Source organism: Pelophylax lessonae (genome assembly GCF_965119305.1).
Source record: "Pelophylax lessonae genome assembly, chromosome: 2".
Lineage (NCBI taxonomy): Eukaryota > Metazoa > Chordata > Amphibia > Anura > Ranidae > Pelophylax > Pelophylax lessonae.
This window is the reverse complement of record NC_138769.1, coordinates 479,188,374-479,260,462: the sequence shown is the minus strand read 5'-3', so window position 1 is coordinate 479,260,462 and position 72,089 is coordinate 479,188,374.

Here is a 72,089-nt window from a genome sequence, read left to right as displayed (position 1 = left end):
CTAAAAAATTAGCTCAGTTTTATTACTCTTCGGTAAGTTTCATTGAATACTTTGCTAATCCTGGTAAAAGCATTTTTTTGTGTTTAAAATACTGTTTCAATAAATTCTTCCATATCTAAAACTTCTATTCAGTGGCATCACTATGGGGGTGTGGGGGCTGTGAACTACACCCGGGTTACACCCCCCAGAGGGGTGAAACCATCCAGAGGACAGCGAGGGTCCTGAGTCCTGTAGGCAGGGCTTTTTGTAAGCTGGAACATGGCAGAACAGAGTTCTGCCACCTCTGGCGCTAGCTTTGTGTTTTTCCTCCTCCCGGTGCTGCTGTCACTTCTAATACAGAAGTCCAGAGTGACAGAGTAAGCAACTCTCTGGGCAGCATGGCTGCACTTAATCCTCCCAGCCCCCCACCCAGGTGTAACTGAGCTGCTGTGATGGGGGGGACCAATGACATTGTTGATGACGGGCATTCATCTAGTTGTGTTGCTGCTGGGTTGCTCGCTGAGATTGCTGGCAGTGGCCCACAGCATCTTGCCATCTTCCCCGCAGCCATCCAGATCCCAATTCCAGCAAGCAACACACCATTGTCAGCAGGTCAGTTCTTAATCAATCATCAATGCCAATCGCAGGGACAGATGCAATCCAGAGATCCCCACAGGCAGCTGGATCCAGTAACCGGAGCCCCAACCAGCTAACAAGCAGCAGTGAGGCATTCTCAGGAGCTCTCAGGAGCCTTCAGCCCTTCAGCCAGGAGCCCAGCAAAGTTGTAGCAGCACATGGACTCACCAGATAGGCCTCCACCCTCACTGGGACATGGAAGTTTCTGGGCCACAATCCAATGTCCAAAGTACAACTCCTGCCATAACAGATCACATTACCTCCTTCCCAATATCTGGGCAATGCATCTCTGTCACTGTACTAAAAGACATGCTCAATTCACTAAAAGCTTCCTTACAAGCAGACATAGTGTCTGGTATTACCAGTGTCAGGCTGATGTACAGGCCATGGGAGAAAGGATCAATCATATTGAAAACACTATGGAATACTCCATAGATGCACATAGCGACCACAAAGAAGATATTAGTTGGCTAAAAGATAAAAAAGTTGACCTGGAGGACAGATCTAGAAGAAACAACTTTAAGATCAGAGGAATCCCTGAGTCTGTATTAGGCCTACAGCTGGCACAATATGTCCACACCCTGTTTTCTTTCTTGATACCATCATTATCTAATCATGAACTTAGAGTAGACAGGGTACATAGAGTACCCAAACCCTCTTTTCTATCAGCCGAGGTACCAAGGTCCTGCTCAGAGTGCATTTTTAACATGTTAAAGAACAAATGCTAGTGGCATTCCACAAGGCAGATAGTGTCCCCAGCCAATACACTTCACTCCAACTGCTTCCTGACCTGTCAAGACATACGCTGCAATGCCGGCGCAATTTGCTAACTATACCTAACTATACCTAAGTATACCTAAGGCCCTGAGAAATCATCAAATTCCACATAAATGGAAACACCCAGCTACGCTAGCCATCACCTACAATGGCAGTACCGCTTATGCAACCACACTAGAAGAGGGGCTAGCTGCACCACTACTGCTCATCCTCAACCTTCAACGTTAGATACTGGATGGCATATAGGCTTTCATAAGCGCTCCCCAAATAAGACCACCAATGGAGGCATCTAACTCTACAGATGTCTCAATATACCTCATTATTTCCCTCGGACAAGGAATGCATTGATATTCCTCCTTATCCCCAACATTACCTTTCAGCAATCAAAATTGCTTATGGATCCTTATAGGACCCTTTTCTTAATGACTTGATTTTTGTTGTTCTTAGTTCAACTAATTTTGTTTATTCTTTGCAATCCTACACTCAGTTCATGCAATGCTGTTTGTACTCCCTTGCTTGTGATATCTACTGCCTATGCAAGCCTCATCAAGATCGACCACCTAGGATGGCAGAGCTTGAACATGTCTAAAGCCAATCGATCTCCTGTGAGTCAGCGAGTCACCACTGTAACTAATCCTCCACACATACCACCCAATCATACTCTGACATCAGTTCATGTCACTTAAGTGTCTCTCATTGAATGCTAGGAGATTGAACCACCCCTGCCAAGCGGTTCTCGCTCTGTAAAGAAGCTGGCAAATTTAATGTGGAACAGTTTTAAAGTCACCCTTGCCTTCCAACGCATATCTACTACTATAGACCCCAAAGGAAGGTACATCATCATCGCTTATGAAATCAATTATCAACCTTATACAGTAGTGACCCTGTATGCCCCGAACACTCATCAAGTTTGCTTCCTTCACAAGCTCTGTAAGCGCATATCCACCATCAAGTTTGATCACCTACTAATGTGTGGAGACTTTAATTTAACTATCAACCCTCATCTAGACTCCTTAGCCCCGGTCAAAAAATGATTCAACTCACTCCAAAGTCTGTTTCACATGAAAGAGGTTTTTGATGTATGGCGCTGTCAGCATGGCAATGAAAGAGACTACACTTTTTTTTCATTCAGATAACACCTATTCATGCATACACATGTTTATAGTGGACAAATGGTTGCTTCAAAATGTCTCTTCTACCTCGATCTGTGACATTACCTGGTCTGATCATGCTGCGATCCTAATGACTATTTACAAGCTGGATGTCCCCCCCTCTGTTCCCAACTGTAATGTTAAGATATTGCAGGACCCCCAAAGCTCCTAATTGATCTCTCAACATCTCTGTAATTTCTTTAATGAAAGCGAGACCTCAGTCCATTGCCCCTTTGTTCTATGGAACACCCACAAGGCCCATATTAGAGGCTTTCTTATTTAACAAGGGGCATGGGTAAAAAGGAATATATGTCCAAGCTTAATAATCGACTCTCAGACTTTCATGCATTAAAAACACAAAACAAAGCTAATCCCTCACCTGCCATCTTTAGCACACTTGCTTAGCTCAGGGAGGAGTTGGGAGAGACACAGCAGTGTGACATGCATCTTAGAAAGCTTCAGCTTCAATCTTACGCAAATGCCAATACAGCAGGGAAATACCTCGCCAATAGATTAAAACAAGCTAGTTCTAAGGCAAGGATCTAACATCAAGTCCTCCCCACTCTCAATCACAGAACGATGAACCCCCAGGACATCGCCATCCAATTTGCAGAATATTATCGTGCACTATATAACTTATACAATGATACCCAGACACCCCAACCTATGACTGAAGATATACAAAATTTCTTAAAACAGACACACCTTCCCTCACTCTCATCCCAGCACTCTAAATGTTCCATTCACACCCACAACAATATGGAAAGTCATCATGTCTCTTCCAAACGGGAAAACCCGAGGCCCAGACGACCTATCTAATGAATTCTTTTAAATCTTCCATAAAATTTCCTCACATGCAGAATATTTTTACCCAAGCCACTCTAACCTGCTCCTTCCCACCAGAGATGCTGAGAGCATATGTGGTCACTATCCCAAAACTTGATAAAGACCCCACCATTCCTGTCAATTTCACACCTATCTCGCTCCTAAATACTGTTGATAAAGTATACGCTAAACTTATAACTAAAGTAAAGAAGTGCAGGTGTATAAATATATTTTTTTGGCCTACATCCTAAACATGTGTACATATCTAGAGAGGAATCCTCCAAAAAAGGACTTTAGTGGCCAGTCTAATTAAATAATCGAATAGATAGTATACAACTACATATTTTATGAAACAAAGAATGTCTAAAAACATTTAGAAATTGTACATAGATACATGTATTGTGGCTAATGAAAAAAATCATTCAAAGCAAAGCTACCAACAATATTAACAACCCATGAAGTGACCTGTGAAAAGTTACTATGATGGTCATATAGGAACCATGCTAGTACAGTGAACCAGAAACTCTGACGCGTTTCAGGGGTGTATATTTGTGTAGCATTAAACAGATCCCTTATGTTGGAAGGAGTTTTATATATACAAAGCCACAAAAAGATGGAATAAACAAACAATGACAAACTTCAACTGGTCATAGAAGAACCAAGGTGTCTCAGGATGTTTGAACATTGAGTCATGTATTTACAGCAAATCCTGGCAGATGACAATGTAGGCAAAAGAGGAATGGACAGCCTGGAGGTGTACAGAGTCTGCTGGATGGATGTCAGATAGTAAGGTTGCATGTGAAAGGGCTGCTGAAAAATCACAGCTTGTCCGGTGCATACTATGAAACTATAACCTCTCTCTATTCCTCATGAGTGACTTATGGCAACCCTGGGACACTTCTACCCTCTCACCCCCCCCCCCCCATGCCTTTTTGGCATGGAGGCATCTACACAAACAAAAAACAACCTCAATCTCAACGATGGAGTATGAACTTCCATTACAAGTGTTAGAAGCAAGGATTCCCTTGTTAGACATTAAACCATTGAGAGTGTAAGGGCTGACCCTGGTTCAGGATTTCATACAAAACTAAGTGCCAAAGCCATTAGAGATGATTAAAGAATACAATCTACCTAGAGTAGTTCATTTCATGTGCTTACCAAATTCTCCACTTCCTACACAAGTTTCCCATTCCCAAGTTACACTTGCCAAAGTACGTACAACAGCTCTATTTCTCCCTCAAACCCAGATCCAAGGGCATAACCCTGTTCTACTACAACTTACAGGAGAAATTATACTTTAAAAAAACAAACTCACTCAAAAAATTAGAATCTGACTTAAACCTTTATACTATGCCAATGGCAATCCCCCTTCCGAGAAATCCAACAGGCATCCCATTGTACCATTCACTGGGAGATGATGTTTAAAATAACCAATAGATGTTATCTTACACCTTACAGGTTAGCCAAAATGTTCCCAAATAGCTCCTCCTCTGTTGGAGAGGTTGTGGACAGGTTGGCAGTCTACTCCATACTTTCTGGGACTGTCCCAGCCTGACAAGTTTCTGGAACTGAATTTTACAAATTCTCTCTTTTCTTACAGAAATTCTTAAGCCACCTTACCCAGGCCTAACTATCCTTCACATAGGTATTGACTCCTATCCTCATGCCTTTAGGCAGGTAATCTCTCATATACTCCTAGCAGCCCAGACACTCATTCTCATTAAATTGGAAATCACAAGATTCCATCAACACTTCAGATGTCCCAATCAGGGTCCAGCAAAATTATGTTTTTGAATGCCTGCTAGCCATTAACTCTTTTTCTTTAGCATCCTTTGAAAACAAATGTGCAATATGGTCGAAAAATCCTATTTCTAAGATTTAATGATAATCTTCCTTATCCATCGTGACTCTCTTTGTTACCTATCTACTGAAGTAATTGGTGTACCTTCATTGCATGTTGAATCTTGTTCTAAGTGTTCTTGTGTTTTACATGTTCTTTGTACAGTGACACACACGTTTGTATCACTTCCTTGTCATACCTTTCTTTGATACTGTACTGTATCTTCTGTTTCTTATATTTATAATCAATAAACATAGCCATAATATATTATAGTTTACTTATTATATAAAATAATTTAGTGAATCAGTCCCAAAGACAGGAGGCCTGGCACAGGGATTGATTAGTCACTGGAATTGATTAGACAGGCTGTAGGGCTCAAAAGTATGAATAAAATTAGCACATTGTGAACTGGAATAATGTGATAAATGTGTAGCTATAATTTTGTATATATATATTTTATTGTAATCAATTCCAGTAGCAGTGTCTAGGCCTGTCACTCAGCCCACTGGCATTGATTACAGAAAAATATTATATATAATTATTTATTGCTACACATTCATCACATTAATAAAGTGCACAGTGCAGATAATTTTTCATACTTTCCCTGGGACCGTCTCATAAGAGGATACTGTAGTATGAAAAACTGATCTGCACTGTAAACTTTAACTGCTTAATGGGCAGGAAACCTATTGTGGTGCCGTAAGCAGAACTCTTTCAATAAGGAATGAATAATTAAAATAACCCATACATTAGCTTTAAATATATAAAATTATGACACTACAAACTTGCATTGGTACAAACGGCCACGGCCTTTATTAAATATTTTTAAAATACCATGTGGGATTTAAACAAAGGTATAGCTTGGCCCTAAAGCCCAAATTAACCACCACTGAAATGTAAACAAATAATACATATATATACTGTAGGCTAGCCAAAAAGCACAGCCTATACCACAAAATAATATTAAACATCCCACACGCCAAGCCCATTAAGGGGATGGCACCACCACAAGGCCTAAGGCCAACTCAATGCAAGATTGTAGGCCTACATTAAAAATATCATTCGCCACATCTGAAAAATGAACCAAATCACTTCTATAAAAACCCCCTAATACCCCCTCCAGGTCAGAGTGTCTATAAGACAGTCCACCTACAGAGGGCATAAATTTAGCCACGGATCGATTTACACGTTTGCGATTTTTCTCCAAAAACAATTTACCCTCAGAGAACCAAAGCAAACGCGAAACCATCTCCGAAAACACTAACCTACAAGAAGGAAAAATAGAATTAAAATACACTAAATCAGACCTGACTTGCAAAATAATATCAATATTCTTGTGATTCCCTAAATCATTACCACCTGCATGTAGAATAATAATATCAGGAACGGGCCACTTCATGCAAAGAGCAGAAAACATAGAACGCATATCAGTCCATAGAAGACCACGAACACTACACCAATATATTTTCACTGATGTAGAAGGAAATCCTAGATTACTGCCATAAGTCCTTAAAGCAGCTCTTCTGTGGGCCCAAAAAATATAGGAATGCCCGATAATCCATACAATTTTAGCACTACCTGCAATTTCAAAATGAAAGGTTAGGTCTAACATAAGATCTGAAAGCATTTGATCTCCACCTGCCAATATTTTGAATAGAGCCACTGGAAAAACCTGCAACAGAAGCAGAAGTGGCAGCCCCAATTCTAAACGAATGAGACGTGATTGGCAAATGGTCCAAATGCAAGTGGGCCAAACATTTTTTAAGAATAGCACTAAATTGAAAGACAGTAACAGGAAGACCATTTTGGTGAATGAAAAATTGACCAAAAAACAGAGGCCTAACTTTCAAATACTGTTCCACCAGCAACACAACACAAATGGTAGTATCAACCTGTTTATTCAAGGAAATCAAAAAACCTTGTCCAGATTGGTCAGTTTTACATTGCCTCAAGCAAATCCTCAAGGACCCGTCAACCAAAGATACATCTTGAAACAGCAAACCATTACTTGCTGTAGAAGACGAAGCAAATAACTCGGATACTCTAAAGGCTCCAAAATAACAGACACAAAAAGCAGTCTGAAACAATAAAGATTCAAAACTTGAAAAACAAACTGAAGAGGTAGCACCACAAAGACTTTTTAAAATGGACAATGATATGGCAAACCTCTTATCAGAAACAACATGAGCCTTACGATAACCACGCAAAACAACTTTCACAGAAAAATAACTAGCACATGATGGATAACCACTCAAACGTGCAAAAAATGAAATGCCAGCCAAAGTTTTATTTACATAAGCAAAAGAAAAATTTTTACTACATAAGTCATTCAAAAACAACATAACAGACCCCTCATCCACAGGAAGTACAGCCCTCCCTCTCGATAACCAGAAAGAGGACCATAACCCCCACGAGGACAGATAAGACGACCAAGTAGAAGGAGCCAATGAATTCCGAATAGCCGATGCAACGTCAGTCAAACAAGGGTCCACAAGTGGCTGGGGCAAGACAGGCCAATTGGAGCAGCCTGGGGCGCCAACATCCGAAACCTGTGGAACTGCAGGCGGGATAAAGAATCAGCTATATCATTCGAAAAACCTGGGATATACTTTGCTTTTAACCAAACATTCAATCGAAGACACTGCAAAACTAAGAACCGTAATAGAGAAATGACAGGTAAGGAACGAGAGGACAAACAGTTGACAGCAAATACAACTCCTTGGTTGTCAGAATGTAAAATAATCCTCTTATTCCTAAATTGCTGTCCCCACAATTCCAATGCAACAAGCACAGGAAACAACTCCAAAAGCACTATACTAGAAGTCAAACCCCTACTAATCCAATCGATGCCAAAAAGCAGCAGACCAATTGCCATCCCAATAAGCCCCAAAACCGTGGGCGGCAGATGCATCTGTGAATAAATTAAGAGCAGAAGCAGAACAAAAATCATCCTGCCAAACTGAAGATCCATTAAAGTCATCCAAAAACCTTAACCACATCCGCAAATCCTCAGATATAGCAGAAGAAATTCTCACAAAATGAAAAGGGGATGAAAAAACAGAAATGGCTCTATACAAACGTTTACAAAAAACCCTGCCCATAGGCAGCACTCGACAGGCAAAATTTAAAAGTCCCAGAAGAGACTGAATAGTCCTCAACTGGACTTTTTTCCTACACAAAATGAATTGCAACAAAAATTTTATCTTTGAGATCTTGGCAGCTGGGAGGCGAAATTCCATCAATACAGTGTCTATTTCAATACCCAAAAATTCAAGCCTGGTGGTAGGGAATACAGTCTTCTCAGTAGCCAAGGGGATTCCAAACTCATAACAAATAATTTTGAATTCAGTAAAGATTCTCAGACAATCCAGAGAATCAGCACCCCCAATGAACAAGAAATCATCAAGGTAATGTAAAACATTACCTGAAGACGCCCTACTGGATACTACCCATTCAATAAAACAAGAAAAGAGCTCAAAATAAGAGCAGGACAGCGAACACCCCATAGGCAAACATTTGTCGTAGAAAAACTGATCACAAAAAAAAATTCCTAAGGAGTTGAACGCAGAAGGGTTTATAGGCAAGAGTCTAAACGCAGACTTCACATCAGACTTGGCTAACAAAGCAGAGGCCCCAACACCCCTAATCTTCTTCAATGCATCTTCAAATGTGGAATAGGATACAGAACAAAGAGAAGGGTCAATGTCATCATTAAGAGACAGCCCGTCAGGGTAGGACAAGTGATGGATAAGGCGAAACTCGCCGACCTCCTTCTTTGGGATAAGCCCCAATGGGGAAATGCGGAAATCTGGAAAAGGGGGAGAAGAAAAAGGGCCAGCCATCCTACCAGCATCAATTTCTTTAAAAAGTTTTTCACGAACCAACTCTGGGAATTCACGTACAGAAGGTAAATTTTCAACGACAAAACATCCAGAACCAGAATATGGGGGCAAATAAAAACCAAATCTAAAACCCTCATACAAAATCAAAGCTTTGTCACTGTCTGGGTACTCCATGAGCCAGGGAAGCATTTTTTCCCAGCTCACCGGAGTTGCCGCTCTTTTGAAAGAGCTGATCCTTAGCTGAAGGGACAGAAGGCGGATTATTCTTTTTAAAACAACGAGAAATAGGGTGATTATTTGCACAATGTGAAGACTCGTGTCTAAATCTGCAATTAGAACGGGAACACATGCCTTCATTAAAAGCAAAGCACACTCCCTTTCTTAATTGCCCAAAGTTGGAAGAAAGGGCAGATGATCTTGAAGGGGCAGATGATCTTTGTGGCAATAACAAATTAATCCACAACCCCACATCCTTTACTCCCCACTTTAAGGAATGATGAATAGAAAGCTTCTGTCTAAAAGATTCATCATAACTGTACCAACCAAATCCTTGAAAATGTTTGTAAGCCTCCAGGACAATGTCGAGATGTTGAAAAAGTCCTGAACATAATTCAGGACGCCTTTCACCTAAAACACTCGCAAAAATACAATAGCCCTGCAGCCAATTATTAAAAGACTTTGGAATATTCCTAAGTCTATCCTCAGACTGCTTCTCACCATCCTTACCTGCAGCTCTGTAATGAGGTAATAAAGTCAAAAGATCAACAAATTCCCCCCTCCAAATCCGTTCTTTAACAGAAGAAGGTAAATGAAATCCTAAAGGTGAAATTTTGCATGGTATACTCTCCTTCATGCAAACAGTAGGTACCAAAAGTGAAGAAACAGGAACAGAGGGGGTAGATACATCATGCAAAGCAGGGCGATCTGTAGGAAGCAACGCCTCAGACCAAACTTCGGTCAGAGGGTCCACAACAGATGGCCCCTGGACAGGCACATTAGAAACAATAACCTTGTCAACAGGCATAATAGAACTCACAGCAACAGGAGAAGACATTTGAGAACAAAAATCAGTCAACATAGCAAAGAAATTCTGAGCATATAAACTGACCTTCAGGTACTGCGTCATTAACGACCACAGTACCAGTAGAACACCCAGGCAGGATCCCTGAAGCAGAGCAGTCAGATGAGGAAACTGGAACGACAGGAACCGGGATGGTAGGCCGAGCCGCTGACACTTCCGGACCGACAACCTGGAAAGAAGGAGTGATATTAGCAAAGGGGGCCGGCTGTGAATTGGTACTACATGTACCTCGAACGGGCCTTCCCTTTTTTCCGGAATTCCTGCAGGAAGTGGCGACATCATCTCCAAAACGACCCGGTCGCTTCACCGAGCGGAGCGGGCGTCCATCTTGCCTCCTTGCGACCGTCGCCCGGAAATGACGATCCGGAACTGCGTCATCGGGGTCAAAGACCTGACGATCCGGAAATGCGTCACTGGGGTCACGGTCCCGACAGGCAGGAATTGCATCACCGGGGTCACGGCCAGCCATTCTGACTGGACGACCTCGGCCAACATGACCCGCGTCAGCAGGGAGCACCACAGACACAGGAGAAACGTCATCAGTAACAGCCGAAGAAGATCGGCAAGGCTCCACCGGCTCCGGGATCGAAGAAAAGGACAGGCAACGCCGCATCCATTCGACACCATCGGCTTCCCCGGCCCGGTTCAAGATCTGCTGGAGAAGGGATTCCATAGCAGGTCAGTAACAACTACAAAAAGTCCTGAAGCTATTGTCTGTTGCTCCCGCTGCTGAATGAATTTTAACCGTTAGATTTCCTCTTTATATAGGGGAGTCCAAACGGCTCAAGGTGAAAATTCTGTCACTTTTGGACCAACCAACAACAGGTAATAAAAAAGTAACCAGTAATATTACATTGTCATTGTCCAATCAATAATAGAGTTAAATGACCAATCATATATTCTGTCTTATCAACCAATAGACTGTCTTTAATAACATGTAATTAAATCTTTTTTTTTTTTTTTTTTTTTTTTTTTTTATACCAACTGTCATGCTACGTCCCCACAAATGAATGACAGGTACATTTTATGACCTGTCCTTCATCTTTTTTCCGGGAGGACGTCATATATGCGGTGTTATAGGGGAAGAGGTAACACCATGTTTTACTGCACCAGATGACATCAACTCTAGTGACGCCACTGCTTCTATCAATACTGTTGCTACAATGTTTTTCTGCATATCTATATATGCTTTTTTGTTTATCTTTCTGAATGATAATTAGTCTTAAATTACACAAAATTACATAAAAGATTTCAGGTATATGTTTAGTTTACTTAGTACAGAAGTATAGTATAGTACATACTACATATATCTGAAGATACCTTTTGTGGTACATGCTTTTCCTATTAGTACCATTTTTTTTAACTGTCTTTCTTCTTTGTGAGCAAGTTATCATCTTTGCATGAGCCTGATAGTTTAATAGGAAGCATTTCATACTTGAGTTATGCTGTCATCTCTGAAAATTCCATTTAGCTGCCTATCTTGCATATCACACATCTTTAAAAGACTCTTGTTACATTCCCTGACTAAACAAAACAACTTTATCATAGTTCCTGAGTAAAATGAACAGATAAGGCCTTCAGTATCAACACTAAAGCTTAAAAGTAAAATATGTCTGTGATATTTCTGCAATGACATGAAGGGGTCGATATTCTTAGTCTGGTATGCTTTTACCTACAAATGGCTATGGTATTTTTGAAATAAAATACTGTATCTTGATATTTTTGTGCTTAAAGTAACTTGAACCTCTTTTTATAAAAATTGTTGAATCTTTCTTCTTTTTTGGGGCACTCATAAACACTCACACACAGATTTTCCCAGTTATTAGAAAACTCGGTGCTAGTATAACATAGATTATTTTTATTCCTTTGGATAAAGAATGAAAACTAAATGATAATCATGTACAGTATGTGTCAGTTCTTCACATCGGGCCTAGTTGCTTGTGAGATAATAGCAAGCTCTACAGATTTATTGCTACCTTTTTTCCCAAGCACCACATCTGTCAATACTCATAACTATGTAGAATCACCCTTAGGCTCCATGCACCCTTGCAGTTTTTTCTTTCAATTGTTTTTTTTTAGGGATTAACAGTTGAGATAGTGCAAAAAGCACTGATGTCATTAAAATATTGACAACAGTAAAGTATTCATACAAGTTATATTTGAAATACAAAAAGACTTTTAGGACTTGGGACTTGGGACACAGTACTTGTCAACAAATAAGTGAGGTTTGTCATTGAATAAAAATCTAAGTAAGGTTTAACCTTCTATAGACAGAGAAATGCAAACAAAAGTATTTGAAGTAGAAGCCAAAACCAAAGAAACCTAATAAGTAAAGAAATAAATAAAAACAAAATTAAACAAAACCACCATCTTATTAGTTATAAGTAGGGTTGACTTTTGGGTATTCGGTACCCAGACCCGGACCCGAACCCGGACATTTCACTGTATGTTCGGGTACTGTCTGTTGTTGCGTAATGTTATTTTAATGTTTTGGTGCGGTTTTAATGGCGCGCTTTCAACAGGTGTAAGGCAGCCAATCAGCAAGCGTTTAACTAGTGTGCCCTAGAAGCCATCACAGCCATGTCTACTAATGGCATGGCTGTGATAGGCCAGTGCAGCATGTGATCCAGACTCTATATAAGCTGGAATCGCACAGCGCCGCGCGTCACTCTGCTATAACTATACTAGGGACAGGTTCCTGACTGCTGTTGCTGAGGGAGAGATAGGAGTTTACTGTAGGGCCAGGCTGGAGAGATTGCTTGTAGGGAAAGCCTAGATGGGAACAATCTGCTTTATTCAGACAGCGATCTACATTGATTGTATTGTGTGGAGGTGCAGTGAACGATCTTTATGCCCTGAGCTGAGCCAAGTCAGGAGGAGAAGGGAGAAACAAAAAAATGTTATCAGTCTGTTAGGCGTGCGGTGCTGCACATTCCATGCAACTTCAGTGCATATGTGTGTGCTTAATCTGCATTTAAAAAAGAAAAAACTTTTTTTCCTTCATATTTAACTTTAAAGACCGTAGGTCAGACAGACATTGCTTTTCTAACCTGCACTTCAAAAAGCACCAATGTGAGGGGAAAATAATTATTTTACAGTATTTAGGGTAAAGAAATAATTTTTCAGTTTTTCATTCATACATTACAGTGTGATACACCCATTGCATACTGTTGTATTGCGCCTTGCAATAAAAAAACTATTTAGGGGACAAAAGAGTTTATTGCTGCCCTGTCCGCATATGTTACAGTGAGATACACCCATTGCATACTGTTGTATTGCGCCGTGCAATCAAAAAAAACATTTAGGGGCAAAAAAAGTTGATTGCGGCCCTGTCTGCGTATGTTACAGTGAGATACACCCATTGCATACTGTTGAATTGTGCCTTGCAATAAAAAAAACTATTTAGGGGACAAAAGAGTTTATTGCTGCCCTGTCCACATATGTTACAGTGAGATACACCCATTGCATACTGTTGAATTGCGCCTTGCAATAAAAAAACTATTTAGGGGACAAAAGAGTTTATTGCTGCCCTGTCCACGTATGTTACAGTGAGATACACCCATTGTATACTGTTGAATTGCGCCTTGCAATAAAAAAAACAATTTAGGGGACAAAAAAAGTTTATTGCTGCCCTGTACGCATATGTTACAGTGAGATACACCCATTGCATACTGTTGTATTGCGCCTTGCAATTAAAAAAAAACATTTAGGGGCAAAAAAAGTTTATTGCGGTCCTGTCCGCGTATGTTACAGTGAGATACACCCATTGCATACTGTTGCATTGCGCCTTGCAATAAAAAAAACAATTTAGGGGACAAAAGAGTTTATTGCTGCCCTGTACGCATATGTTACAGTGAGATACACCCATTGCATACTGTTGAATTGTGCCTCGCAATAAAAGAAACTATTTAGGGGCAAAAAAAGTTGATTGCGGCCCTGTCTGCATATGTTACAGTGAGATACACCCATTGCATACTGTTGTATTGCGCCTTGCAATAAAATAAACTATTTAGGGGACAGAAAGATATTAAATTGCAGCTTAGTCTGTATCTGTACGTGTGAGATACACTTGTTGGATACTGTTGTTCTAGTCGGCTATTCAATAAACACCCATTTAGGGAAAAAATATTACATTGCGGCTTAGTCTGCATATTTTACTGTGAGATACACTCGTTGGATACTGTTGTTCTAGTCGGCTATTCAATAAACACCCATTTAGGGAAAAAATATTAAATTGCGGCCTAGTCTGTATCTGTACGTGTGAGATACACCCATTGTATACTGTTGTTCTAGTTCGCTATTCAATGAACACCCATTTAGGGAAAAAATATTACATTGCGGCTTAGTCTGCATATTTTACTGTGGGATACACTCGTTGGATACTGATCTTCTATTCCGCTATTCAATAAACACCCATTTAGGGGAAAAAGATTACATTGCGGCCTAGTCTGCATATGTTACAGCGCAACAAAGCACACAGGTCTCGCATGGAGGCCCAGCTACTGGTGGTGAAGTGGTGCTGTTCCGCAGAGCGACTCATGCGTGCGTGCTGCAGCTGAAACTCCACTATGGCCTGCTGCTGCTCGCACAGTCTGGCCAGCATGTGCAAGGTGGAGTTCCACCTTGTGGGCACGTCACATATGAGTCGGTGAGCGGGAAGGCCGACGTTACGCTGCAGCGCTGACAGGCGAGCAGCAGCAGGTTGAGAACGCCGAAAGTGCACACAGACGGCCTGCACTTTCTGCAGCAGCTCTGACATATCGGGGTAATTTCTAAGGAACCTCTGCACCACCAAATTCAGCACTTGCGCCAGGCAAGGGATGTGTGTCAAACTGGCTAGGCCCAGAGCTGCTACGAGATTTCGCCCATTATCGCACACCACCAGGCTGGGCTTGAGGCTCACTGGCAGCAACCACTCATCGGTCTGCTATTCAATGCCCCTCCACAACTCCTGCGCGGTGTGTGGTTTTCCCCCCCAAAACAGGCAAGTTTTAAAACTGCCTGCTGTCGTTTACCCCTGGCTGTGCTGAAGTTGGTGGTGAAGGTGTTACGCTGACCGGATGAAGAGGCCGTAGAGGATGAGGAAGCGGAGTAGGAGGAGTTAGGAACAGGAGGTAAACTGAAGCGCACTGCAATCCTCGGTGGTGGAAGGACATGCACCAAACTGCCATCCGCCTCAGGCCCAGCCGCCACTGCATTTACCCAGTGTGCTGTTAGGGAGATATAATGTCCCTGACCGTGCTTACTGGTCCACGTATCCATAGTTAGGTGGACCTTGCCACAGATGGCATTGCGCAGTGCACACCTGATTTTGTCACCCACTTGGTTGTGCAGGGAAGGGATGGCTTTCCTGGAAAAGTAGTGGCGGCTGGGCACGACGTACTGTGGGACAGCCCCCGCCATAAGGCTTTTAAAACTCTGCGTCTCCTCCAGCTGGAATGACAGCATTTCAAAGGCAGGGAAATTTTGAAATGCTGGAATTCAGGGCCAGGGATCGCGGGTGGGTAGGGGGGTACTTCCTCTTCCGCTCCAGTGCTTGGGAGATAGAAAGCTGAACGCTTCCATGGGACATTGTGGAGATGGTTGTTGGTGACCCAGGTGGTGGTGTTGCTGGTGGATCCTCTGTTTGCGGCGTGGCAGAGGTGGATGAAGAGGCCAAGACTGCAGCAGCAGAAGAGGAAGCAGGAGGAGCCAGAGACCTTTCTTGGTTTTTGAGGTGTCTACTCCACTGCAGCTCGTGCTTTGCACTTAGATGCCTGGTCATGCAGGTTGTGCTCAGGCTGAGAAGGTTTATGCCTCGCTTCAGGCTCTGATTGCACAGCGTGCAAACCACTCATGTCATGTCATCAGCACATTGTCTGAAGAACTGCCACGCTAGGGAACTCCTTTGAGCTGGCTTTGGTGTGCTAGTTCCCTTGCTGCGTTGGGCAGTAGCAGGCGTAGTGTCTAGGGCACGGCCGCTCCGCTTTTGCACCCTGCTCCCTCTTCTGCTGTGCTGGTGGCTCTGTGCGACCACCGCCTCTTCCTCCAAACTACTCAGGTCACCTGCATGACGTTCATTCGATGTGGGGTTGAGGACCTCATCGTCCTCTACATCGTCTTCCACACAGTCTTCACCCCTGCAACCCTTCTCGGTCTCCACAATTCGGAATTCCGCAGCAGTTGGCACCTGTGTTTCGCCATTATCTGAGACGTGCTGCGATGGTCCTCCCATGTACTAATTTTGAGACATAAGTGGTTGGGCATTAGTGCACTCAATCTCTTTCACTTCTGGGCAGGGCTAGGTGGATGGCCCTGGGAAATCATGCTAACAGAGTCATCAAAAAGAAGAAGAAACTGCTGCATGACTTAGGGCTCAGACTGCTTGGCTGATTTGCAAGGGGGTGAGGTGAAAGATTGATGGACATCAGCTGCAGGTGGCAACTCTGACCTTTCAGCAGAAGACTGGATGGGAGACAATGTGAAGGAACTGGAGGCACTGTCAGCAACCCAATCTACTATCGCCTGTACTTGTTCTGGCCTCAACATTTGTAGAGGCGCATTAGGCCCTGCCAAATACTGCTGTAAGGTTCTGTCGCCTACTCGCAGCTGAGAAAGGTGTTTCACTTGTGCGTGTAGCTGGCACAGATCGACCACGTCCTCTCCTTGCAACAGGAGCTCCACCAGCAGCACCACCACCCAGCACTAACATGGTGGAGCAGTATGTGTGCACACGCCTAGACATACTGAATGACGGGTCTGCCCCCTTCAACTTCTGGGTCTCCAAATTGGGCACATGGCCTGAGCTTGCCCTTTACGCCTTGGAGTTGCTGGCCTGCCCAGCAGCTAGTGTATTATCTGAACGTGAATTTAGCACGGCTGGGGGCGTTATCATAGACACAGAGGGAAGCCGCCTGTCCAGAGCCAATGTGGACAAGCTCACGTTCATTAAAATGAACCAGGCATGGATCCCACAGGACTTGTCCATACCTTGTGCAGAATAGACATGTATACCGGCCTTACCCAGCCATTGTATTTGATCTTTCGAACTCTTTTGGGGTATACCCTAATTTAAAAAGAAATAAAATTAAAAACAAAAACCAGTGTTGGCTACCTCATCCTCCTCCACCGCCGCTTCCACCTACACCGCCACCTCGACCTCCTACTCCATATGGGCCTCGTCCTCCTCCTCCACATCCGCCGCCGCTTCCACCTACACCACCATATCCTCCTCCACCTCAACCTCCTACTCCATATGGGCCTCGTCCTCCTCCTACATCATTCAAGATGATTATATTTTATTTTTCAGTTTTTTTATGTTCTTTTAAGTTATTTCCCTATCCACATTTGTAGGCAGAGCACTTGCCATGCTCTTAAGATGATTTTGATGCAATTTGCAGCCCTCTAGCCCTTTCCATGTTTGTATGTGTGGTAGTTTTGCATGTTGTTGCTTTTTTGTAGTACATTGCTTTAAATTTCTGAAAAAGCTTTTGATGGTCAGAATTTAAAAGCAGTCTTATTTGCATTTAAATAATGTGGATTGAACTAGGGGGGCAGGGTTAGACTTGTTTTGGGACTTAAGGGGTTTGAGTTTAGCTAATAGTGTAGATAGTGCATGCTCTCTCCGCTTTCTTTGCCGAGAAGTTGCTTGGATTAACAGGCACCTACAATATGCTTTATGAGCGCACCATAAGAAAAAGACGTTTTAGGTACATCATTACATTATAAAAAACACATTGATCTGGTAATGTAACTAGTCTCGGTGTGTATCAGTATTTTTGCATCATAGGTATGCTGGCACCACATTGTAGTGCTCCATGACACTCAGTGAGACCGGTGCATGGTCGGACCAAGTAATGGAATGGATTTTTACCGAGATGACATTATGCGGCAGTGTGGCAGGTCAGACACAAACAGATCTATTCAAGAATAGGACTTATGAGTTGCTGAATAATAAGTAAAATCCTTTTCTGTAGAGTTGGCACAGCGCCACATGTTGTACAAATCGCAAAAAATGCAGTAAGGGCTGTATTTTGTTTTGTGATGCAAGATGGGGAGGAGAGCAGTCCAAGTGTTTATTTACTACACAATTAAAGTCTCCACTGTACAATAGGAAGCCCTTTTTAAGCCTGTCCACCTTTTTCTTGAGAGAGCCTATAAAAGAACATTGGCCGGAGTTAGGGGCATATAGGTTGACAAGAGTATATGTAACGTTGTTTAGGTCACATATGAGTATGATATAGACTGTTTAAAAAAATTAAAGGAACACTTTGAAAACACATGAGATCTCAATGGGGAAAAATATCATGCTGAATATCTATACTGATATGGACTGGGTAATGTGTTGGGAATAGGTCTGACAATCGGTCAAAGGCTTTCATCCCCATACCCAATGGCAGTCAGGGTGCCATTGTCTTGCCTGTAGAATTCTGTGCATCCCTCAATGAAAATACATCCTCAGACCATTACTGACCAAACTGGTCATGCTGAACGATGTTACAGGCAGCATAACATTCTCCACGCATTCTCCAGACCCTTTCACGCCTGTCACATGTGCTCAGGGTGGATCTGCTCTCATCTGTGGAAAGCACAGGGTTAAAACAGTATAGGTAACATAAAAAAGGGAAGATGTAAACCGCAACATGTGAGACATTTTGCATAGGTGCAATAGGGGTACAGCTTCAATTAACCAGCATCCACTTCTGCAGGTGTTGAACAATTTAGACTCAGCCGGGTTGAAGGGTTAGAGAAGTTGCAGCTTAGGCTCAGGTTGCTTCAACCTGTCTCCACTCGGGGGAGACAGGACCTGGAGTTGGTTTATGCAATGTGGTTTCCCTATCTAGAGGTAGAAGGCCCCAATTCTTTGTCAGTTGCAGTCCCTCCTCAAGATATTTGTCAGGATCAGTTTCATTACGAGGGTCACCTACTGGTGGTACTATTGTTCCTGGAACTGAGGGGCACAGTTCCAGGGCCCACCAGCGGGTGTCTCCCAGCAGCTGGACTGTACTTTTAATTAAGCTGCACCTGAGGAGGACTGCTGAGGGAATATAAGCCCGCCCTTCATTGAGGCTCAGTGCTTCAGTATTTTCTCTGCTAGCCATGTCCCTGTCTGAGCCTGATCCTGATACCTGCATCCTAAAACCTGTATTCTGATCCTGAGTCCTGTTCCCTGTATCCTGCTTCTTGTACCTGGCTCCCTGCTTTCCTTGTCTCCTGTGCCTGTCCTGTCCTGCTATTGTTTGCTCCATCCTTTTGTATATAGTTTGTTAGGTTCTATTGGGGTTTTGTACTGTTATCATTTATATTTTGTTTACTTATTTATGGTCTACTGGTGTTGGTATTGGAGTGTGTCATTTTGCTTAATAAACTTATTTACACCTTTATCCGTCTGGGTCCTGATTCCTTGGTGCAGCCAACTGATCTGATCACCCTTGCTGGATGCCTGCATGTTGTATCCCTGACAGTATTTAACAGCGAAGGTACGGCTGTCCTTTGTCATGAGTAGCTTGGCTGGGAAACCCCAAGAATAGGATAGGTGGTTGTTGCGCAGTAGTTTGGTTAACGTTGCTTAATGCAGTTTTACATTGTTTCTACAGGACTTGTCTTCCAGGTCCGCCATCTTGCTCCTCAGGGAATCCAACTCATCCTCTTTTCCATTGTGAGCATCCACTAATTTACTGTGAACGGTTTCAAACTCAGCCATTTTGTGTTCCACATGGTTGACTATATCCCCCACCTCTGCTATGTCTGACTTCATCTGTGTGCTACAATCCATGAGGTCCCTGTGCATAGACCCACGCAGGGACACAAGCATTTCTTTAATTATGGTATCACTTAGGGACTGTCCGGTGGTAGGGAAGTCATGGATTTGCTCATAGAATTCTGTTGTACTGTCCTGCGACATGTCTCTCCCTTTCCTTTCACCTGCATATGTATGTGCAGTAGATCTTTTCTGAGGGCTATGCAGTGGAGTATTTCCTAAGGAGGAATGGTTGCTGCTACTAGGAGAGAGGGAATCAGACTTATTTCAGTTTTTTCCTCTTCATTTGCTGTTCATGGAGCCACGCTGGGTAGTGTTTATAGTGATCACTAGTACTCATACATGATAACACATCTTCTTTACATTTCCTTATCCACATGACAGAAATAAAAAGTCAACATAGTGCAAAACCACAAAAGATTTACTTAAAAAGCTTAAAAACAAAGGCCAATTACATGATACAGTTCTTCCAATTGCATTGAATTGAACAGTAAATATAGAGTAACATAGGAAGCAGTCTCTGGTCCTCAGAAGTTCAGAAGGTAAGCTGTGAATCATTTACATTTAGAATCCTTTTATTAATAGAAGTGTTATTTGTTTTTTGTTTTTTTAAAAATCAAAAAACAAACACACGTACTAACCTCTATGCTGCAGCATCAATGCGATGCTGTAACACTTTGCCTCTAAGCCCAATAACTGAGATATCACAAGCTGGTTGTTCAGTTCTTTGTCTGTTTAGAGTGGAGGGTGGGCACAGCTGGCTTCAGCTCTCAGCCTCATGCTGAGAGGTGGCATCAACTGTCAATCAGGCACAGGGTGAATCTTTCCAGAACCTGGAGAGGCTCTGTAATGTCACCTGATAGCGGGTTATAGTCAGCTGTCAGCCTACTCTGCTTTGGCCTTACCTCTTTTTTAAAGACTTTCTGTGACATTACACATAGCAGTACAGGAAAAGCATGGGGATGACCTATCTATTACTTATATTACAGACAAATTAAAGGAAATGCAGGCAGATATGGACTGGCAGTTTAGTAAAGCCGGCCATACATGGATTGAAATTCGAATGATTTAGTAGGAACCAGCCTAATGTCAGTCCTGGACCAGCTGGTTGTACACAAGTTGATCTTTTCATTGACTGTGCAACCAACCTGTTGGAAATTTTTCTCTCAATCAGAGCCGCTGTGTATTGACAGCAGTACTGATTAGTGCATTCTGATGGTGGGGTCCCCCCACTGTTAGATCACAATAGCTTAGCGGGAGGGATTCTGCCATCCACATCAAGTGTGTAAATGGGGGAACTTATTCACTTTATTTCATTCAACCCACTGGTTAAACCCGAAAAAAAAAAGGATTCATGTATGAACAGCTTAAGTTTGGCACTTGCTGGTGTCTTCTACTAATGGATTAGTAAAAGATCTTGCTAGCTATTCAACCTCACTTAGTTATGTCCTAAAAAAGGCCAACAACTGTCTTAAAGTAGAAGCTCAGCTTAAAACAAACTAACTCTAGATGTTGAATGATATAACAAAATAGATTGGGGGGGGGGCGTGGCCGGATGCCGAGCGAGCTGGACGTCTTGACAGTGAGCTCCATCTCGCCAGCTTTTTCATCCAGTGCAATCCACCGCTTGTTTCCCCTATACTGCATCCCAAACATCACAGGACACTCTCTGGGGCCCGCTGCACCGTTCGGGGAGGATAGTGGCTGTTTCTCGGGTGGCAATCCGAAGATCCGGATTCGGGGCCTACGCATACTCCGAAGCCGTGGCCTTTCCTAGCGGACGCCGTGGCCCCTTGGAACAGGCGTTCCAAGGACACTGACCACCTGCCTAGGCCCCTGCGACTGCCAGCCTCCTCTACGACCGTGGAATCCAGCTGAAAAGAGGTGCCTGAAATCGCGGCCTAGTCGCCCTGGAGGCCCCGGTCTCTCCTGCAGCGGTGTTCCGGACGCCACCTGGCTCAGGGTAAGCACCATACCACACAAGGTACTACCCTCTTGCCCTAGTAGCAGTATATGGACTTCCTGCTCTCTGCTCCCAATATTCCTATACATACTGCTTACTGTGGTGGCACACATTCAGCTGCACGTCCTGTACATTGCTACATTCTGCCTATCTGCAGCAGCAGGCTTCAACAAGCTGAGCATATAACATATTCCTGCCATTGATGTAACTTCATCCCACCACTTCAGTCCTGTTCTCACGCAGTAACGTGATCCGCAGCAGATCCAGATGATTGATGGTGGGGAGCATATCCTGGACATGGCGGAGTGAGGACATGTGCTGAGCAAGCTCAGGCCATCTCCCTTGTAATTACCTGCTTTAATACCGTTCCAGAGCAACAGGAATGAGCACCGGCCACCGGCGGAGGTCACGAGAGCCCTTATGTACTTCTCCACGCTCAGACATTCACTGTTTCTTCCCCGGGACCCGTTCGGCCTCAGCCTGCACTCAGACCTCCAGCCAGCATACTGTTCCTGCGGCTGTGGCCTCGATGTCGAGCGCACCATCCTCCCCTGCCGCTTCGGTTTGGTTGGAACCATGGACTCTCCAGGGTACCCCTCGTCTTGTTCTCTTATCACCCGCGCCTCTCCAGACACCTTTGGGAGCCGGGATGGAGACCGACCTTCGGGCTTTGATTCAAGCCTTGCCCACGAAACATGACATGGAGGCCATGGTGCTCCATGTGGAAGAGGCGCACAACAGAGACTTCCAGGCGGAATCCTCCCAGACCTCTCTCGGGCTACACTGCAGCGGAGGGCTCTGCTGCGCCCACTCCTGGGAAAAATCAGACAGGCGGGCTGCACGTATAGATGGGGGTTTCCTATCTCCCTGAACGTGCGCAAAGGTCCATCTTCGTTCACACTCCACCATCCCGATGACCTCCCGGCTCTCTTCGGATTCCTGGAAATTGCTCAGATCCCTTTCCCGAATTGGCTGCAACATCTACCGAGCCCACCTCGCAGATCGTCTGGCGCCACGAACACCGCGCAGTCGGCGCAAGCTGGATCCTGCTACTGCGCGAGAGGTGAGAGAAGACTGATCCTGCCATTATACAGCTTATTTGCCATCACCGTGATGCCTTGCCTAGTCCCCCCCCCTTTTTACTCCTAGCTTGCTCCACTACAGTTACCCGAGGGGAGCTGTCCCTGACTACCGGACCGCCTAGCCGTAGACTTCCCTGCTCCCGAGTCCCTGCCACCTCTGTGCTGCCCCTTTCTACACAACACAGTCTTGTACTCGCCCCTGGCCTCCTAGTTTTCCGGACTGGCCGGCGGCCTCAACCCAGCTGGGATGATGACGTTGGCAGATTGGGCCATACCCGGTCATATTGCTTTCTTCCCCCTGGGGAGTTATGAGAGGCTGGTTATACCTGGCTGCCCCGAGATCTGCCTTGACTCCTACACCCCTACCCTGGTGAGACCTGAAGAAGGTATCCTCCTCTGTGTACACTCAGGTTGAGGGATTTGTGTACTCTAGCAAAGGAGGCATGGTTCCGGTTTGACTACAGTACATTCTCTGGGGAAGTCTTGGGACCTTTGCTGCAGGATCCGAGTGGATCGGTAGGGGAGGGGGGGGTGGGGGCTGCGGGATGGGGGCCACTGTCCTCGTTTCAGTGAGGTCTGGAGTGCTGTTGTGCCTTACTAAAGTGACCACTCCCTGCCTCCTGTCGGGGTTCAGGGCCCCCTCGGGTTCAAGTTGTTTTTTGTACTGTGTGTCAAGCTGGTTCTAGTTCATTTTTTGTTGTTTTGTTTGGCATCTCTGTTGATGAGGAGTTGCCTCCGCAGTGTGGCCATCGGTTGATTTCCCCGCTGGTGCCCTGTGGACCGCCTCTGCTGTTAGATATACCCTGGCTCACGTTTATTACTTGCATAACGGTATTAATCTATCTAATGTGTTCATGTGAAGGGAGCTCTGGCCGCTAAGCCCAGCTCTTTTGTCGTATTTGGTTTTTCCCCCCACTTAGGCCTACACCCCAGAGGGTTCCCCCTCGTAGACGGGTGTCTTTTCTGTCTCTTGTTTTCCACTTATTATTCCCCTTGTTGTGTCATTTCTCCTCCCCCTCCCAACTTGACGGTAGCGCATTCCGCTCAGCAGTTTCTCACCCCCGGCCAACCGTTTTTCTCCAAATATTATTCGGTTTTCTTTGACCTCCACGATCTGCACGCGCCTCCAGGAAACCAATTACAAATTGATGACGCATTGGTATTACACTCCGGCTCGGTTAGCCGGCTTCTTTCCCGAGGCATCAGACAGATGCTGGCGTTACCTGGGAGACCGAGGTACCATGCTCCATATATTTTGGAGCTGTCCCCGGCTAAAGAGTTTCTGGTCTGATGTACGGAAAATATCCCAAAATGTGACTGATGTTGTCCTCCAGGACGACCCTTCCTGCTTCTTGCTGCACTGTATGACCATCCCCCCGCAACGCTATAGGAAATGGGTCCTGCGCCACCTACTCAACGCAGCTAAGGGGTAGGGGTGCATTGGCTTGTGTTGGAAATCCACGACCCCTCCTTCGATACCGCTTTGGCTGTCCAGAGTAAAACAAATTAATGACTTTGAGGACCTGGTGATGACCTTGCAGGGCAGGAGGGAACAATACTCGGTGACTTGGGGATGTTGGAATATGTTCATCCTTTCGGATGAAGGCAGGGCACTACAGGATGCCGCCTGAACCTTGAACACTGCGAACTCGGAAGACCGCACAGGATCCACCCGGAACCTCTCATGCTCCCCTCCCTTTTTTCTGTCCCTCTTACCCGCTTAACTGCTGTCTTACTTCCCACCACTTTACCCCCCCCCCCGTCCCCACCATTCCTTTCCAACCCCCCCCCCTATGTTCCCCCTCTCTCCCCTTCACATACATTATATAACTTCATTCTACCCATGTGTAACTTTTACCCATCATTTTGTTTTCCCGGAGAGAAAAGTTTTTTCTGTGTATTTACCTCAAGCACTGCATACTGAGGCATATATACCTTGATGCCCATCTTTATGTGGATGTTCTCACCCACAACTCTGTGCCTGTGTTGATGTGCATGGTGACCGCACTTTGTCGGTCTACACGCTTAAGTGATTAAGTAAGTCCTCCTTTTACTGTTTCTCCTTTTGAAATGCTGATCGTCTAAGTTCTTTTTTTGCTCGATAATGCTTTTCTCACTGACCTGCAGTCAGTTATGTTTCTGTCATACTGCACTTACTAATGTTCCCATATGTGACTCTTGTTTTTGTTGCTTTTGAATATTTCAATAAAGAATTTGAAAAAAAAAAAAAACAAAATAGATTGTTTTAAAATAATACTGTTATTAATTAAAAACAGTTAATGAAAAACAGTTATTTCTGATGAGAAACATGTATATTAACTTATTTTTCTTACAGTGGTGTACCTATTTGCCAACTATGGTACTTGGATTTACCATGATTGATAGGTTTGCCAGATTCTACTTCAGCTCTCATCCATTAGCTGTGCTTTTTGCCTGTTGAAAATCAGAATCTGTCATACTAATATAATATAATCAGCATGTTCTTCAATGATCGAAAGCACATACCATGAGAGCCCACTTAAAACCCTGAAAAATAAGTCAGAATGCATTTTATGTTGACATTGGCTATAATCTTTATTTCCCAGATATGCAGGTAAATGTGTGTGCTGTGTGATTAAATTGTCAGTTGTCCCCTTAATTACTGAAAATGTGCCTGGCTAATGTATCTTCATGATATCATACTTAGGGTTATTTCTAATGCGACCTTGTTGTACTTTTTTTTTTCATATAGTTTTACTCTGTAATTAGTCAACTAAACTAAAAATAAACTGTATAACCAGTGTAGTGAATAGAAGAAGCTAAAATACACTTTTTTTTTTCCATAATTGACACTGGTCATAAAAACAGATTTACCCATTCTGAAAAAAAATGTTTGAGGTACCAAAATTATATATGTTATTTCCTCTCAACATATTGGGATACAGAAACTATATAGTGATGCCAAAATATACATTTGAAGTATTTTTATTTATAGTGGTTTTGTATATATTTTCTTTATTTCTGATGCTTAGTACAACCAAAAGATGGATTATATTTAGTCAGCCAAATATGAAATACTGTAAATGATAATAAAATCAATGTGTAGCACATCAAAGCCTTCTTAAAACAGAAGACATTCACATATGATCTCATTCAATGGCTCCACCCACTGTCCTGCAATAGAGAAAAATCGTCTTATTTTTGGGATATGTGGGAATCATGCTGCTTTGGGGGATTTCAGAAGTGAGTTATGTGAAAACATTCTGTTCTAAGAAGTTTTGCTGCACTGTGTCTCTTTTCACCATAACCTGCATGCATATACTGTTTCTCTGGGTCCCAGGCCCCACTCCATAGAAGTCATGATTTCCATACTCTGCATTGTTGGATGGCCAAAAAAAACAAAACTGAAACATCTGCAGGTAGTAAGGAATTGTTTGTGTCAGTGATTTTGGCTTAGATTAAGCCTGAGTCAGAGATAGAGGGTAGTAAGCACCAGTCTATCTCAATCTTGTGGAATATCTTAAACATTGCATGTTGTTATTTGAATGGGTGGTGTTGAACACTCAAAGGAATAATTACCTCTCCTGTTTTTTCAGAGGAGGCTTGGGAAAACATGAAGTGACCCATGGGGGAGCTAGTTTCCCTGTCAGGGGTTTGCTGTACAATAGTTTACATTCATTAAGAAGTCGGTGCAATTCATGTTGAACAAGGATTATGGAAGTGAGAAGGATTTGCCATTCCTTGTGAAATACATTTTTCATGGGGTCTTTGGATCTAGAATAGCGACATTTTGACTTTGCTGGATTATCCATGGCAAAGGGTCTTCAAATTTGTGTTGGTTGTTAAAATATTGTTTAAAGATTTGCTTTCCATTGCTAAGGAGAGCTGAAGTTACAAGAATTTGGAAGGTGTGAAGATTATTCCACATTATAGTAAAGAGAACTGTTGTGGTGGGGGATATATGGACAAAATTCAGCATGAGTTTTGCATATGAACTGGTAAACTTTAAGAAAGGCTACCACTCAGCCCTAAATCTAACCTACAGTAAAAAAAAAAAATAACACATGCTATGGTTTATTATCATATATTCTCTGAGACAGTACTCACCATCACTGGGAGTGAAAGACAGATACTTAATGGTCACTGAGAAAATGGTTTGGCTAACTTTAAATGGGATAGTGATATTTATTAACAATATCTCTCAAGAAATATGAATATTTAATCCCACTTTAATCCCACTTTACACTGTGAGACCTATAGCCTGTCACCATAAAGGAGTGACTCCTAAATAATCAAAGCAATGATTAGATGTGTATTCCAAGCAAAAGATAAACAAAACCAGGCCCACATTCAACCTAGTGTGTTATAGTTTTTATTAAAGGAATATAAATTAATATGAAATGCACTCACAATAATAAAAAGTATAATACACTAGGTTGGATGTGCGCCTGGTTTTGTTTATCTTTTGCAGTGTTCTCTTCCGCCACCCAGTGGAGTTGACTGGAGCAGCAGCCACCTAGCTTTAATAGACTATGTTTTGGAAGGAAGACACACAAGCTACATTTGGACTGGTTTGATTAGCGCACGGATGGTGAATATCACCTTGTGTGTATATATGTGATGTGTATTCCATGTACTTCAATGTAGGAGATGGGCAGACTGTCACTGGCAGTCTTTTACTATTGTCTGTCTATTGAGGTGTCATACTACAAACAGGTTAATAAGTTTGAAGGTTTATAATCTGCCATTTTAAAATACTAATAATAATTGCTTGAAAATCTGTGTTCTTACACAATAAAATGCTATCCAAGTAGCTATTTATTTATATCAGAAAAACTACACATTGACTGAATGTCTGTAGACTATAAATGTCAATTAGAGATGGACAAATAATAGACAATGTGCTTCACCAGTGATTGAGGAAAGTGGAGCCTATTATGCAATGCTGGGAAAATCAAGTAATTAGGTAAAGAACCTAGCAGTTCTCCAGATGCAGACTGGAAATGGGCTCTTCCTATTGAGGAAGCCTTTATTTAATGAGAATGCAGATTTCCTCCACCATTGTGACTTCCAGTCAACCAATGAGATCCAGTGGGAATGTTGTTTTAACATTGCAGGGACATTATTAACATGTGGCCTTCTATATAGTATGTTATGCAATTCCTTATTATGGTAGTGGTGTCACAGAAAGATGTCTTGAAGGAGGTGCAGCCGCCACGTGCAGGAGATGATCACATAGAGATGCAGCTCTTCACCTCAGACACAGCTCACCAGAGCCCAGCAGTATAGGACTCATCAGAGCAGCAATTTCAGCACCCTCAATTTCACAAAACACCTACCAGCATGTCCCACAAGCAGAAAGAGAGGGGAGGCCAGGGAAGATGACAGACTTCTTCTCTCCCTGCTCCCTCATAGCAGTCAAGATGGTGGTGGCAGCGCACCAAGATCACCGCATGGTCGATGTTCAGGTGAAGAAGAGCAAAAGCAGCACTGCCAGAAAAGAGGCCCTCATCATTCTTATGCAGTGGGAGTGGCATCAACCTCATCCTCACAGCATTCCAGCCCAGTTAAATTAAAGTAGAAACTGCTCCACACACCAGCTTCTACCTCTGAGGTGAGTGAGCATAAATACTCCCTGGATGATTCGAGAGAGCTGCAGGACTCAATACTGGCAATCCCTACCAACAACCAACCGGACATAATACCAGAAGGTATGTTAGTGTTCCTAAGAAGCTCTATTCACTCAGATATATTGTCCTTGATGCAGCAGTTTAAAACAGAGATTCATGAAGTGGCAGATAGAGTGACTTACATTAAACACAAAATGGGGGAATTCACTGCCACTTTTAACAAAATGGTAGATACACATAATGAGAGAGATGAGGACATAACGTCAATCGAAAATGATTCGGCAGACCGAGAGGACCACTCTAAATGTAACAACGTGAAGATTAAATAGATCCCAGAGTCTGTGAAAGCCTAGGATTCACCCCTTTTTTATGGATAGTGTAGGACCCACTGATAATGGGGTACTTTGACGCAGTAGTGGGCTTGAGCACGATATGGCCATATGGTGGGACCAAACCCCCATTGTCTTCAGATTTGGTAGTTATTTCTTTTGCATTTGCGCGCTATTCTTTTTTAATATAAAGCCTATGACCTGCAGGCGTACTTCACAACTATTCTTAAGGAAGCCTTATCAGATGCATTTTTTGAAGAGCTCACTACAGACTGCCTAAGCCTAAACACCTGCCTGGTAATCTTCCCAGAGATAACATTTAAGGCTTGCAATATTTCCATATTTAAGAAAAAACATTTGAAATAACCAAAAATCCAGAGGCTATTCCAGAGTGTCTACAAGGACTTCATCTAGTTGCAGACTTTTCTGCCCAAACTTCACAGTGTAGGTACAATTTGGCTACCGTCACTAAGCCATTGCAAACCCATTGTATTCAATACTGCTGGAAATACCCTGCAGTGCTGCTCATCACTAGAGGAAAAGATGCATATCCTGTAAGTAAAGTTAATGTGGGCTTGTGGCTTTTAAGAGAATGGAAAATGTTGCCCCTGCTGAGTGCCATGATACACCACCCCTACTAGGAATTCTTGTAACCTGCAGAATATGGTCACTGATTGATGTCCTGAATAAGTGTTATGCAAGTTCACTATTTCAGCTCTGGTGAGCTTCAGAAGTGCATGTTGAGATTTTCTTTAGTCCTCAATACAATGGCAGTGCTAAACCTGCATAGATTCTCATGAGGGATTGCCAGTTTTTTATGTTATGCTCATTATTAATTTAGTAATTAAAAGGTAAATTTCTTTTTTGTTTTTTTTCTGTTACAAATTTTTACTTTGTCAAGATACAATCAAGCTTCAATCTGTTTATTCGCTGATACATTTCAGTCTGGTGCACTGCTCTGAGGGATCAGCCTCCTCTTCTCCACTCCAGATCATCCCTAGTATACTTCAGATAGTGTGCCTCCTTCAACAGGTAACTCAGTTTCACTACGTTCAAATATCCTACATTTTTGCTTCACTGTGAACTGACCCTGCTACATCGCCACAACAGCGTTCACTGTTTCTTCATTTAATTTCAAAGTTCTTAACAGCCAGCTAAGAGGCACATGGTATTGAAGGAAACACGTATCCTTAACTGTGATGTTTTTTTGTCTACAAGAGACCCATTTAATTGCTGAGAAAAATCAGAATTTTTCACATCCTCTGTTCCCACATATACACTTGGTCACCGGCTAAGAAAAGGGGGGTCTTGGTTGTAATCGAAAATTCAATGGGGGGTTTGATTTTGATTCAATTTGATTCAAATCAATAATTCCATCTATACATTGGTGAATGTCTATCTCCCTAATGAAGCCTCTTACTTTGCAGAAAAAGGTCTGGAAAAAAGCGCATTCACAACAAGGACATGTCTTTTTATGTGGTGACTTTTCGTCTCATAATTGGTCTTGCAGAGCCACTCTAGCCTCCTTCCTAGCTTCATCTGACTTATACAATGTCTGGCTATGCCAACATTTAATACAGGTTGATTACACCTTTTTTTCCTCATCTCTTTCTGACTTACTCCAGAATCTACTTGTTATGGTTGACAAATTCTTGTTACAAAGTGTGTGTAAGTCTGAAGTATATAGTATCACCTGGTTGGACCATGTGCCAGTGTCGATTTTAGTTGGAAGGGCCCGCACAGAAACCAGGGTCAACATATAGCACAATGATGTGTTTGCTATGTCCCAACCATATAATACAGTTTTGCTCTTTAAATCCATTTTTTTTTAAACCAATGGCCTTTCTGTTGTGGACCCTTTCACACTTTGGAACTTGCCTATCTTAGAGGAATTCTCCTTAACCACTTCTGGACTGGAAGGTTTTGCCCCCCTAATGACAAGGCCATTTTTTTGCGATTTGGCAGTACATTATTTTAACTGACAATTACGCGGTCGTGCGACGCTGTACCCTAAAAAAATGTATGTCCTTTTTTTCTCATATATAAAGCTTTCTTTTGGTGGTATTTGATGACCTGTGCAAATTTTTATTTCTTGCGCTATAAACAAAAAAAGATTGACAATTCTGAATTCTGTTATATGCTATATAACATTCACCACCCCCCCCCCCCCGAATCTTTTTAAAAAAATCTAATTTTTTCATCCTTTTAGGCCAATTTGTATTCTGCTACATATTTTTGGTAAATGAGATCACAATAAGCGGATTTTGATTGGTTTGCACAAAAGTTATTGCATCTACAAACTAGGGGTAAGGTTTGTGTTATTTTTGATTATTTATTACTAGTAATGGCAGCGAACTGCGATTTTTAGTGGGATTGCGACATTGCGGCGGACAGATTGGACCCCTAACTGACATTTTTGACACTTTTGGGGGGACCGGTGATGTTACTACAATAATCAGTGCTAAAAATATGCACTGCTACTGTAATAATGACACTGGCAGGGAAGGGGTTAACAAGGGGCGATAAAAGGGTTAAGTGTGAGTCTAGGGGAGTGTTTTCTATCTGTATGGGGAGGGACTTGTGGAATAAACACAGAAACCTGTGATCCTAAATAGGAGGATCACAGGCTCTGTGTGTTCATTCCAGTGAGAACAACAGTCGTTCTCTCCGTCGTTCTCTCTCCACGGGGATCGATCCCCTATGCCCAGCTCTATTTGCGGCCACCACCCCCTTGGATTGGCTTTCCCGCTCCCTAATGGAGGTGAAAGCACACCATCAGGAGCGCTCCTGTGAACTTCCATACAGGTACGGCGGTTCGAGCAGCCAAGCCAGCGAGCAGTTAAAATCGTTATATCAGCAAGTGGTTAAAATGGGTAGTGTTGCAAAAAGCATAAGGCACAAAAGCTGAATGACTTTAAACGATTGTTTTGAAATGTGAAAGCCAATTGTTACCTAAATGAGAATAAGTTTGGCAAATTATTAGCATGTCAGGTTAAAGATAACATTTTGAAATAAAAGATACCTTATTTACTGCATCCTAAAATGGCTTGTAAACTCTTCAACCCTCAGGAAATTTCTGATGCGTTTAGTACATATTATAGTACTCTCTATAATCTCTGAGAGGAAGTAACTGTTGTTCAGCTTACCCTTTATTATTTTGGATTTTCTTGACTCCATTTCTTTGCCCAAAATTCAAGCTAAAGGTTTATTGTTTCTTAAAAAAGAATAGCGCAACCATGCAAAAGAAATGACTATTAAATATGGAGACAATCCATAAATAAAAATGGGGATTTAGTCCCACCATATGACCATATCATGCTCAAGCCCACCACTGCGTCAAAGTACCCCATTATCAGTGGGTCCTACACTATCCATAAAAAAGGGGTGAATCCAGCCTCTCCAACCCTTGGAGACAACACTCTTTGCTGGGATGGATGTGCTAATGCACTACAAAGGACTCCTCCTATATCTACTTGATGGTGGACTCTGATAGAGTACAGGTGTGTGTGGGGGGATGCTCAACCTCAGAAGTCTGGTCAGACCGAATACATAATAAACAAGCAAAAAATTGGGGGAGCAAACCCTGAACATGTATATCTAAAGCCGGTGCAGCTATGGACCAAGCAACATGTATATTAAAAAAGAATAGCGCAACCATGCAAAAGAAATGACTATTAAATATGGAGACAATCCATAAATAAAAATGGGGATTTAGTCCCACCATATGACCATATCGTGCTCAAGCCCACCACTGCGTCAAAGTACCCCATTATCAGTGGGTCCTACACTATCCATAAAAAGGGGTCAATCCAGCCTCTCCAACCCTTGGAGACAACACTCCTTGCTGGGATGGATGTGCTAATGCACTACAAAGGACTCCTCCTATATCTACTTGATGGTTATTGTTTCTTAATTCACCATTTACTACCAAGGAAATTGTGAATGTCATCTGAGCCCTCCCTCAAAATAAATCTCCAGGCCTGGATGGCTTTTCGTCAGAATATTACAAACTTTTCACCATGGCTTTAGCTCATCATTTAGAAATGGCTACAATGCTGCTGTGTATGCCGCTTCTTTTCCATCTGTGATGTTGACTGCTACAATAATCATTTTGCCAAAACCAGGGAAAGAGCTGCTTTCAGCACAACATTTTCATCCCATGTCTCTGCTAAACTTAGATTTGAAAAGGTAAACAAAACTTCTAGGTAACAGACTATCTACATATCTTCCATCTCTGGTACACTGTGACCAGCTCAGTTTTGTGCCAGGACATCAAGCCACTGATGATACCATAAGGATCCTAAATCCTATTCACCATGTAGAGACAGTACAAAAGCCTTCTCTGTTTTTAACATTAGATGCAGAGAAGGCCTTTGATAGGATCCATTGATTATATTTATCCCAGGTACTTGGTCTGACAGGAAAGATACATGCAGCCATCTTTGCTTTATATACCACACCATCTGCCTTAGTATTTTCAGAGGGTCTATTTTCCAGGAACTATCCCATTACCAATGGGACGAGGTGGGGCTGCCCTCTTACCCCCCTCATTTTTGCCCTGTTGATGGAACCACTAGAAAAGAAAATCAGATCCCATCCCCAAATACATGGGATGGGAATGTCACACCATCTGGCTGTTTGCAGACGAGGTTGTTTTGACATATCATTTTATAAAATCCACAAAACCAAGTTAAGTATCTTGGGCATAAATATAGATTCCAATACATGATTTACCTTGAAATCTATGCTTCATTATCCATGGACAAAGGATTGTTTGCAATATTTGGGAATTATATTAAACCCCTTTTTCTAATTTATATAAAGGTAACTTTGAACCCCTTATTGTAACTGTGTATTAACCACTTTCCGACCGCTTAACGAGGATTTACTGCGGCAGTCTGCCGCTGCTGGGCAAAGCAACGTAGACCTACGTCGCTCGCCCACGAGCCTGTAGAGCTTCCGCCCCCACTTGCTCCCTGGGGACCTAGCGCGAGTGACCGGCGGCTCCGATGTCCGCCGGCCACTCGCGATCTTCCGCAGGAGAGGATGTAAACACAGCCGTCTGTCATTCTCCCTGTAATGACAGAGGCTATGCGATCCTGCTATGTAGGATCGTATGTCTCTGTGATTACTTCACTAGCCATGCCCCCTAACAGTTAGGATCACGCCCCCTAGGGACACACTTAAGCCCTTGATCACCAATAAAGTTAACCCCTTCGCTGCCAGTGTAATTATTACAGTAACAGTGCATATTTATAGCACTGATTACTGTAGTAATGTCACTGGTACCCCCAAAAGTGTCAAAAATGTCAGCCAGGGGTCCGATCTGTCCGCCACAATGTCGCAGTTCCGCAAAAAAAATCGCAGATCACCGCCATTACTAGTTTAAAAAAAAACTATAAAAATGACATAAATCTTCCCCGTAGTTAGTAAACGCAATAACTTTTGCGCAAACCAATCAAAATACGCTTATTGCAATTTTTTTTACCAAAAATATGTAGCAGAAAACAAATTGGCCTAAAAAGTTAAAAAATTATGATTTTTTAATTTTTTTTGAGAATTTCATAAAAAAAAATGTGAAAAATATTGTTATTTTTTTCAAAATTGTCGCTCTTTTTTTGTTTATAGCGCAAAAAATAAAAATCGCACAGGGAAAAAAGGACGTCAATTTTTTTTTGGGTACAGCGTCGCATGACTGCGCTTTTGTCAGTTAAAGTCACGCAGTGCCAAATCGCAAAATATGGCCTGGTCTTTGAGCAGCCAAATCCTCCGGGGCTAAAGTGGTTAAAGATGATGATATTACCAAAAATGTTTTACTATTTTAAAACTTTGCCCTATGCTATTCCTCCTGGATTTTTTCACAATTTGAAGCAAATCATTTTAATATTCATATGGTCTGATGGCAGAGCCAGATACTTGTATTCTACTTTAACGAAACACATGATAGGAAGGTTGGGCCTGCATGATTAAAGAGATTATTACATGGCTACTTTGTTAACTTTAGGTTCCCTAATTCGGAGTAGTGATGATCCGAACACCCCCAAGTTCGGTTCACACCAGAACATCTCAAACAGGGGAAATGTTCTAGCGAACATGCGAACTTCATTAAAGTCTATGGGATACGAACATGAAAAATCAAAAGTCCTAATTTTAAAGGCTTAAATGCAAGTTATTGGCCCAAAAAAGTGCCTTGGGGGACATGAATCAATGCAAAAAATTTTTTTAAGATGATCGTTTTTACAGGAGTAGTGATTTTAAGAATGCTTAAAGTGAAACAATAAAAATTAAAAATTCCTTTAAATATTGTGCCTCTGGGGGGAGCCCCCTTAATGTGCCTGTAAAATGACGCATTTGTGCCATGTATGTAGCCTTTTGCAGCAATACTGACATTTCTAAGGGAACAAATGTCATTTAAACTTGCTCGCGGCTGTAATGTATTGTTGGTTCCCGGGAATACAGATAAAAAAATGAAAAAAAAAAAATGGCCTGGGGTCCCCTCCAAAATCCATACCAGGCCCCTTGGGTCTGGTATGGATTTTAAGGGGAACCCCATGCCAAAATAAAAAAAAACGGTGTGGGGTTCCCCCTAAAATCCACACCAGACCCTTATCTGAGCACACAGCCTGGCTGGCCAGGATGAAGGTGGGGCGAGCGAGTGCCCCCCTCCTGAATTATACCAGGCCACATGCCCTCAATATGGTGGGGTGGGTGCTTTCGGAAGGGGGCTCCGCCCCCCACCCCAAAGCAACTTGTCCCCATGTTGATGGGACAGGGGTCTCTTCCCCACAATCCTGGGCTGTGGTTGTGGGGGTCTGCGGGGGGAGGCTTATCGGAATATGGAAGCCCCCTTTAACAAGGGGGCTCCCAGATCCCGGCCCCCTCCCTATGTCAATAGATATTGGGTAAAAATAAAAATAAAAAAACAGTGTCCCTCAATGATCCCGTTGCCGGCCCGCCCGAAAAAAAGAAAAAAGAGAGGCTCCTGCTTCTTCGGACTCTTCCTGCACTATGAGCTGTTTTGAGTTTGCCAGCTCTTTTATAGGGATCTGACGTCACAAGCTGCTCCACAGTGCACTGCTCAAGGGCATGTCATTTATTCACTGCACCTGATTAGTGCATTGTGGGGTGGCTCGTGACGTCAGATTCCCATAAAAGAGCTGTCAAACTCAAAACAGCTCATAGTGCGGGAAGCGTCCGGAGGAGCAGGAGCTTCTTTTTTTTTTCTATTTTTCGGGCGGTCAGGCGACTGATCATCAGGGGACACTATTTCCTTATTTTTATTTTTTAATAAAGGACTTTTCCAAAACTGGCTTTTGTCTTTATTTTTTTTGTACACTTTTTTCATGAATGGGTAGGGGTACGATGTACCCAATATCCATTCATATAGGGGGGCGGGATCTGGGGGCCTCCTTGTTAAAGGGGGCTTCCAGATTCCAATAAGCCTCCCCCCGCAATTTTTTTATTTTATGTCATATTTAGGTTTAAATATGGAGGACTTCCCACTGATCCTGGGACCCACAATTACACATATAATCTGTCGCTAGGCTATGGAAACTGGAAATTGCCTTTACCCCTCAGCTTGAGAGAAGTCTCATATCATCTAAATGAGATGTGGATATGAACAACTGCTGGCATACAGAGACGGGAACTCTAAATTTCATAATGTTGGGATCTTTGGAATGGTTTTAAAAAGGGCTGAGATGGAGTTCGCATTTTCCCTTAGAGCGGCTGTTTTATCTCTTCAAGCTATGGGTTGTAGCTGTACACATAACGGGTACCTTGTACACCATCTGGACCACATGTTAGTCTTATTCCTCACAGTGACAGTTACCATTAAAATGTTAATGCTTCTCCCACTGTTGTTAATTTATATAAGCTTTCTTGGGTGATTTTATCAGACTTATCCAATTGTCTAACTGATTTTGTTATACTTGACTCCCTTGGTACTATACTTACATTGTCAATGCTTGATTGTACCAAATCTTCTTTTAGATACAGCAATATTTTTGTATTGTATATTTTTCTAAAATCAATGAAGACTAATTTGAAAGAAAGATGTCTTGAAAGGTCTTAAAGCGGAGCTCCACCCATTTTTTGCGTTTATTAAAAGTCAGCAGCTACAAAAAGTGAATAAATACACATTCACCTGTCCCAAGGTCCAGCTGGAGCCTTGGTTCTCTCCCTCTTCTCTCTTTTCCCTGTGGCACTGACATCTTTAGTGTGGGCACCTGGCTGTGACAGCCTTTGGCTTCACAGCTGGGTGCGCACATGTGCGAGTCGTGCTGCACGTCCTCAGTCAACGAGCAATCTTCTGAAACCTGTGTTGTGTCCCAGAAGATTCCAGGGAGGGAGGGGGAGAGGAAAACTTCCCCTTGAGGCACCTAGGCAGCCTGAGCAGATGTGGGAATGGGTACCTGTCAAATCTAGGAACCCCCCCCCCCCCAAAAAAAAAATGACATGCCAAATGTGGCATGTCAGGGGGTCAGGAGGCCTTAAAGCAGAAGGTTTTGGGTGGAACTCTAATTTAAGATGTATTGCTTCCCCCTACTGTTTCCATCTTTTAAATAAGACCCGCAGTCTTGAAGCACATCTGTTCTCTCTGGCAAGTCAACTTCTTTACCTCAATGAAGGGTGGGTATTGTGTCAAGCAAAAGCACCAATTGGTTGCTCATGCAGAGGCAACCAGTAAGTGCCTCTTTCCCTCATACATCTGTACTGGGTTGCAGTGATAAGGTGTAAGTTTTAGAAAAGGCAAGTTGCTGCAGCAAACAGATAAGTATTTTAGGTCTCTTAAGCCTCGTACACACGCACCTATTGTTGGCCGATCGGTCGGCCGTCTTTTGTCCAGTGTTGTTGTGTTGGTTGAAATGTGCTCTAGACTGCACACGAATTTTGTCGGCCAACAACAACCAACTTCAGAAGTGATGTCATGTGCTGGTTAACTTTGTGTGTTTTTTCTTCTCTGAGCATGCCCAGTCTTGCTCATCTGATTTTTGTCTGCCGAAATCTGTACTGACTGACGAACAATCGGCCGTTCTGTTGAAGGCCAACAAACATTTTATAGCATGCAGACCAGATTTTGTTCGGCCGAAAAGTCGCAGTCGGTTGTCGGAAGCATCATACTAACAAGCCGACAATCGGCCGATCGGACGTTGGCCGAATATTCACGGTCAACAATCGGTGCGTGTGTACGAGGCTTTACTCTTGTAATGGTAGCAGCAAGAGAGAAACAGACCTCAAGGCATTTTTTCAGTTTTCATCTGCTTTAAAAATCTTGCAAAGTAAAAGTATAAATAATAGCACATAAATGTTTCACAGTGAATCAGAAAGAATGAACATAAACAAGAAGTTAAAATAAAAATATGTAAATGAAAAACCCATTGTGTAGAAGCTTCAGCAAAACTGCAATTTATTGTTGTGATCATTTGAAATTACAGTACACACAAAATATAGGAAGTGGTTGGTGAGAATTCTGGCTTTAAATCAAGTACAATTATTATTTAGGCTTATTGTTATTATGAGACTAGATGGGCAGAATTGTGCCAGGAAATTAAAAGGGCTTCATGACATCTTTATGAGGTGTTAAACATCTTTAGGGAGTGATTAAATATTATTGAACATTGCATTGCTTGTAAAATAATTTGGCTCTAAAGAGATTATGAGAAAAATCTGGAACAGAAAGGTTTGTTTGGGGATAAAGAACAATGTACATGGTATTTGCATGAAATGTTAAACACTGAACTAGGGATTTAATAAGTGTTCAGGACCATTCTAATCTATGTCTCAGTGGGAGTTCTTGGGTTATCATGTTTCATTCTCTCACACCTTAAATGTGTTATAATAGCTGGACCAGTTCCTGGAGCATGTGAATTCATTTAGTTATGCAGCATACAATGCACAGTAGGTAATGTGCGTAGGTAAAATTTGAATTTACCTATCAATTGACAAGCTGGCAATGTAAAACACGGCAAAAGGCTACCATTTAGGTATTAAAAAGTATAATCCATTAGAGATTAGTAAAGCTCCTTTTGCATTAGTTTAGGACTGCATAACATTTACCAAGATATTCGGATCTTGGATCAAGGTAAAAATTAAAATTTTTAAAGAATTTCAAATTTTCACCTGTCTTTAAATTGCTTTTTTTTTATAGCGTATCTGTAGTCACATGTTAAATTTTTGCATTGGATAGAGTAGGGAAGGTAAGGAACCCTACCTACATTTATTGACGTCTAGGACTCCATTAGAGAGATTTCACTTTACTCACTTGTGCCAGGGACAACCTTTCAACCAGATAGGAAGAAGAAAACTTTCCAAAAGCAACATAGACAGAGGAAACTCCACTTTTGTGGGAAAAAAAAATGTATTAGCAAATAAAAAAAAATAACATAGTGTTTAAGTTTGAAAACTCATATTGTAATTGAATGTTATTCAAAATTGTCTTTCTTTTTCAATTTGCAGCGCTGTAATTTTCTGTAAAATGCAATGCATTTATGCAATACAGAACACACCCTGAAAAAGGTAATTTCCTACTTGAGTGATTGGCTTACTGATTTTCCCAGAAGTCTGCACTAAGATTTTGAGCATTCCCTGCAACAAAAAATTCATTTTTGGTGAGATTCTCTAAAATAAAAATCATATCTAACGGGATGCAGACCTTGCCAATTTCCTCATTAGAGCCCTGTAGGTGCAGCAGCTGATTCATAATAATAATGCCAATCAGATCCAATAAGCACATGGACACAAACAGCTATTTCTTCAGAACAACAAAAGGTAGGAATCTGCTACAAAGTTTGTTAGAATCCTTGCAATGTGCATTGATCACCCAGAGGGGAATGCTTTTTTCTCAACAAAAGTTGAGTTACTCTTTAAGTAGGGGGATTCTTGAACAGTTGGAACAGTTTTTTTCATTAATGCCTTTTTCACTGTTGAAGATTTCCACTCATTTTCCACCTGCCAAAAGGTTGTCTCTGCAACAGAAGGTACAGGAAAATCTCTCTAACAGAGCCCCAGATAGCAGTAAGACCTGGCAAGGGTTCTAACATTTCCCCACTTTGTCCTTAACTAAAAAAAAAAAGAAAGCTTGGGCTATAGATGCACTTAAGCTGTTAAAAATATACTTTAGCTGTTACAAATGGTTCACCAATAAAAAAAAAAAAACATATATTAAGTTAATTAGTGACTTATTTGCCTGCCTCACATGACAGTCAAATTTTACATTTGAAACTGTTAAAGTGATACTAAAATCTCATTTTTTTTAGTTAATAATAACAAATATGTTATACTTACCTGTCCTGAATAATTGTTTTGCACAGAGCAGCCCAGATCCTCCTTTTTTCAGGTCCCTCTCCAGTGCTTCTGGCCCCTTCTTCCTGCTGAGTGCCCCCACAGCAAGCAGCTTGCTATGGGGGCACCCGAGCCAAGCCAAAGCCTCCTGGCTCCATTCAGACACGGAGCCATGCCCTTTTTCTTTCCTCATTGGCTGACTGACTTTGATTGACAGCAGCAGGAGCCATTGAGGAGGGGAGTCCAGGGCAGCTGAGACACTCCTACAACATGGCTGGATCTAGTTGGACCTCAAGTAAGTATTAGAGAGGCTGAGGGGGGGAGTATTAGGGGGCTGCTGCACACAGCTTTTTATCTTCATTCATAGATTGCATGAAGATAAAAAAAACCTTCTGACTTTATAATTACTTTACAATTTCATTTCTTTGATTAAAGTTAAGTAATATTTAAATTGGTCATACCTATATCATATATCACTTTCAATATCACATAGTTATGGGCTTTTGATGCTGCCTTTGTGGCTTTCTGAGCCGTTCTACATTGAAAAGAATGTGACAGACTGTTTTCTAAATTTAGTTCAGGTGTGGAGATGGTATCCACTAATCCTGTACACAGGTATAAACTCCTTGCATATGCTGATTGAATTCCTGTGATGTGTTCAATGCTAAGAACAGTGTCAATAAGCATTGACAACCTGCAACCTCCAGAAATATTTAAGGGGTCCATACACCACATCAATTTTCAAAAAAACATTCATACAAAAAATCTCTTCAGTTCTTTAAATAATAACTTGACAAATATTATTTGAAAGTACTTCAAATTTTTGTTAGCTTTTAGTATGAATAACATTTTTCCATGTGATCAGTGACTAAACAAAGCCTTCTATTGTGTGGTAGCATTCCTATTGTTCAAATGATTTGTGTAAATCAAGAAAATCAACCAAGTAACTGCAATAACTATTCAAATTTCAAAGACCCCACTTTGCAATCCGTTCATTTAGAAATCCTTTATTATTAAAGGAAAACTTTTGGTGAAGTTGTCCTTAATTATTTCTTCCAGTCAATCTTTTAATTCCTACATGTGTTCATATTTAAGCTGGTGCCATGACTGCTGCCCCAGGCTTCCTGTTTCAGGGTGTCGTTTCTCACTTTCACCATCCTACTGAGCCATTTTTACATTGAGAGGCTAAAGCTGAGTCTCCCTACACTGTGTGCATTAACAAAAACACACAGCCCAATAGCTTAGAATGCCCCCCCCCCCCAATTTCTGAAAACCAACAGACTAGGGGACAGCACTGAACTATTAACGTTTTCCTATGAAGACTGGAGGTTCAAAAAAGCAGCACTGACAGAGTAAAAGTCAGCAGTATTAAAAGTTACAAAGGGGGGGAGTGTGGGACTTTGAGTGAGGCACACGGTGGGACTTTACGTGCGTCTCCATCCCTATTCTATATGCAAAAAGAGGAGGGTTGGGACTTTGAGTGAAAGACATGACAAGGCTGACTGGGAAAAAATGCACATTTATTGGTACATACAGGTATACAAACATGATATATAAACAGTAAAATCATCTCAATGGTGGGAGAGCTGGTAAGTAGTTCCCAAATACATACAGTATACATAAAAATCAACAGGGCAAAATTCGAAGTGGTATTAGAGTAGTTGAGCATAGTAAAACATCAACAAACACAGGTAATAAGTAGTAGTAGAGTAGTAAAATGTATTATAGCATCACAGTCTGAACGCATTTCGTGGACCTGAATCGCCCCTTCATCAGGAGTGGATGTATAGTGAGAATCTATAAAAATATAGATAGGAAATTGGCACAATGAAGATGAATGCAAAAATGGAAATTGGGCAAAGGGAGAGAAAAAAGGGGGAAAGAAACCCCCAGAGAAATCTAAAAAACGTACTAAGCAGTAGGAATGATCGAACGGTTCGGGTCGACCATCGGTTCAACCCGAACATTGACTGTTCGAAATTCGGCTGAATTCCGAACTTTTTGCGAAAAAGTTCGGAATTCGGCAACCAGAACCGCCCAAAATGCAATGGGACAGGAGCTGGGCTTTAAAAGCCCGTGATTGGACCAGAAACATCAGTAAAAGCCAATTGAGGGGGCAGGAGGAGCCTAGGAATGTGATTGGAGTGACTAGGGGGTCCAGAGGCCAATCAGTAGTGAATACGCCCCCCAGTATATAACATAGCCCCGCCAAATCTCTAGCACTGTAATACAGGTGCTGTGGAAGAGAGTGGAAGCAATTCTGTTACTCCTGCTTCAAAAGTGTCATTTAGCAATTATTAGTGTGAGGAAAGGGATATCTAGTGTAGTTAGGGTACTATATACCACTATAGTTAGATTCAATAATCTAGTTTTTGTAGGGAAAGTGTTAAGTGTCAGGATGACCGTAGTGTAGTGTAGGGTGAACTGACTCTGACTGCTATGCCAGGGTGACCAAACTCTTCCATGTCAGAGTGACCGCCAGAGAAAAAAGATCATTTGTCTTAGAATTGCAGTAGAGCAGGGATGGGGCTCCGCTCCTGTCACACCTGGGCGTTTTTGTTTAAGGCGTTTATTGGGCTTTTTTGTGGACGTATTTGGAGGCAGGCATGACATCTGAACTTCTGTGTAGGGGTATATATACACACACACACATATATGTATATATACACATACACACATATAGGTGTAAAAGTAGCGGAACCCCATCCCTGCGCTAATGAAATTATTTGTGGCTTTGTGAAGCCATGTCCTGCCATAATCATATATATTTTTCAACTACATAGACAAAGTACATGGTACATTCAGGCAGTACCCTTTGCTTGCTATTTAACACTTAGTACATAATGCTCCTGTTGCTGCCACTACATCTGTTTTTTCATCTTCTTAGAAACATTGTCATAAACATGTTTTTCTGGTCTTATCTCTAGCTTTCATGTAGGTTCATCAACATATTAATTACTGTAGAGCCCTTTTTAGCTGATATGGGCTACTGTTTGACGACAGGTTGAAACAATAGCATGGAATTTTACCAGGGGGACTTCATCTTACCGTTCTCAGAGTATATGGAGGGAAAGTGGTATATTTGAAAGATGCCTGCTACAAAAGAAGGCCACGTGGATCTATATGGGAGGTAAAAATTATTCATCATTTTGTATGATTTATGTTTTATTCTGAAGTGTTTTCTGAAATAGCTCATACTAACTACATGTTAATGATATTCTATAATCATTGTGTCTTACAGAGTAGCAGATCGCACAAAGCATGTTAATAGCTAAAGGATGGTAAGCCAGTCAGCAAACATATTTTAAACTTGCCACAGATCCTCAAATGCAATCACTGTTTAGGAACAGGTCACATGTTTAGAAATTCCTTTATCTTTTGATGGTAAAAAATAAGTATAACCATCTGTACAAACAAATTAACCTCATACCTAGATCACAGATGGAGCCAAGAATGTATTTTTAAAGACTTACCAAGATCTACTAGCAGATACTCTGGAAATCTATCATTAATTGGACCTGTGGAAATAAATATCAAGAATAACAGTTTACAGTTAAATATGTTTTAAGAGTGGATGTCAATGGTATTCTTATAGCAATGTTAACACTTAACACTGGCTCTAATGCAAAAATTAGCACTTTAATTTTAATAACCTAATTTTATGGCTTTAGAGTTCTTCTTTTGCAGTGTATTGGTGGGTGAAACAGACCAATGACTTTTAAAGATAACTGGTTTACCTCTCCTGCACCGACCCTCACATTAATCCCTCTGCAGTAATCCCTCCACAGTAATCCTGTGCTTGGAGGATGTCCTTTGACTTTTGGGTTGAATAATGGACATTAGTGCCTTTCCCTGTGAGATTGAGAACCTTCCACAGGCAGAAGAGGATTTGAAGAGGACCTTGTGAGTTATGTAACTAGCCTGAAGGCTTCTGAAAAAGGAAAGTATAACAAAAAGCACAATAAGCATACTGGTGGCTTCCAGGGTTGTTGGGGTGGGGTGAGAGTGCTGAGGGAGCTAGAAAAATATAACTTGTAGTTGGGCTTTAAAAGTAAAAAAATTCAATAGCACATAACAAACTGATATTAGACTACAGAGAACAAAATGGGGGCCCTGAGAGGAGCTCACGACCCAAAGTTGGTTATGAATTGACAAATGAGACAGGTGTAGATATAAGATGTCTAATTTATTATGAAATTCAAGGTATGTATAAAAAGCCAAACATGGTTCCCGTGATGGCTAAGGTACAAGTCACAGTATGTGAAGAGGAAGAGGACCTCTGTCCAACACAAAACATGAATGTACTGACCAACATGTAAACAAACAAAGAACTGTGACACCAGTGGGTAGGACCAACAACCATAGAACATAAAGACAAAAAAATCACACAGTGTCCGGACACAGCTGGGAGCAAAAGCCAAACAACTTCCAAGGTAAGGAATGTCTATGTATGTGATAGAAATATCAGCAAGTGATAATTGCACTCTGCCCAGTACTGTCCAAAACGTAGCGCATGAAGTCCTAATTATGGCTAGATGCAAAAACCAGGAGAATGAGCATTTGTAACTATAATGGATAGTCAATCCCAAATTCAGAAGAAGTAAATGCAATAAAGTTCCATTGTAGTGATTTCAACAGAGGTTTCGGCAATTGAAAGTTGGGATGAAGGGGAAAATCAGAGCACATAGTTCAGCTGCCAGGGCAAGATAAGAACAGCATCATGTTGTTATACATGGCATGCAATGAAAGAAAGAGCATAAAAGTCTTACCACCCTGCAATACAGGAAGGATGTTATGCAAAAAGGAATCCTGTAGAGGTAACTTTGCTGTTCCGTCTGTGGTTCATATGCTTCCATGTCGATATTCCAAGGTTATATCAGCCATCCGTGAAAATAGAAGCAACATGTCCCGTGGAGTGAGTCTCTGGGGACATAAGACCATGACGGATTACCCTGTCCTGTTGTTTGCCTTCCGCTGCAGCCGTAACATTATGTTAATGTATATCAATATGAAGCTGCAAACAAAGGAGTCAAAATATGGGTGACCAAAAACAGGTCTCATAAAGTGGCTCACCCCGCGCACTAAAGAACACAGTAGATAACAACACGGAATTATGAAGACGTAAAGTCTCAAAGCAGCTACTATACAAAAAGAACTGTTAACAAAGGTGTTGTAGAGTATTTGATCAGAAAAAATAAACTATAACACTAGCAGCGCTAAGAAGAGGTCCATTGAATAAACCAGTGTCCTTAATGACTCATAAAAAATATGTAGTACAGTCCATGCAGTAAGCACAATTCACCAGGGTAGGGGAGTGAAGGGTCTTGACTGTTCCTCCAAAAATGACACCACACTCTAGTGCTCCCCCCCTTTAGATGAAACACTCACCAGAAACTGGTGAATATAGAGCCTTAAATCCACCAATCAGCGGGTGTGCTAATCACTGCTGGGCTGCTCCAAAATCCTCCTTCCTCCAGAGTTCCTCCGCTCAAAGTTCATGCAATTGAACAAAGTGGGGGCAACAATAGTGTAATTCTGCAAACTTTTATTAAAACTACACACAGTAAAACCCCTCTCCCCTCAAGATGTCTACTCACAGGAGGGTAATGGAGTGAAGGCATAAAGGATCAAAATATGCACACTGGATGACCGATTCGAAACTTTCCTGCAATCCCATAGGAATCACGAATGGTGTCCTGTGCGAAAATATTCTGCGAGCTGATGTGCGCGGTCTCCATGTTTAGAAAAGGAAGCAGAAATCTAGTGCTCTCCGTATAATATACTGTAATAGTTTTGGACAATGTGAGAAAGTGCGCTAATAAATATAAGGCAAGCTGCAACCAAAGATCCTAAATTCTGGAATGTGAATGTGAATGAAAAAAGTCTGATGCGCTAAAGGTGAATTACCATACAACAAAGTGATCATAAAAACATATACCTAATTGCATATCAATAATAAACATATAGACTGCAACTAAACGTGTATATCATAGTGAAAAATGATATATTATCACAATAAGAAGTGATACAATTAGTCCCAAAACATCCAACTCAAAGTCCAAATGTGAGTGATACAATTAATCCCAAAAAATTCAACTCATTATCCAATTGTGCTGGGTGTGATAAACGTGAAGAATGATTAAGTGAACTGGTGCTGAAAAAAAGCTAGAGATGATCCAACGTAGGGTGTGACAGTTTCCCACCACCTCACAGGTTTGCTTCTTACCAGCAAATGCAGTATAAAGGGCATGTAAAAAAGACAGAAATCAATCCAGGGAGAACCTCTTGTGACAGACCTATTGGGAGTGATAAGTTCCCACACCTTTATGCAAAGGGGCTTCTTACCAGATCCCAAATGTTTAAGGTTTTGAGGTAGATTCTTTCTGTCTCTCCTAAACCTTTAGGTTGTATGAAAAGAAGGTCTCCTGGCACATGGTGGGACTTCGTCAGCGGGGTTCCTAGTGGTTCCAGAGTAAGAAATCAATTGTGTTACATGGGATTGCTTGTCTTTCCATCAATACCCAGTCAGGCTTGAGACCCTGAGAGTAAACCACAGAAAACATGGCCAATTGTGCAGCCTGGTAGTACCACCATAAATTAGATAGCACTAGACCCCCACTTATCTTCAGTCTGTATAGCACGGTTTTGGAGCAGCGATGACCCCCATCCCCCCAAACAAAGCAAATGATTTTAGATTGAAAACTGTTTAACTGAGTTCTCTTTATCGGGATCGGTAGGGATCTGAAGAGATAAACAATCCGGGACAGGAGCATCATTTTGATGGAATTGATTCTGTCAAACCATGATTGTTCAGTTATTTTAGATCCTCTTCTAGTTTTTTGAACATAGGAGGATAATTGTTGAAGTACAGATAATCAACACTGTTAGAAAGGTTAATGCCTAGATAAGGGATGGATGTGTTGCTCCGAGAAAAGGGAAAGTGGGGTCGCAACCTGTCCACAAGATGGCCTGGGACCGAGATGTTTAATGCTGTGGATTTGGAAATATTGACCTGTAGGCCCGAAGCCAATCCGAAGTCTTTAAGTAATTTAAAGATATTGGACATGGAGATAAAAGGGGGGGTGACAAAGAGCAGGAGATTGTCAGCAAACAGTGCACACTTGTTTTCATGGGAACCGCATAGGACTACCTTAATTTCCCGGTGGTTCCTAATGGCTACAGCTAAAGTTGGAATTGCCATGTCAAAGATGAGTGGGGTTAAGGGACAAGCCTGCCTAGTTCCTTTTTCTATTGGAAACGAGTCTGAGTAGTGGCCCAGACATTTGATCTGAGCATAGGGTCTTGAATAGAGGGAGTGTAAAATTCCCCAAAATTTGGGGACAAAGCCCCATCTTTCTAGGGTCTCAAAAAGATACAGCCAGGAGACTGTGTCAAAAGCTTTTTGGAGGTCTATAGATAACAGGTAGCCTTCTTGTCGAGTGCCTTTATCCTATTGGAAATTAAGTAGAGAAATAATATTTATGGCCCTCCTAATTTGATCTGAACCTTGGCGACTCTATATAAAACCTACTTGATCTTTATGAATATACTGTGCGATAAAGGAGGATAGTCTATTCTCCAAGAATTTTGTTAGAATTTTTAAATCGTTGCTTATCAGGGAAATTGGACCATAGTCGCTAACATCACTTGAGTCCTTTCCTGGTTTGGGTATGACTTAAATAAATGCAGAGTTTTGGTTCCTGTCCAGACAGCGTTCATTGTGGAGCAAGTTAAAAAACCAGGCAAAATATGGGGCTAAATAATTGCCAAATTTTTTATAGTGGCAATTTGAAAAGCCATCTGGGCCTGGAGCTGAATGTATCTTGAGGGATTTAATAACTCCTAAAATCTCTGCTTCAGAGATCGGTTGTTCCATGGCCTTATTATGAGTTGAAGTTATTTGGAAAGATGGATACCTTTCAGAAAACAAACCAGGTTAGAATCCACTGGGGCGTTGTTCGCTGTATATAGTTTGAAGTAGTATTCTTGTAAAGTTTCCATTATTTTTTGGAGATGTTGTGTTAATGAACCCAATTTGGATCAAATTTTGGGAAAAGACATGGGACAGGGTTTAGGACAAAGTTTGTCTGCTAGTTTTGTACCTATCCTATCTTTTTGGGAGTAGAACTGTGACCCTGTCCATCTGTGATGTTTCTTTGCTGCTGTGGTAAGAGCTACAGTATCTCACAAGAGTGAGTACACCCCTCACATTTTTGTAAATATTTTATTATATGTTTTCATGTGACAACACTGGAGAACTTACACTTTGCTACAATGTAAAGTAGTGAGTGTACAGCTTGTATAACAGTGTAAATTTGCTGTCCCCTCAAAATAAAAAAAAACACACAGCCATTAATGTCTCAACCACTAGCAACAAAAGTGAGTACAACCCTAAGTGGAAATGTCCAAATTGGGTCCAAATTGTTAATATTTTGCGTGGCCACCATTATTTTCCAGCACTGCCTTAACCCTCTTGGGCATGGAGTTCACCAGAGCTTCACAGGTTACCACTGGAGTCCTCTTCCACTCCTCCATGATGACATCACAAAGCTGGTGGCGGTTAGAGACGTTGCGTTCCTCCACCTTCTGTTTGAGGATGCCTCGCAGATGCTCAATAGAGTTTAGGTCTAGAGACATGCTTAGCTAGTCCATCACCTTTACCCTCAGCTTCTTTAACAAGGCAGTGGCCGTCTTATAGGGGTGTTTGGGGTCGTTATTAGGTTGAAATACTGCCCTGTGGCTCAGTCTCTGAAGGGAGGGGATCATGCTCTGCCTCAGTATGTCACAGTACATGTTGGCATTCATGGTTCCCTCAATGAACTGTAGCTCCCCAGTGCCGGAAGCACTCATGCAGCCCCAGACCATGACACTCACACCACCATGCTTGACTGTAGGCAAGACACACTTGTCTTTGTACTCCTAAATCTGGTTGCCGCTACACACGCTTGACACCACCTAAACTAAATACAATTATTTTGGTCTCATCAGACCACAGGACATGGTTCCAGTAATCCATGTCCTTGGTCTGCTTGTCTTCTGCAAACTGTTTGTGGGCTTTCTTGTGCATCATCTTTAGAAGAAGCTTCCTTCTGAGACAACAATTCAGACCAATTTGATGCAGTGTGCGACATATAGTCTGAGCACTGACAGACTGGCCCCCCACCCCTTCAACCTCTGCAGCAATGCTGACAGCACTCATACGGCTATTTCCCAAAGACGACCTCTGGATATGACGCTAAGCATGTGCACTCAACTCCTTTGGTCAACCATGGCAAGGCCTGTTCTGAGTGGAACCTGTCCTGTTAAACCATTGTATGGTCTTGGTCACCATGCTGCATCTCAGTTTCAGGGTCTTGGCAATCTTCTTATAGCCTAGGCCATCTTTATGTAGAGCAACAATTCTTTTTTCAGATCCTCAGAGAGTTCTTTGCCATAAGGTGCCATGTTGAACCTCCAGTGACCAATAGGAGAGAGTGAGAGCAGTAACACCAAATTTAACACACCTGCTCCCCATTCACACCTGAAACCTTGTAACACTAATGAGTCACATGACACCAGGGAGGGAAAATGGATAATTGGGCCCAATATTGGACATTTTCACTTAGGGGTGTACTGACTTTTCTTGCCAGCGGTTTAGACATTAATGGCTGTGTGTTGAGTGATTTTAAAGGGGACAGCAAAGTTACACTGTTATACAAGCTGTACACTCACTATGTTACATTGTAGCAAAGTGTAATTTCTTTAGTGTTGTCACATGAGAAGATATGATAAAATATTTCCAAAAATGTGAGGGGTATACTCACTTTTTTGAGATACTGTAAGTTCCGTGCTAAACTTCTAATTGAATTAAAGCCATTTGCAGGGTTAGTCTTGTGACGTTTGCTCAGAGATTGAAAATCATTGGTCAGTTTGTTCATTTCCATTTTGCGTTCATGTTTCGCTTGGGAGGATACCTGGATAATTTTTCCCCTAATCACCGGTTTGTGAGTGGCCCATAGATTGTTGGCTGAAATATCGCTGTATCATTTAATTGGAAAAAAGCTTTGTCAACAATCGTGCATTGTACAGGGTCAACAAGCCTCATTGAGTCGCAGTCTAAACAGTTTTTCGGAGCCGAATGATTGATTAAGATATAGTATTACTAAAACTTGATCTGACAGTGCTGTGTCCCTAATTTTAGACTTATAGGCGAGGGGGATAGAAGAAGATTTATTAAATATATGGTCTATCCTTGCATGGGTCTGGTAAAGAGCAGAAAAGTGTGTATAATCCCTTGCATGTGGATTGAGCTCTCTCCAAATATCTGTTAATCCCATAGAATATAATGATTGTGCTATTTTGAGGCTTTGTCTGGGAGGACGTTCAAAACTGGAAATACCGGTCGATGATTTGTTGACGGTTGGGGTATTTGTTGTGTAGGAAGGATGGAGTATAGGATTTAAGAAAATGAGTCTCCTGTATAAGCGTTACATCTATTTTTTATAGCTGAAAATAAGCTATTTCTCTTAACCGGAGAGTTTAACCCCTGGACATTGTGAGAGGCTATACACAGATTTTTAGAATTACAATTTGCAGTAAACATGGATCAGAGAGGTAGCAACCGCACCAACAAAAAAGGACTTACCCCCAGGGTGAGGACCTAATATCCTGTTCCAACGATCATGCTTTCCAGAATACCTGATAATTGGAGATTTGTAAGCGTTCCAAGGGATTTTTAAAGAACATATGTATCCTATAGAAAAGAAAAATAATTAATAACAAAGACAAGAAAAAAAAAGAATAAGCACAAAGAATAACCACAAATAAAGGTGGAGGCTCCCTAACCATGTCGGGTCTGGGGAAATCATTCCTTTTGCCACACAGGGGGTCCAAGCAGTTGACCGCCTGTGAGGAGGACTTTGCCGCAAAGAGTGGAGAACATGTTCCAGTTCAAGGCAGAGTGAGGTGCATGACATCCACTCCAGCCTCCCCGCCGTTATAGGCTGGAAACTAGTTGTAGTATCAACTAGAGCCCAGTGTCACTGCAACTTTAGATGGCTCTCAGGCTTGAAAACAATTTGAATATAGGGTCATTACTACAATAAACAATTAACCTCTATCAATAGCAACTTAATAAAGGATTGTGTGACCATGAAAACCTGTGATCAGGTGGCATTAAGTATCCAGGGATTAAGGATCTATGACGAGGATTGTTCAAAATAATGTCCAACAATATCAGACTATATGTTAGGGGAGGGGAAAAGGGAAAAAAAAGTGGGAGGGAGGGGGTTGAAAGGGTTAATAGACTAGACATCAAAAGCCCCCGTATTTTAAAATGATAGCATCTGGATCTGTTCTCCAGATCATCGATTTTAGATATAGCAGAATCTAGTTGATCCTGGAGATCCTGTATGCGAGCTGTATTCTGATTGGTTCTAGCAATAGTTTGATTTGTTTTCTTCTCAATGGCTTCTATTCTGGCTTCCAGGTGTATGATGTCTTTGTGTATAGTAGATGTAATCTAAAAGCTGAGCCAGCTAAGCTCCTGGATAGCATTTTGGAAAAGGATGTCATCATAGAAGGAAAGTCGGTTGGAATGGGAGAGTATTCATGTACAGCTGCTCCAAATATGTCAGGACTTGCTAAAATGTCCCCCATAGTAGTAAGTAGGATCTCATCTGTGGTTCTCTCTATTAGGGATGTGGTGGAGGTTGGAGAGGGTAAAGGTAGATGTGGATTACTCACATTTGAGTTAGGGGGAATGTGAACCCACCATCTGTCTGGTCCTGGTCTGCAATAGAACTGTCTTCCTCTGCCTCAGAGCCTGCGCCATCTTGGGGATCTCCGGTGTCCGAGGTCCAGTATCCAAAATTTGGATAGATCGCTTCTGACTGTACCTCCGAACATCCGATTGCTCCTGTGCCCCACACGGAACTGTTGTCTATGAAATGGGGAGACACTGAGCACTTTTAAAGGACATGGCGGGGAGAGACAGGCTGAAGTGGTGCGGAGCTCCTGAATTAAACATCCATCCCGGAGCTCTCACGCATGCGCTCTTTTTACCTTTATCAATTTAAAGCAATTACAACATGTAATTGCCAACATGTTATTGCTGTTGATTGTTTTATAGTCTCTTCAACATTCCTATTTGACTGCTGACAAAGTGCAACGTATAACATAGGCTGCACTGATATCTTCCCCAAAAAAGGATGAATGGGTAGATAATTGGTTATTCTTTAACAACAGTCATAAGAGCAGCAGAATCTGCTGTGAAACCTACCAAAAAAGCAGAGTGTGTTGTGCTGTGATCTTTTCCTCCTTTGGTCCCACTTGCAGCGGGATTTTCCAAAAAACTGTGAAATCCCCAGTGTTTGATGGGTACCTCCAACCATTAAATTATTTTTACTGCACGCTTAAGAACTGGGAAAATAATTATCTATGGACATGCTGAAAATTGTGTTGCCAGGCAATTGCCTGGCAATTTCCACCACTTGAAATGGAACTGGGCTGCTTCAGGTCCAAAGGAATAGTTGTTACAGATTACCCTCCTTCAGTGATGCAGGATCTGTGCTTCTAATCTCTTCCAAATCCCCCTTCTAACAAACCAGATTCTTCTTTCTTTAGCTTTTGGAAACAGATGATGATGTAAATAACAAACTGCTCTGTACTGGGGTAACATTGTCCAGGCACTCATCTAATCTTCCTTAATCTTACTGGCATATACCACAAGCTATAGATGAATATGTAAACAGCGCTAAATCCTCTCACTTGGTGTCACTATGCACAAGTGTTGATTATATGTAACATCCAATAAGAAATCACATATCTATAAAATTTACCCCGGGTGGAAAACACACCCACTGCCTCATAGACTCCCTGGAGAAGATAAATATAACCTTTCCTTTCCCTTCTTATGCTACCCAGCAAGGCATAAGAAATCAACATATCAAAGGGCATAAACAAAATCCTTCCTCCAGTTCAGCCTTAGGACTGTAACAGGAGTCACGAAGGTACCTGAACCGCCAACAAAACTACTATACAGGCCAAAAAACTTTGACCTGGTAAGTACTTGTGCATGTGTGATGGAGACAGACATGGAGAAATTGATGGGCACCGAGTGGGACTCCCTAATGCAGGGGATTCAAAACAAATTTCAAGAGAAGGAACAAATGGATTCAGACGTACTAGCATTATTTTCAAACCTAAGGAAACACCTGGTAAGAAAATCCGCCCTATATTGGCACATCCAAAGTTTTAACAGATACATAAAAGAAAAAATAAACCCAGCTGGCCTCCGCATTCAAATATTTCCAACCATGGACCATATAACTGAGCAAATGAAAAAAGAATGGGAGAACACCCTAAATGAATGCTCTAAAAACCCCATGGTTCTACTCCAGGAAGAGTACCGGAGACAAATAAAAAACCTTGATGAGGAAATAAAATCAGTATATGAACTACTCACACCCCTCAAAGCTGCACCACTATATAGTGAGCAGGAAACAAAACTTAAGATACACCTAGAGGAATATGGAAAAGAAATATTGCAAAAAAAAGAAAGAAAATACTGGCGAGATAAAAACGCATTTACCCAAGGCAGAGCATACAGATGGTCAAACACATCAAGAGAAAATAAGAATAGAAGTAAACCAACAAAAAATCCCAACTATTCTACGGACTCATCATCCTACAACTCTGGGACTGATACCAACAGAGGCAGAGGTAGGAACCAAACAAAAAATTACCAACAAGATCCACAAAGGAACTATGATAGAAGAGAATGGGGAACACAAAACGAACTAGGGGAAACGGACCCCCAAGAACCAGAAATTATGGAAGTACCCACAACCAGTAGACCAACCAACTACAAGATCTTCACAAGATCTCAGAAAAACAGGGATGAATATCCAAAACAACCCCAAAAGGGGCCTTTTTTAGTGCGAGAAAAACCCAAAACCAAAACGAAACCACCGTTAACACAGGAACAACAGGAGCCGCAACTGGAAGAACCGAGGGACTAAATGTGATCAACCTCTCCTCCTATAATCTGACACCGGAACAGAAGGAGGTATTATCATTAGGATTGTCATTCTGCCCCAATAAAAGTATGGACACCTTTGAGGCCATAAAAGACATTAACTTGTTCGCACGGAATTTACTATTGAAATTGATGTATCAGAAGAAACCAGCAACCCAAGAACAACCCACACCATTGACAGCCACGGAATTCCGAGCCATCCGAGACTTAAACCTATTATTGGAAGAAGGAGGTCTGAGTGACTCAGAAGAAACTGATGAAGCCACGGATAGTGATGACGAAATAGAGGAAGCCACAACAACTGACACCTTCCGAAAAAAGTCACACAAATTTCCACCCCCAAGCACCAATCCCACCATTGCGCTGTTTGTCAGACAAATGTCGAAAGACGTTGAAAAAATACACAAAAACACCCGAACAGCCAACTTAAACCCAGCACAAAAGAGAGCATTGAAAGAACTCAAGGAGATTGAAAACATTACCATTAAACCCTCAGATAAGGGAGGAAACGTTGTCGTGATGGACAACGAACACTATAAATATATGTGCACCAAAATATTGGAAAATAAAAAATGCTACAAAGCTATCTCACTTCTCATCAAAGGGAATTACAATAAGGAATTCTACCAACTGGTAGACAACGCATACAATGACAAGGCTATATCCCAGCCCTTATGGGAATTCATCAGAATTAAACACCCGAGAACGCCGACCTTTTACTCACTGCCAAAAATCCACAAAAATCCAACAGATCCACCCGGTAGACCAATAATCTCTGGCAACGGTAATATAACGGAGAAGGCAAGCCAAGTCATAGACACCTACTTGAGACCACATGTGACTCAATTGGCATCACATACGAAGGATACAGTCCACCTGTTGCAGATCCTGGAAGGCATAACGGTACCAAAAGACGCCCTACTGGTCACTATAGATGTGGAGGCTCTATACAATAACATTCCCCACTCGCATGGCTTAAAAACTGTAGAAAAAACACTTAATCAACAGAGCAACCACGATAGGAAGTTTAACCATTTTATCCTCAATATGTTGGAATTTATATTGAACCACAATACATTCTCTTTCTGTGGAACATACTACCTTCAGGTATGCGGAGTTGCCATGGGCACCAGTTGTGCACCCGCTTATGCCAACATATATCTTGGTGACTGGGAAAATGAATTCCTGACAGAAGAAGAAAACTTAGAATATACAGAAAACATCCTCCTGTGGCAAAGATACCTGGATGACATCTTGGTAATCTGGAATGGATCCGAGGATCTTATCAAAAAATGCCTTGAGAAAATGAACAAAAACAATCATAATATGTTTTTCACCATGTCATACCACAAAACCAAAATTCCATTTTTAGATACATATATCTACAAGGACGACCAAGGAAACGTGATGTCAACACTCTACAGAAAGGAAACGGCAGGAAACACTATACTGCACGCTACCAGCTTCCACCCGGAACCACTTAAAAAATCAATACCATATAGTCAGTTCCTTAGACTAAAAAGGAACTGCACGAAAGAATCAGACTTCAAAAAAGAAGCATATGATCTAAACTTGAGACTACAGGAACGAGGGTATACCAAAACGTGCCTCAGAAAGGCCTTTAACAAAGTTAAACAAAAAAAAAAACAGGACATCCTTTTCAAAAATGACACCACTAAGGAAAAAACTCAACAACCAACAAGGCTGATTTTGCGGTTCTCTAATGAACACAAACAATTAAAAAAAATTCCTAATATTAAAGAACTAATAACAGAAAAACCACTTGTTACTTATAGAAAAACGACATCACTACAACAAACACTGGTCAACAGTGAGTTCAAACCCAAAAAAGATCCCTGCCAAGTCAAAGGCACGTTCCCATGCGGATCATGTGCACAGTGCTCAGTCATTAAAAAATCCACCCATAAGATACTGCCCAATGGAGACCAGTTCAACCCAAAACATTTTGCCAACTGCAAGACCAAAGGGGTGGTCTACCTGATGGAGTGCCAATGTGGAAGCTTCTACGTTGGAAAGATGCGACAAGAGTTTGGCCTAAGAGTTAACCAACATTTACAAAGTATGTCTATAAGCAACTTTTATCTACCACTGGGCCGACACGTGGCCAATTACCACAAAAACCGCATGCCAAAAGTCCAATTCTCCATATTGGACAGGATACATGTGCCCCCCAGAGGGGGGGATTGGAATAAAGTGCTACTCCAAATGGAGCTCCGCTGGATAAAGAAATTAAATGCAGCCCAACCACCGGGCTTAAATGAAAATGCTAGTTATCGCCCCTTTTTGGAGGGCTTTGTATCCGGAAAAACAGACTAAGAGACATTAACAAATACCCCAATATCAGATAATTGTCTCCCAAAAAAAAAAAAACCCTATATGGAGGACAAAAAAAAAAAAAAAAACCCCTCAGAAAACAAACACTCTTGGAATATTTAGTTTTCCATACAAACCCCTGCTGGGATCGAACACCCCCTGCCAAAATCAAGATCTTCATGTCTCACCCATACCACGCATGCACAGATCTGTATGAAATTGCTGCTAAATATAAATATAACAAAAAAATATATATAGTATGTTCTTATTATATATAACCCAATGACTTCTCCTTTGGACAAACAGCCCCAAACCGGCTCCCAAATGGAATGTTATTTAAAGATGAATTATCTAATCATCACTTGTATATATATCTTTTTGCCTGAAAGAATATTTAAAAGCCTGCTATTATCCCCAAATAATCCTCATCCGGCACAGGTAAACCCGGTGGTACAAACCGGGGAACAAGGAGTTAAGCAGACTTCCTTCCACCTTCTGCCAATGGGACCCACTATTGGGATCCCAGCTCCGCCCCCTGTGTCGGCGGCCGCTATCGAATATACCGCTAACGAAGACAGGATGCGCGCGCACCCGCGGCGCGTCATCCGGAAAGGATCCTCCGTTACATAAATCGCGCACCTACTGCGCATGCGCGAACGGTATAAAAAGGCCGGGAATCCAAACAGGGCGTCACTTCCCTCGAGCCGAGGGACGGTGAGGACGCTCGGACCACGCTACCAGGACCTCTTCCTTTTTCCCCAAAACCTATGGACCTTTAAAACTGTAAGTATACCACAATGCAAAAGATGCATTGATGGTATCTTCTTTCTTGGGATACACACTAAATAAGGCCTTTCCTGTCTACTACATTCAGGAATAGGAATAACCGGACCAGCACCCCCTAGTGGAGACCACTGGAACTGTGCACCACTACAGGACCAGCTGGAGTAATACTCCACCTAGCGGACAAAACTGGAAATTACATTAACCACATAACTATATGTTGCAAAGTAAGTGCAAAACATTATGGAATATAGAAAATTAAAATTGCTCTAAAAACTCCAAATAAAAAACTTCCCTCTATATACAGATTGACCAGATACGGGTTGAATTAATGTCTTCTTCTCCCAAACTGGACCAGAGAATATATGTATCCAGTAAGTATATAACAAATACAACTGGCACATGTACCAAAATACGGATGTATATCAATATCCTCGTTCCTTACTTTCTATTTTTCTCACCTTGCATATCCCAGTAGCGAGACCCAGTTGATTCTTATGAGGACCCGAGGACCATAAGCAGGCCCAGGCATATCACTTTTTAAGTATGTATCACATGACCATAGGCGAAACAAATGTTTCTGAATGGCCAAAAAATTAAATTAATAAATACCTCTACTACCATTTCATATATTCACAGAGATGGTTGACATTTTTCCTTGAAAAAGGCTCCCCCGCCGAAACGCGTAGGAATTTAAAAAAACTCTCTCATACCAAGATCCAACGCCAATCCGAGACGTTCGGACCTCAAGAGAGAGACTAATGTCACTTCACCACAATGTCACTTCTTTCATATTCCTCTTCACTTTCACCTATGGGTCTTTAACCCATACACCATATGTACCATATCGGCTGTAACTTGAAACGTATGATATTTACTTTATATCTTATTTTGGAATAAATATTATTTTACTTTATATCTAAGATACCTTTGTGTACTAGCCCTTCAAAAGTCCCACACACCTTGACTTGAGGCACCAAACCTCCTTTTTCAAAGATACAATAGGGATGACGGCTAAAACCGAACTAAAAAATTCTCAGGGAATCACATATCTATAAAATTTACCCCGGGTGGAAAACACACCCACTGCCTCATAGACTCCCTGGAGAAGATAAATATAACCTTTCCTTTCCCTTCTTATGCTGCCCAGCAAGGCATAAGAAATCAACATATCAAAGGGCATAAACAAAATCCTTCCTCCAGTTCAGCCTTAGGACTGTAACAGGAGTCACGAAGGTACCTGAACCGCCAACAAAACTACTATACAGGCCAAAAAACTTTGACCTGGTAAGTACTTGTGCATGTGTGATGGAGACAGACATGGAGAAATTGATGGGCACCGAGTGGGACTCCCTAATGCAGGGGATTCAAAACAAATTTCAAGAGAAGGAACAAATGGATTCAGACGTACTAGCATTATTTTCAAACCTAAGGAAACACCTGGTAAGAAAATCCGCCCTATATTGGCACATCCAAAGTTTTAACAGATACATAAAAGAAAAAATAAACCCAGCTGGCCTCCGCATTCAAATATTTCCAACCATGGACCATATAACTGAGCAAATGAAAAAAGAATGGGAGAACACCCTAAATGAATGCTCTAAAAACCTCATGGTTCTACTCCAGGAAGAGTACCGGAGACAAATAAAAAACCTTGATGAGGAAATAAAATCAGTATATGAACTACTCACACCCCTCAAAGCCGCACCACTATATAGTGAGCAGGAAACAAAACTTAAGATACACCTAGAGGAATATGGAAAAGAAATATTGCAAAAAAAAGAAAGAAAATACTGGCGAGATAAAAACGCATTTACCCAAGGCAGAGCATACAGATGGTCAAACACATCAAGAGCAAATAAGAATAGAAGTAAACCAACAAAAAATCCCAACTATTCTACGGACTCATCATCCTACAACTCTGGGACTGATACCAACAGAGGCAGAGGTAGGAACCAAACAAAAAATTACCAACAAGATCCACAAAGGAACTATGATAGAAGAGAATGGGGAACACAAAACGAACTAGGGGAAACGGACCCCCAAGAACCAGAAATTATGGAAGTACCCACAACCAGTTGACCAACCAACTACAAGATCTTCACAAGATCTCAGAAAAACAGGGATGAATATCCAAAACAACCCCAAAAGGGGCCTTTTTTAGTGCGAGAAAAACCCAAAACCAAAACGAAACCACCGTTAACACAGGAACAACAGGAGCCGCAACTGGAAGAACCGAGGGACTAAATGTGATCAACCTCTCTGTCACGGAACCATGAACCAGACGTACAACAACAGATAAGTGAAAATAAGACAGCTTTATTGAAAAACAAGCTATAAAGCAAAAGTCCAAACGGATGGCGAAACCGATGCAGAGTCTTTGCGAAGCCAGGGGTCAGGAACCAGCAGGGTAGTCAGACGAAGCCAGGATCAGGAACCAACAGGGTAGTCAGACGAAGCCAGGATCAGGAACCAACAGGGTAGTCAGACGAAGCCAGGAACAGGAACCAGAAGTAGCAGCAGTCTTAGTAGCATGTGAACACAGGAGGACCAAGCAGGGAACTGAAGCCACAGACCTCCTATATATATGAGCTAGGCATCCAGCTCCTCCCAGTGGGAAGGAGGAGCCGCAGGGTGGGAGGCTACAAGAAACCCAGAAACCAAGATGGCCGCCAGCACATGTCAAACGAAGGAGAACAGCAAGAAGGTGAGATCATGACAGTACCTCCCCCTCAAGGGCCCCTCCTCCGCGGAGTAAAGAACGGTTTCTGAGGGAAGCGTGCGTGGAAGGCTCGGAGCAAGGCAGGAGCATGGACATCTGCGGAGGGAACCCAGGAACGCTCCTCTGGACCATAACCACGCCAATGAACCAAAAACTGCACCCGACCGCGGACCAGGCGTGAGTCCAGGATATTGCACACCTCATACTCCTCACGATTGCCCACTCGGACCGGACGAGGCCGAGGAACCGAGGAAGTGAAACGATTACACACCAGAGGCTTCAACAGGGAGACATGAAACACGTTGGAGATCCGCATGCCAGGAGGAAGCGCAAGGGCATAGGCTACCGGGTTTACCCTGCGAAGCACTCGGAAGGGACCAACAAAGTGAGGCGCCAGCTTGGGAGTGGGCACTCGAAGGTTGAGGTTGCGGGTGGACAACCATACACGGTCTCCGGCCTGGTAGGAAGGAGCAGGTGCTCGTCTGCGATCAGCCTGGAGTCTCTGGCGCTGCGCAGAGACCTCAAGGGACTTCTGGATCTGTACCCAAGAAGCACGTAGGACGGAAAGGTGATCCTCCACAGCCGGAATATCCTGGGGAGAGAATACCTCCGGTAACACGGCAGGTTGGAACCCATAGTTGGCCATGAAGGGAGACGTCCCAGAGGAAGAGTTCACCGCCGTGTTCCTGGCAAACTCAGCCCAAGGCAGGAGGTCAACCCAATTGTCTTGGTGATCGGAGACATAGCAACGAAGGAATTGCTCCAAGGCCTGATTGGATCGTTCTGCGGCCCCATTGGACTGAGGGTGGTAGGCCGAGGAGAAGGAGAGATGAATCCCCAACTGGGAGCAAAAGGCGCGCCAGAACCTGGACACAAACTGACTCCCCCGATCCGACACAATCTCCTTGGGCAAACCGTGCAACCGGAAGACCTCCCTGGCAAAAATCGTGGCCAACTCCTGTGCAGAGGGTAACTTCTTGAGAGGAACACAGTGACACATTTTGGAAAACCGATCCACAATCATGAGAATGACCGTATGGCCTCGGGATGCAGGGAGGTCCACAATGAAATCCATCCCCAGGTGTGACCATGGGCGCTCCCCGGTGGCTAAGGGTTGCAGAAGGCCCAACGGAAGGTGCCGAGGGGACTTACTCTGGGCACAAACGGAGCATGCCGCTACATATGCGGCGATGTCGGAATGTAGGGAAGGCCACCAGAACAGACGTGAAACAGCCCAGGACAGCTGATTCTTTCCAGGATGCCCCGCGGTCTTGGAGTTATGGTAGGTTCGCAACAACCGAGTGCGCAACTCCTCAGGCACAAAACATCTGCCGTTGGGTCTCCCAGAGGGAGCACCAGATTGAGCCGCCAAAATCTGCTCACCCAGGGGAGAGGTCAGGCTGGTGCGAATGGCAGCCAGGATCTGATTCGGAGGTATGACCGAAGTCGGAATCGACTCCTCCCTGGACAGGTCGGAGTACTGCCGTGATAAGGCATCAGCCCTGATGTTCTTGGAACCGGGTAGGTAGGAGACCACGTAATTAAAACGTGACAAGAACAGAGCCCATCTGGCCTGACGTGGTGTCAATCTCTTGGCCTCAGAGAGGTAGGTCAGATTCTTGTGGTCCGTCAGGATGAGGACCGGAACCACCGAACCCTCGAGCAAGTGCCTCCATTCTTTAAGAGCCTGCACGATGGCCAATAACTCCCTGTCACCAATCTGGTAGTTGCACTCCGCGGAAGACAGTTTCCGGGAGTAAAACCCACAAGGAAGCAGAGGACCCTCTGGTGTTCTACGCTGAGACAGAAGGGCGCCTACTCCCGTCTCAGACGCGTCCACCTCGAGGACAAAGGGCAACCCAGGGTTGGGATGCGACAGAATCGGAGCCGACACAAAGGCGGACTTTAGAGCCTCAAAAGCTCGGATGGCCTCGGGCGGCCAGACCTGGGAATTACTGCCCTTCCTGGTCAGATCCGAGAGAGGCTTGGCTAGCATGGAAAAGTCCCTGATGAACTTCCGATAATAATTGGCGAAGCCCAAAAAGCGCTGCAGGGAGCGAAGACCACTGGGCTGGGGCCACTGTAAGACAGCCGAAACCTTCTCAGGATCCATGGAGAACCCCTCAGCGGAAATGATGTAACCTAAGAAGGTTACCTGGGATCGGTGAAATTCGCATTTCTCAAGCTTACCGAACAGCTTGTTCTCTCGTAACCGTTGCAACACTCGTTTGACATCCAGAATGTGGGTCTCCATGGACTCAGAATATACCAAGATGTCATCCAGGTAGACCACCACACACTGCTGCAACAGGTCACGGAAAACATCGTTGATGAATTCCTGAAAGACTGCGGGCGCATTGCACAGCCCAAAGGGCATAACCAAGGATTCATAATGACCGGTCCTGGTGTTAAACGCGGTCTTCCACTCATCGCCCGCCTTGATCCTTACGAGGTTATATGCCGCCCTCAGGTCGAGTTTGGTAAAGACCGTGGCCCCTTTAAGGCGATCGAACAGCTCGGAAATCAAGGGTATCGGGTAAGCGTTCTTGATCGTGATGCGATTGAGACCCCTGTAATCGATGCAAGGCCTCAACTCACCGCCCTTCTTTTTCACAAAGAAAAATCCAGCCCCTGCCGGGGACGAGGATTTGCGAATGTGTCCACGTGAAAGCGCCTCCCTCACGTACTCCTCCATGGCCTCATTCTCCGCTACCGACAGTGGATAGACTTTGCCACGAGGAGGAACGGCACCAGATTGTAACTCGATGGCACAATCGTATGGACGGTGCGGAGGTAGGGCAACCGCGCGCACCTTATCGAATACATCCCGGTACTCCTCGTATTCAGGGGGCAACAGAGAGTCCGAGGAAGTACACAGCAACTTGACAGGCCCATGGATGCAACTAGTCCCACACTGCGGTGACCACGAGAGGATCTCGGCCGATCTCCAATCGAAAATCGGATTATGCTTCTGGAGCCAGGGGTACCCCAAGACCACCGAGTAGTGTGGAGACGAAATAACCTGGAAGCAGACCGACTCTCTGTGGACGGCACCAATGGCTAACCCCACTGGAAGGGTCTCATGAGTCACGTGTGGCGGCAGAAGGGGTCTGCCGTCTATCGCCTCAAGAGCCAGAGGAGAACCTCGAGCCTGCAGAGGAATGGAATTGGCGGCAGCGAACACACTATCAATGAACAAACCACCAGCACCAGAGTCCACCAAAGCCTGGGTCGTCACCGAGCCCCCGACCCAGGAAAGGACAACAGTGATCAGTGGTTTGTCAACACGGGAAACTGGGGACGAGGAGACTCCACCCAAGATCTGCCCCCAACAGGATCTCAGGTGCGAGCGTTTCCCTGGACGGTTCGGACATGCCAACCGAAAATGCCCACCGAGACCACAGTACATGCATCGGCCCTCGCGTCTCCGGAGTACCCTCTCCCCCTCGGACAGGCGAGCAAACCCCAGCTGCATGGGTTCACCCCCAGACAAGTCATCCCCAGGAGGCGTGGGAGGAGAGGGAGGCACGGGTGGGACAACAAAGGTAGGCGCCAATCTGTTAGGAGGCCTCCGCAGACTCTCCTTAAAGGAAGGTCTCTCCCTGAGTCTGGTGTCAATCAAAATCAGGAAAGAAATAAGAGACTCAAGCTCCACTGGTAGGTCCTTAGCTGCAACCTCATCCTTCAAGGCATCCGAGAGACCATGAGAGAAAGCAGCGACCAGAGCCTCATTATTCCAGCCCACCTCTGCTGCCAGGGTACGAAACTCAATGGCGTATTCAGCTACGGATCGTGAACCCTGTCTGATGGACATAAGGAGCTTCGCAGCAGAGGCAGCACGAGCCGGCACATCGAATACCTTCCGAAGAGAAGCAACAAAACCGGAAAACTCGGCAACCACCGGATTGTTGTTCTCCCATAAAGGGCTGGCCCAGGCCAAGGCCTTGTCCGAGAGCAGCGAGATTAAGAAGCCCACCTTTGATCTCTCAGTAGGAAAGGCATGTGGCAGCAACTCGAAATAAATGCCCACCTGGTTAAGGAAACCTCGGCACTGAGTTGGCTCTCCCCCAAAGCGCTGTGGAAGGGGGGCAGAACCGGACATACCCCGAAACACCGCGGGCGCAACAACAGGTGTCGGGGTAGACTCTGGCGCAACAACCGGAGCAGCAGTAGGAGCGGACCCAGGAGCGACAACCGACCCATCGGCAACGGGAGCGAAATGAACCGTGCGTTCAAGCAGGGTTTGCAACGCCACGGCGAACTGACCCAACAGGTGATCCTGCTGATCAAGTCTGGCAACCAGCGTGGGTAGTGAGGATGGCCCTGTACCGTCAGAATTCGTGGCCTGTGGTACCGTGCGTTCAAGCCGGGTTTGCAACGCCACGGCGAACCGACCCAACAGGTGATCCTGCTGATCAAGTCTGGCAACCAGCGTGGGTAGCGAGGATGGCCCTGTACCGTCAGAATTCATGGCTTGGTCCTAATGTCACGGAACCATGAACCAGACGTACAACAACAGATAAGTGAAAATAAGACAGCTTTATTGAAAAACAAGCTATAAAGCAAAAGTCCAAACGGATGGCGAAACCGATGCAGAGTCTTTGCGAAGCCAGGGGTCAGGAACCAGCAGGGTAGTCAGACGAAGCCAGGATCAGGAACCAACAGGGTAGTCAGACGAAGCCAGGATCAGGAACCAACAGGGTAGTCAGACGAAGCCAGGAACAGGAACCAGAAGTAGCAGCAGTCTTAGTAGCATGTGAACACAGGAGGACCAAGCAGGGAACTGAAGCCACAGACCTCCTATATATATGAGCTAGGCATCCAGCTCCTCCCAGTGGGAAGGAGGAGCCGCAGGGTGGGAGGCTACAAGAAACCCAGAAACCAAGATGGCCGCCAGCACATGTCAAACGAAGGAGAACAGCAAGAAGGTAAGACCATGACACTCTCCTCCTATAATCTGACACCGGAACAGAAGGAGGTATTATCATTAGGATTGTCATTCTGCCCCAATAAAAGTATGGACACCTTTGAGGCCATAAAAGACATTAACTTGTTCGCACGGAATTTACTATTGAAATTGATGTATCAGAAGAAACCAGCAACCCAAGAACAACCCACACCATTGACAGCCGCGGAATTCCGAGCCATCCGAGACTTAAACCTATTATTGGAAGAAGGAGGTCTGAGTGACTCAGAAGAAACTGATGAAGCCACGGATAGTGATGACGAAATAGAGGAAGCCACAACAACTGACACCTTCCGAAAAAAGTCACACAAATTTCCACCCCTAAGCACCAATCCCACCATTGCGCTGTTTGTCAGACAAATGTCGAAAGACGTCGAAAAAATACACAAAAACACCCGAACAGCAAACTTAAACCCGGCACAAAAGAGAGCATTGAAAGAACTCAAGGAGATTGAAAACATTACCATTAAACCCTCAGATAAGGGAGGAAACGTTGTCGTGATGGACAACGAACACTATAAATATATGTGCACCAAAATATTGGAAAATAAAAAATGCTAAAAAGCTATCTCACCTCTCATGATAGGGAATTACAATAAGGAATTCTACCAACTGGTAGACAACGCATACAATGACAAGGCTATATCCCAGCCCTTATGGGAATTCATCAGAATTAAACACCCGAGAACGCCGACCTTTTACTCACTGCCAAAAATCCACAAAAATCCAACAGATCCACCCAGTAGACCAATAATCTCCGGCAACGGTAATATAACGGAGAAGGCAAGCCAAGTCATAGACACCTACTTGAGACCACATGTGACTCAATTGGCATCACATACGAAGGATACAGTCCACCTGTTGCAGATCCTGGAAGGCATAACGGTACCAAAAGACGCCCTACTTGTCACTATAGATGTGGAGGCTCTATACAATAACATTCCCCACTCGCATGGCTTAAAAACTGTAGAAAAAACACTTAATCAACAGAGCAACCACGATAGGAAGTTTAACCATTTTATCCTCAATATGTTGGAATTTATATTGAACCACAATACATTCTCTTTCTGTGGAACATACTACCTTCAGGTATGCGGAGTTGCCATGGGCACCAGTTGTGCACCCCCTTATGCCAACATATATCTTGGTGACTGGGAAAATGAATTCCTGACAGAAGAAGAAAACTCAGAATATACAGAAAACATCCTCCTGTGGCAAAGATACCTGGATGACATCTTGGTAATCTGGAATGGATCCGAGGATCTTATCAAAAAATGCCTTGAGAAAATGAACAAAAACAATCATAATATGTTTTTCACCATGTCATACCACAAAACCAAAATTCCATTTTTAGATACATATATCTACAAGGACGACCAAGGAAACGTGATGTCAACACTCTACAGAAAGGAAACGGCAGGAAACACTATACTGCACGCTACCAGCTTCCACCCGGAACCACTTGAAAAATCAATACCATATAGTCAGTTCCTTAGACTAAAAAGGAACTGCACGAAAGAATCAGACTTCAAAAAAGAAGCATATGATCTAAACTTGAGACTACAGGAACGAGGGTATACCAAAACGTGCCTCAGAAAGGCCTTTAACAAAGTTAAACAAAAAAACAGACAGGACATCCTTTTCAAAAAGGACACCACTAAGGAAAAAACTCAACAACCAACAAGGCTGATTTTGCGGTTCTCTAATGAACACAAACAATTAAAAAAAATTCTTCAAAAAAATTGGTCTATATTGACTGAGGACCCTAATATTAAAGAACTAATAGCAGAAAAATCACTTGTTACTTATAGAAAAATGACATCACTACAACAAACACTGGTCAACAGTGAGTTCAAACCCAAAAAAGATCCCTGCCAAGTCAAAGGCACGTTCCCATGCGGATCATGTGCACAGTGCTCAGTCATTAAAAAATCCACCAATAAGATACTGCCCAATGGAGACCAGTTCACCCCAAAACATTTTGCCAACTGCAAGACCAAAGGGGTGGTCTACCTAATGGAGTGCCAATGTGGAAGCTTCTACGTTGGAAAGACGCGACAAGAGTTTGGCCTAAGAGTTAACCAACATTTACAAAGTATGTCTATAAGCAACTTTTATCTACCACTGGGCCGACACGTGGCCAATTACCACAAAAACCGCATGCCAAAAGTCCAATTCTCCATATTGGACAGGATACATGTGCTCCCCAGAGGGGGGGATTGGAATAAAGTGCTACTCCAAATGGAGCTCCGCTGGATAAAGAAATTAAATGCAGCCCAACCACCGGGCTTAAATGAAAATGCTAGTTATCGCCCCTTTTTGGAGGGCTTTGTATCCGGAAAAACAGACTAAGGGACATTAACAAATACCCCAATATCAGATAATTGTCTCCCAAAAAAAAAAAAAAAAAACCCTCAGAAAACAAACACTCTTGGAATATTTAGTTTTCCATACAAACCCCTGCTGGGATCGAACACCCCCTGCCAAAATCAAGATCCTTATGTCTCACCCATACCACGCATGCACAGATCTGTATGAAATTGCTGCTAAATATAAATATAACAAAAAAATATATATAGTATGTTCTTATTATATATAACCCAATGACTCCTCCTTTGGACAAACAGCCCCAAACCGGCTCCCAAATGGAATGTTATTTAAAGATGAATTATCTAATCATCACTTGTATATATATCTTTTTGCCTGGAAGAATATTTAAAAGCCTGCTATTATCCCCAAATAATCCTCATCCGGCACAGGTAACCCCGGTGGTACAAACCGGGGAACAAGGAGTTAAGCAGACTTCCTTCCACCTTCTGCCAATTGGACCCACTATTGGGATCCCAGCTCCTGTGTCGGCGGCCGCTATCGAATATACCGCTAACGAAGACAGGATGCGCGCGCACCCGCGGCGCGTCATCCGGAAAGGATCCTCCGTTACATAAATAGCGCACCTACTGCGCATGCGCGAACGGTATAAAAAGGCCGGGAATCCAAACAGGGCGTCACTTCCCTCGAGCCGAGGGACGGTGAGGACGCTCGGACCACGCTACCAGGACCTCTTCCTTTTTCCCCAAAACCTATGGGCCTTTAAAACTGTAAGTATACCACAATGCAAAAGATGCATTGATGGTATCTTCTTTCTTGGGATACACACTAAATAAGGCCTTTCCTGTCTACTACATTCAGGAATAGGAATAACCGGACCAGCACCCCCTAGTGGAGACCACTGGAACTGTGCACCACTACAGGACCAGCTGGAGTAATACTCCACCTAGCGGACAAAACTGGAAATTACATTAACCACATAACTATATGTTGCAAAGTAAGTGCAAAACATTATGGAATATAGAAAATTAAAATTGCTCTAAAAACTCAAAATAAAAAACTTCCCTCTATATACAGATTGACCAGACACGGGTTGAATTAATGTCTTCTTCTCCCAAACTGGCCCAGAGAATATATGTATCCAGTAAGTATATAACAAATACAACTGGCACATGTACCAAAATACGGATGTATATCAATATCCTCGTTCCTTACTTTCTATTTTTCTCACCTTGCATATCCCAGTAGCGAGACCCAGTTGATTCTTATGAGGACCCGAGGACCATAAGCAGGCCCAGGCATATCACTTTTTAAGTATGTATCACATGACCATAGGCGAAACAAATGTTTCCGAATGGCCAAAAAATTAAATTAATAAATACCTCTACTACCATTTCATATATTCACAGAGATGGTTGACATTTTTCCTTGAAAAAGGCTCCCCCGCCGAAACGCGTAGGAATTTAAAAAAACTCTCTCATACCAAGATCCAACGCCAATCCGAGACGTTCGGACCTCAAGAGAGAGACTAATGTCACTTCACCACAATGTCACTTCTTTCATATTCCTCTTCACTTTCACCTATGGGTATTTACTTTATATCTTATTTTGGAATAAATATTATTTTACTTTATATCTAAGATACCCTTGTGTACTAGCCCTTCAAAAGTCCCACACACCTTGACTTGAGGCACCAAACCTCCTTTTTCAAACATCTAATAAGTATCAGTGCAAAAAGTAGCTTCAAAACAATGGCAGTAATTAATATATAAAGTGCTTCTAATAATGCTTCTAATAGTCCGTAGCAGTGGGAACTTAATATGGTGCAAAAAATAGTGCAAAAAGTAGTGAGTCCTTTACCATGAAGACTGGATCAGCTGCACATTAACAATGGTGGTGTCACCCTCCACTTCACCGCTAACAAATTGTGGTAAGGTAGCGCACTTACCAGATGGTGTTGATCCTAGCTGGCATACGCCAGCAGAGGATCACTTTAGGCTTAAGGGTCTCCTCTCACTGGCCGGTCAGAGCTCTGAGGGATGGATGGATATCCTTATGCTTCACCTATTTGCACTCGTAGGGAGAAAAATGAAGAGGGCTCCTCATAGTGCCGTATGTTTAAAAGCATTCCATCTTTATTAAAATTTCTTCAAAGATATAAAAATTCCACGCAATCACAATAAAAATGTGTTAAAAAGGAAAAAAAAAAAACGGGAAAGGAAGCATGCAGCTTCCAATAACGTCATTCCAGTGACGAAACCCTTAACCCTCCTCTTATGTTAGAATTCCATTACTATCCATGATGTTTAGGGTCGGTTTTGACCCGTGTTTTAAATCAGCCATAAAATACCCTCTGAATAATTATTTATCATCAAATTTGTTTCTTACCTCTTGGTTACCTTGTTAGGCTTCTTTATCCTTGAAAAGATAGGTTTTAATATTTTTGGTGTGGCCCCTTAGACCTTTCTTTTGATAGCATACCTCTCATTTTCAAATTTAAAAAATGGTAAAATAAAGTCAGCAACTCTGAAATGTATTTGTCCTATGTTTCTTCACTTTATTTCGAGAAGCAGACAAGCAGGAAAAGAGATAGGCCCCTCCCTAACTACAGCTCACAGGGTTGAGAGGGGATTGGCTGTCAGTGTTACTAAGCAGAGAGAGTGTTTATGATTTCAGTTTTGGCACTTATTAGTGTCCTAAAATCCTATATTATAACTGGGTCAGAATTGACCTTAACACTATGAACGTCTTAATTTTCACCACAGCATTTTATAATTTAGTGAAAAGGATTATTTTTCTATTACATTGTTTAAATAGAGGTTCCTGACAAAGTAAAAAAATCTTGATGCAATAAACAAATTTATGTGATACTTATAGACATTCAAAACCTGAAAACGGGTCGGTTCTGACCCTAACATAAGAGGAGGGTTAAGCCTAAAGTGATCCTCTGCTGGCATATGCCAGCTAGGATCAACACCATCTGGTAAGTGCGCTACCTTACCACAATTTGTTGGCGGTGAAATGGAGGGTGACACCACCATTGTTAATGTGCATGCACAACCACTTGATCGAGCTGATCCAGTCTTCATTGTAAAGGACTCACTACTTTTTGCACTATTTTTTGCACCAGATTAAGTTCCCACTGCTACGGACTAAAATTTAAAATTAAAATAATTTCAGAACTTATATGTTATTGAATTTAAGCACCTTATTGGTGATATTTGTTGCTATACATTGCGCTTTATACATTGGCATTTTTTGCACTTGTCTTGGTCCATAATTTAAATAATCTAAAAACTTTTATGCTATTGAACTCAAGCACTTTATTGGTGATATTTGTTGTTATACATTTCACTTTATATATTGGCATTTTGCACTTGTTATATTGCACATAGTAAGCACAATTTCATATTGGTTGTTAGCACTATTAGAAGCACTTTATATATTAATTACTGCCATTGTTTTGAAGCTACTTTTTGCACTGATACTTATTGGATGTTACATATAATCAACACTTGTGCATAGTGACACCAAGTGAGAGGATTTAGCGCTGTTTACATATTCATCTATTTTCATACTTACCCCCAGGGGTATTTTTGAAAAAAGCTGCTTACCCCTCTATTTTAGTAAAAGCATAAATCCCAGTGGCGCGAGTGGTATATTATTATTACAATATACCACAAGCTGTGTACTGTTACAAAAATATTGCTAGCAGACAGGTAATGAAGTGTTTTCTTTTGCAGAAGGGACATACAGAGGTTCATTTAGGTCAAAAAGACAGTTCACTTTGCAAAGGCATTCCTCTTAGCTAAGCAAATGTAGGAAAAATTCACTTTACAAAGAATACTCAATCACGTGCAAGAAAAATGAAAAAAAGTATTTTCATGACAGACTCCATGGCAGCATATGTATGGGTTAACCCCATCTCCACTCCTCCCCTTTAGGACCCCGCTCCCATAAATCTTTGCTCTAAACCAGAGGATGTCTTCCTTTTTTGTCCTCCTCCTAAGGACCAGAATGGTTGAAGTCTTACCTTGGATGAAGTGTCCACGATCAGGGCCTGGTTGTGCCAGCCCTTGTGTAGCGGGGATTAGAGGATGTGTGTTTAACCCTCTACTTTCCTCGCTTGCCTGAGCTCTTCTTTTTGGTTTTTAACCCTTTCCTTTGTACCCTATTTTGTTCCTTTTTAGGTTTTTAAGTCCTTCTAGCAATACACAGCACCAGATGATAAAGACCTCATTAGGTCACTACATCAACATTCTTCTTCCAGATTTAGTCGTCGTTGGTCACCGCCAAGGTCCAGCCTTTATAGCAGAAGCTCTAAATCCTCCTTTAAGCACCACATCCACCCCCATGTTAGTCACTCCAAGGAAGGAGCCTGCTGGGGATGCAGGACTTAGGTCCCAGAGGGCAAGTCTCTGTGTGAGTCATAGTAAGCCCAGTTGGTTGGAAAAGGGGATAATGATTTCCAGCAAATGGAATCTCTAGTGAGGCATGTAGTGCAGAAAACCCTTAAAGATTGGGGTGCAAGCCACACGCAAAGTCCAGCCGTTATGATATGTTCTCCCACTAGAGACGGCCAGGAAGAACTGGAACTGTCCTAAACAAACCATCCATCTATGAAGACCTCAGAAAGTGAGGCAGAGCGAGATGAGTTCCTTTGTATTTGTGACGCCCTTTGCTTAAGACAATGAAGGGCATTTACACGAGTAAGAACCTGTAGAGTCTCCTGCAAAGTAAGAGAAAGTTCTTTAAGCACCTCTAGAGTGTGAGTTCTAATTTCCCATTCCTACCGGAAATAAG